General features: G+C 44.0%; 1 protein-coding gene across 1 annotated transcript; it reads right to left on the bottom strand.

Annotated features, from left to right (window-relative positions):
* Positions 1-12478: 12478 nt before the first annotated feature.
* On the bottom strand, positions 12479-43835 carry LOC115459304 (rab5 GDP/GTP exchange factor-like). The gene is made up of 9 exons (XM_030189149.1): positions 43753-43835; positions 37604-37788; positions 30911-31047; positions 27617-27768; positions 26650-26719; positions 23423-23558; positions 23116-23207; positions 18148-18404; positions 12479-13560 (listed from the first exon to the last, which is right to left on the bottom strand). The coding sequence occupies exons 2-9, from the start codon at positions 37780-37782 to the stop codon at positions 13201-13203; spliced, it is 1383 nt and encodes a 460-aa protein (XP_030045009.1). The 5' UTR covers positions 37783-37788; positions 43753-43835; the 3' UTR covers positions 12479-13200.
* Positions 43836-66511: the final 22676 nt, after the last annotated feature.

The following is a 66511-nucleotide window of genomic DNA, read 5'->3' as shown; positions in this document are numbered from 1 at the left end:
ATCTCGCTGAGACCGTCAGGCAGCATACAGGAGGACGGAGAGCAGCGCCACTAGACCGCCAGGGAACATCGCGTGACGGAGTAGGGGAGAAGTGTGACAGGGCGGGGGTGAGGGCGATCCGAACTCGGACAAGACGCACCGGAGCACCTAGGTTTTAGAGGAGGGAAATAGGAAAAAAAAATTTTTCCTATTTCCCTCCTCTAAAACCTAGGTGCGTCTTATAGTCCGAAAAATACGGTAGCTTTATTTCATAGTCCCTGTCTGCACTGAGTGGTGTACCCAGATAACTGACATTAAATTATGCCAGGTTTAAAAGACTGTTTCAAGAAATGTGTGGTGCCATGACAATTTTTCCTATGTTTAGGATATCGATATTAACACAGATGATGAGTTAGATGCATATATTGAAGATCTGATCACCAAAGGGGATTCTACAGATTGAAGTCAGTAAGGATTAAGGCCGGAAACCCAATGAGGCACAGAAAAATCTCTCCAGTACCCATGTCATGGACTCGTGTCTGGCTCAAGGAATCAGGGGTTCAGCAGAGACACGGAGCAAGTATGAAAGGACGATCTCGCTGTACAAAAGATAGTATTGATGTGTTGATGTAAAACCCGTTCTTGTGCTTTTTACATATGAAAGACCTTTGTGCTGTTTAAAGGCAAGTTTTAACATCTGTAGTTCTTTGGAATATTCTTTGTTTATAAATATTTATTTTTTAAAAGAAATGGAAACCGATGTGCCTGATGATCTGCATACGTTTTGCTAGGGGCTTTTGTAAAGGGGTATTTGCCTTTTCTATAGTGGTACAATTAGGTTGGAACTATATCACAGCTGTGATCAACATCTCATCCCTAGGGCTGAACTGAAGAGCCAGCTCTCTAAAAAATTTGTCGAACTGCCAACACACAAATACTTTCTCTTGCTGCTAGACTTCTAGGGAAAGTAATGTTATGGGTGCTTATCAAATCTCTGAACTTTTGTTGAGAACAAATACAATGTTTACACCAGTCTGGTTTAATGCCAGATTACATCACGCCAATAAGGAAGATCCAGTATTTTTTACATGGTTTTCTTTTTCAAGCTTCTGGTGGTATTCTAATCTCATAGTATTTTAACTGTGAATTTTCAGTCTTTTCTTTTCACTTGCATGGCAGTATTATTAAATGCTGGCCACCCCTCAGTATTCAGAGAAATGGAAACTGGGAAACAAAGACATATCTTCTCACTGTTAAAATCTTGACTGTGGTGGGACTTTTCCATTCTTCTGTTTCATTACGCTCAACAACCACTCCATCTGAACACCAATGACGTACAGTAGTACCCTCAGAGTAAAAGTTACTTCAGACTTCCACAACCATGTTTGCATTTGTCGATCGCCATTTTTCCATATGGAGCTCCATGTGACCACCGTGTATCTTCTCCACAGTTGAAGGCCTTTTTTTTTGCAAAAGAATTGGAAACCATTCTCATCAGATATGCCCTTAAAAAGACCCAGAGGAATCGTACGAGAGCCCTAATGTCAGTAATACAGCTTCTCCACGACGACTACTACTACTACTTAACATTTATAAAGCTTTATGCAGGGTTATGCAGCGCTGTACAATTTAACACAGAGGACAGTCCCTGCTCGAAGGAGCTTATAATCTAAAGGACAAAGAAGTGCAATCAAATTGGGGGCAGTCTAGATTTTCTGGATAGAGGTACAATGGTTAGGTGCCAAAAAGCGACATTGAAGAGGTGGGCTTTGAGCCGGCTTTGAGCTGGGCAGGGAGGGTGCTTGGCGTATGGGCTCAGGGAGTTTATTCCAAGCATAGGGTGACGGTGAGGCAGAAAGGGTGGAGCCTGGAGTGGTGGTGGTGGATGGACAGGGTACTGAGAGGAGGGATTTTCCTGTGAGCGGAGGTTAGGGTAGGCGCGTCAGGGGATGATGAGTGTTAGAGAGGTAATGAGGGGCTGCAGATTGAGGTGCCTTTGTAAGTTAATAAGAGAAGCTTGAATTGTATGTGGTACCTGATCGGAAGCCAGTGAAGTGACTTGAGGAGAGGGGTGATAGCACTAGCACAGAGAGACTCTGCAGCTGGCACCTCCCGAGCTCCGCTACTTGTGTGCTTGGTACTGTGAACAGTGCTGTCTCGGCCTTGTCCTTTGTCTGCAAGGAAGCAGGTAGATGCTGCTATGCGTATGTGCAGACCTGGGAGGGGTAGGAGAAGGGTACTATTTGGGTTTTGTAGCAGGCACTGCTCGCCCTTGAATGCGTTTTGATTAGGATGAAAGGAAATAAGGCAGAAGTGCTCTTTCTGGTATATGGGTCAGGAGGCGGCCCACTCTGGCTCGTGATTGTGAAGTCCTCTTGACCTGGTGGCGATAGCAGAAGAGGATACCGGGAGAGAGGCTTTAAGAAAGACTATTGGGGGCAGTGACTAGTGAAGATGAGAACTGGGATTTGAGCAAAGACAGGGCAGAGGATTGACTTGAGAAAGAAAAACTGAATAACTACTGGAGAGGGTTTGAAAGGGACTGCTGGAGATGAGGGCTGATACTGAATGAGAGACTAACAGCTGCAGATGAAAGAAGATGAGGCAGAGCTTTTACATTTATGTTCCAGTTTATGACAGGGTTGCAGCTTTTGAAATATTTTGATGAAATTAAAATCCAGTGAAATGATAGTTTGAAAAATATGCATATGGAAAGAGCCTAGGGCTGAGCAGTAAGGGAGCCAGCAAACAAGTAAAAGGCAGCTGTGTGATGGGGAGGGCTGGCCTTACCCCCCGATGAGTGGAGAAGGTGATGGAAGGAGTGCCAGGAGCTGTGGCATAGAGATCAGAAGGCACCGACTGGTAAAACAGGTGCTAGAGAGAAGGTGAAATTGGAACGTGCTGGGGAGGGGGGTGGGTATAGGGAATATGGAGAGTGCAACTGAGGGGGGGGGGTGTTCTAGTAGTATACCTTCCCCATAGACTCCTCAGGACACAGCCAGCCAGCCAGTCAGGTTTTCAGGGTATCTACAATGAATATGCATGAGAGAAATCTGCATACACCATCTACATTTCGCCGCATTGAGCCTGTCATGAGTGAGAAAGCGCGGGGTACAAATGTAACAATAAATATTCATTATACCAGTGGTTCCCAAACCTGGTCCTGGAGGCACCCCAGCCAGTCAGGTTTTCAGGATACCCACAATGAATATTTGAGAGATTTGCATGCAGTGGAGCCAGTGCATGCAAATCTTTCAGAATATTCATTGTGGGTATCCTGAAAACCTGACTGGCTGGGGTGCCTCCAAGACTAGGTTTGGGAACCACTGCATTATGGGTATCCTGAAAATCTGACTGGCTAGGTACGTCCAAAGGACTGGGCTGAGATGCACTCCATATGATGTGTGTGTGTATATAAAAGTGGATCTTCCCATCAAGTCCTCCACACAGTCATGCATGGGTCTGCCAATGAAGGAAGGCGCAAAATACCATTATGTCACTGAGTACACTTTTCAAGAAGTTTATTTGGTAGACTTCTTCACATTCTGTTTTCTATTCCCCCCCCCCCTTTTTTTTTTCTTTGTGGTACATAGTTCTTTCAGGCCTGTTATTCAGCTGTTCTTTGTTGTTGTTTTTACTACAGAATTGATCTCTACTCAGCCTTAATTTTGACTGTGGCTAAAAAAACAAAGCAGGTTCAAGAGATGTTTAGTATGACCAAAAGCTATACGGGGCCATCATACAGTATTCTGCCAGGAGTTCATCTATGAATTCTGGGACCAAGCCTGCCTGCATTTGATTTTTTTCCTCCAATTCCAGCTGTCCTAGCCCTCTCCTAGTGGTGATAGCTGAGGGCGCTATTCAGGCCACTCTTGCAATAGGGGGTGGTTCATTCAAAAGCAGAACCTGAGGTGATCACCCGCGCCTTTGAGAGCAGCTGGGTGTTTGGGGCTTGCTGGTAATTAGATTTGGGGAGAGGAGATTAATTTTGTCTAACAGTTTTATTGTATTTTTGATTATATACTTTACATATATATTGCCTTATTTTCCCACAAGGGCATGCAAAGCAGTTTACCTCCTATAAGAAAAATATCACTACAAAATAATTGAATCTGTCCCACCTATCTTGGAAGGGATGGGAAACAAAACACAGCTACAACATAAATTAAATTTAGTGCAATCAAATTGGCAGATAAATACTAGGTACAAGATAAAATATCAAAAATACATAAAACTAGCAGTACTAAGGCACACTCACTTTCTCCCCTTCCTTTGCACTCCTCTGTGTTCCCCCTCCACCCATTTGTATTTAACATTTTCTCCTACTTTCATTATAATAAATATAATTTTGTACTTGTCTTCAGTATGTTCTTTTTGCCTTGTTTATTGACCCTGGTGCTTCCTAAACTTGCCTTTATTTTCCTCGGCCTCTTTACTGTGAGGTATAGTGACAAATACACTAACCTTAGTGAATTCCTTTTCCTGGTTCCTAGTTGCTCTGTGGTAGGCCTACATGACTGGTAAGCCTCGAGGCTGCTATTTTATTTTGATTGTGTTCTAGCCCATAGATCACTAACAGATCTTCACTATATCGACCCCCCCCCCCCCCCCCCCCCCCCAACTCAGAGCAGTCCTTACTGTTGATCATAATTCCAAAAAGGACTGCTTATCTGGAATCTACTTTTGGAGCTTCCACACAAGTGCATTCTCCATGTGAAGACATCTAATCCCATCTTCCATTGGTTTTCAAATAGAATGATAAACTGCGGTGCTTTATTTAGTATCCCAAAGTAGTAGTACTGTGCCCTAAAAAAAAAGTTGAAAGTGGGGGTTGATGGCACAATGTATGTTTGCCCCCTCTCTCTGGATGCAATAAGAGAATGCAGGACCTTATACTCCTGATGAGTAAAAAAAAAAAAAAAGATATAAAATATTCCAGCCAGTTAATTATATGATGCAAGCAGGCCCACTGCACCACCCTGGCCCAGAGAAGACTGATGAGTTGTCCACACAAACCAGCAGGTGGAGACAGAGTTCTAATTCTTGAGTTAATAAAGCCCTGCCCATCCCCTTCTAGACTCCATGTTCTCAGGCTCTAGCAGGTGCTAGATGTGAGAAATAAGAACAAAAAAGAGAAATCTAACAGACTGCAATTTCTCTTAATGTTGTTCTTATTTCCGTCTGTATTAAAAAAAAATTTTTTTTAAACCTTCTTCTGCATCTGTGCTCCATGTGGATTTCCTAGTAACTAGCAGGGGTGTTAAACTCAGGTGGCTGAGTCCCTCTCCCTCCACTTCTCCCCCTGCTCAAGTTCAGCTCTAATTGATATATCATCTTACAGTCAAGGCAGGTTACAATAGGAACAAAATACTTAGATAAAGCCATTTAACTACAATTCAGAAAACAGAGTAGAAAGATGCCAAACCACCACTCTAGCAGAACTATCATAATCCTCTACTGCCAACTACTAAAACGTTATTTAAAAGCTTTTTGAAAAAATAGGTCTTGAGAGATACTTTAAAACCTGTGAAGTAAGGCTTCAAAATGGAAGTGCAGAAATAGGACATGTGATACTGAATATAGAACATTGAAAAAATGTCCAGGAAAACATGCCAAAATGATGGGCAACTCACAAGTTCTGGTGAGTTAAACGATGCAGTAAATGTGGAATCAGAGAGCACGATAAGAACGGTTGCACCAAATAGTAAATCTTATGCACTTGAATTTTATACATTTATTTGGTACTCTATGGGTGTTCTGTGTTCAAAAAAGGCATTATATAATCAAACCTTTTTTTTAATAACTATAATCACTTTAACAGCAATATTTTGTATGAGTTGTAAGCATCTGCTTTCATAGTAACATAGTAGATGACGGCAGAAAAAGACCTGCACGGTCCATCCAGTCTGCCCAAGAAGATAAATTCATATGTGCTACTTTTTTATTTGTCCTGTCCTCTTCAGGGCACAGACCATATAAGTCTGGCCAGCCCTATCCCCGCCTCCCAACCACCAGCCCTGCCTCCCACCACTGGCTCTGGCACAGACCCTATAAGTCTGCCCAGCACTATCCCTGCCTCCCACCACCGGCTCTGGCACAGACTGTATAAGTCTGCCCAGCATTATCCCCGCCGCCCAACCACCAGCCCCGGCACAGACTGTATAAGTCTGCCCAGCACTAGTCCCGCCTCCCAACCACCAGCCCCAGCACAGACCGTATATGTCTGCCCAGCACTAGCCCCGCCTCCCAACCACCAGCTCTGCCACCCATTCTAGGCTAAGCTCCTGAGGATCCCTTCCTTCTGCACAGGATTCCTTTATGTTTATCCCACGCATCTTTGAATTCCGTTACCGTTTTCATCTCCACCACCTCCCGCGGGAGGGCATTCCAAGCATCCACCACCCTCTCCGTGAAAAAATACTTTCTGACATTCTTCTTGAGTCTGCCCCCCTTCAATCTCATTTCATGCCCTCTCGTTCTACCGCCTTCCCATCTCCGGAAAAGCTTTGTTTGCGGATTAATACCTTTCAAATATTTGAACGTCTGTATCATATCACCCCTGTTCCTCCTTTCCTCCAGAGTATACATGTTCAGGTCCGCAAGTCTCTCCTCATACGTCTTGTAACGCAAATCCCATACCATCCTCGTAGCTTTTCTTTGCACCGCTTCAATTCTTTTCACATCCTTAGCAAGATACGGCCTCCAAAACTCAACACAATACTCCAGGTGGGGCCTCACCAACGACTTGTACAGGGGCATCAACACCTCTTCTGCTGGTCACACCTCTCTCTATACAGCCTAGTAACCTACTAGCTACGGCCACTGCCTTCGTCACACTGTTTCATCGCCTTCAGATCCTCAGATACTATCACCCCAAGATCTCTCTCCCCATCCGTACCTAGCAGACTCTCACCGCCTAACACATACGCCTCTCTTGGATTTCTACTTACCAGCCGTATCTTGCTAACACAAAACCCCTTAAATAGGAAGTTGCAATAGTCCACATTTGAAATGACTAATGCATGCACCAGAATTCTTAAGGCCTTGATCCCCAACAAGTTATGAAACATTTCCCAACAATATAGGAACTATGAGGACAAAAGGAGATCTGGAGTCAATAACGACACTTAAGATCCACATAATTTTAACAGTGGGTATCTTATCTCCAAACAACAATGAAGATCAGGAAGATACTGAGTGAAACACAACCAACAATAATCACCTCCAATGCTAACAAAACAGCTGCCTATCTTGAATACTACAGGAGGAAAAAAGATCTCGGAAACCCCTCAGCCAACTGTGTCTGTGCTTTTCATTCATAGATCCAAAAAAACCCTGCAGTTTATACTTGAAGAATTAGTGCTACCCTGAAAATACATTAGTCTTTTCAATAATTATAATAACATTTGAGCTGCTATGTTGAGTATCTTCAAGAACAGATAGTTGAATATAGAGTGTCTGAGGGATATCTCTGTCTCACCAATAGAAATGATTTCAATAGATTCCATTTTTTGAGTTCTAGAAAATAGGAGTGCTTTTGTTTTAGTCAGATTAAGCTGCATCCTCTGAAGAACTACGATTACCAGGATTTGTGTCTCACCAACCTAAATGTAAGGTGTTAATTCCAGGACTTGTATTAGTGTTGCTAAAGAGGCCATGAAGATACTGAAGGGCGCAAGAGTGAACTCTCAAAAGGCCAAAATGGACATCCATGTGCTTCAAATGTCCAAGTACGGATTTTGCAAAAGCAGAAAATGGATATCTAATACTGTTATATGTCCAAATAGCAAGGGGGCATGTTCTAGGTGGGATTAGGGAGCACCTGAAATTATAAGTTTCAAACAAATCACACACAAACAGTTTACAGAAACACAGAGAATATAGATTACAGGAATTGTCACCAAATTAAAAAAAAAATTGGTTAACTATAACAAGGAATATCCAACTCTTAATTAGACCACAATAAGGTGGGGACCAAAACCCTAAAATATAGAGGACGAAAATGAGAAAATAAAGAAAAAAAAATAATGAAAAGGTTATTAACACGATTATCTCCCTAGTCATATTTCTTATCTGCAAACTAAGTAGAAGGCACAAGTTGTTTTTTTTTTTAACACAACAAGAGACTCAAGCTGATTAGAGCAAAAAATACATATTTAACCCCTAGATAATGTATCACATTTATAAGGATAACAAGGCCTTCCTCCTTTTTCATGTGTGGATTTAGTTACGTCTGGAAAAATCCAAATTTTTTTTGTCCAAAAAGCATTTCCTGAGCTTTTTTTAAAATACAAATGAAGAAGAGAGTTTGGATCCTGCTCAAATATAAATATCACCGGTAGAGTTGAACATCCTAAAACTTCAATAGTAGTGTCCTCCAAAAATACTGTTAAATTATTCACGTCCACTCTATGTTCATTTTCAATCTCCTTCTATATAAGCTAAATCTTGTAAGGTACTTCTTCTAGACCTAGAGGAAACTGGTAAGAAGTAAATCTCGGTAACAGGAGGTCTCTGGTCTGAAGAATAATGCAGAATAGCTACCAGGTATTTCTTAAAAGATATCTTCCATCTTAAGTAGAGGAGTGTGGTAGCCGTGTTAGTCCACTCTTAAGGTTATCAATAGACATCAAACAAAATAAAACATGGAAAAGAAAATAAGATGATACCTTTTTTATTGGACATAACTTAATACATTTCTTGATGTTTCAATGAGGAAATACATATCAAGAAATGTATTAAGTTATGTCCAATAAAAAAGGTATCATCTTATTTTCTTTTCCATGTTTTATTTTGTTTGATTTCTATTGATAACCTTAAAAGATATCCAAAGGAGTCACACAACTTAATTTTGGAAAATTTAACAAGCGGAGATTCAATTTTCTGTTAACATTTTCTAACTGTTCTATTTTCCTATGTATCAGCAATATGTAACTAAAGCAGCAGTTGCTACCTGATTAATTTGTAAGTCTTCATCTGCTGTATCTGTCCAGAAAACTCCTCTTTAATATTTCCCATGTTTTGTAGAGATTAAATTCATTTTATTCACTAGTGATAACAAAAATTGCAGCTGAATTGTCATCGCTTCCAACTGCGACAACACTCTCCAGACTCCTTGCAGCGTCACCTCACTTGGGGCTGAAGATTTTCTAGGCCTCTGAGGCTGCCAGCAAGTCTCATAGAGGGCAGGGTCTCTTCCACAACTGGTTCACCTGGCACCCTTATCCCTCTCGCTTGCTGGATGAGGAGGTGTCTTGCATGGGGTGGGGGAGAGAATAGTCCATGCCCAATCTCTCTGGGACTCTATGGCGGGGGGCAACGGGCACCCCAGCTCCACTTACACTGTGGGAGGTCCTGACCGCATATCGGTCGATTTGTCGGATAGGGGTCGAAGTACACTCCACGGAGGTTGGGGGCTTACTCGTTCCCTTCCTCTTAGTATGCGGCGTGATGTTTCAATGAGGAAAAATGCAGACAGTTCTGTGATACCAGTCAGGCTTGTGCGGCCATCTTGGTTCCAACCCCCTCGAACCTGAAATCTGGATGTTCAAGAGTGATAACTGAAGGTCTAAACGTGATGTCCTTGTTTAGGCCTGTTTCAGGTGCCCTGCTTGAGCAGCCGTCCACTGGAGGGATTAAGACATTACACTAGAGGCTGACCAAATTTCAGTTGTGGTTACAGTGCCAAAACCAGCCCCAAATCATTTTTCTGCCCAGTTTTGGCTGAAAGACTATGACAATGGTTTCAGTTTCAGCTGAAACTGTTGTTATTTGTCCTATCTTACAATCTCTGGTAGTCTAGGGGTGCAGTCAGGGCAGAAGTGATCTACAGTCACTCCTGCCCTTGCTGGCTCTGCCACTAGAAATGGATTTTAGAAGAATACCACAAGAGGGTCGTGGCAGCCATTTTGAGAGTAGAGCTGACATGGGCAAAAGTGACTGAGGATCACTCCTGCCCTGATTACACCATTAGACCACCAGGAATTGTAAGGTAGTCGTTGGAAGGCAGGGGCAGCAGGCTACTCTTTTTTTTTTTGTAACGTTATTGCAAGTAATGCAGTTATGATCTTGCATAGCAGTTTATTTGGTAAACAGAGAGCTCTAAATCCATTTCTGAAGTAAGCTGTGAAAACTGTAAGCCTGTTTATAGCTAAGTCTGCATGCTGTTTTAGATTCTCATATGATTAAAGGTATGTTACTTTTTTCCCCACTACAGGTCCTTGTTACTCTGGGAATATGGAGGGTTAAGTGACTTGCCCACAAGTCACAAGGAGCTGCTGTGGGAAAATAAACAAACATACCATTAATCTCTATTAAAATTTTAATCAAAATGCAGCCTTAAGTAACATATGCGTATTTGATCTGTCCTTGTCATTTTTAGGGCACAGACCATAGTGGGCCCAGCCCTGGCTTTTTTTTTGTTTTGTTACATTTGTACCCCGTGCTTTCCCACTCATGGCAGGCTCAATGCGGCTTACATATTGTATACAGGTACTTATTTGTACCTGGGACAATGGAGGGTTAAGTGACTTGCCCAGAGTCACAAGGAGCTGCCTGTGCCTGAAGTGGGAATCGAACTCAGTTCCTCAGTTCCCCAGGACCAAAGTCCACCACTCTAACCACTAGGCCACTCCTCCATGACTGGTCTTGCAGGCAAAGCCTGTTCCAGCCGAACCAGATCAATCTAGCCATAATCAGGACACAAACCATAACAGATCTGTCCCGCATTCTTCCTAACTATGGCTAAGCTTCCTGGAACTGTATAAGCTCTGGTATCCAAACCCTAAGTCCTAGGGTTAGATGAGAGGTATGAACACACCTTTGACAAAAAAAGAAAAATAAATTCTACTGGCTTTCAGATAGTTAAAATCCCTTTTTCTTTCCCATATGAACACACTTGCAATGCTCATCACCTGCGTATAGAAGAAAATCTGTTTTGTTCATGTAAAGCCTCGTGCAGTGGCATGGGACTGCACCAAATGTCTAATCCAAGCAATAAAACACCCTCTTGAGCTCAAGTACCTAATTTTTGAGTGTACTGTTTTAGTAGTAGGCCCATCAACCCAGTCAATATCCAGGGCTCAGTGACTGTCCAACTAGGTTTTATCGTAACAGTGCTGCTCTGCATGCAGCATGAGTTACTGCTTGCAAAGTGCCAGACTTCCACATTAATCACTCACCCTACCAATATTTCTCCCTAAGCTGGCTGCCACCAACAACTGAGCACAGAATCATAGGTGTAGCCAGAGATAGTATTTTGGGTGGGCCTGAACCCAAATGGGTAGTTACACAATCGTCCCCACACCTGTGCTTTCGGGCCCCCCGCCAATAAAATAAATACTAGAGCTAGCAGGGATCCCTAAGCCCCATCAGATCAAAGGGATCCTCCAGCAGTCAGGTCAATTTTCCTACTTGCTGCAGTCAGCCTCTTCCCTGCCACACAGGCTCACTTTTTGTGCTAGCAAACACAGTTGGGGAGGGGGAGCAGCAGCGTGTGGACAGTGCTGCCAACTGCAGCAAGCAACCTGTTCTGACCACTGAAGGACCTCTTCTGGCTGGCAGAGCTTAGGGATCCCCACCAGCTATAACAAAGATGCCAGAATTTTGGGTGGACCTGGGACAGTTTGGTTACCTTTCTAACAGATAAAATGAGGATAATATTTTATACTAGTAAAAAAAGGCCCGTTTCAGGCAAAGGAAACGGGCGCTAGCAAGGTTTTCCAACCCCCCCCCTCCCCCAGTTCCAGACCCCTCCATCACCCCCCCCCAGGTGCAGACCCCCCCCATCAGTCCCCCCTCCAGTTTCAGACCCCCCACACCCATTTCCAGACCCCCACACTCCCCCCGCCAGTTCCAGACCCCCCCAGCATCAGACCCCCAGTTCCAGACCACACTCCCCCCCCCAGTTGCAGACCCCCTCCCTCCTTCAATCCGAATTACAGACCCCCCCTCCGTGATCCAGACCCCTCCCTCCCGCTGTCCAAGTTCGAGATCCCACCTCCATGGCTTCCTCTCTCCGATTTTTAGACCCCCCTCCCTCGCAGTTCCTGACCCATGGACCCCCCTGTCGCGAGCGTCGGGAGCCCCCGTTCCCTCCGCCAAACCACCCCAGCCGCTCTGGCGTACCTGTGCTGGCGGGAGACCCCAACCCCCTGCCAGCCGAAGTCTCCCCTTCTCGGCGGCGCGCGATGGAGGAAAACGCAGTGAAGTTGGACTCAGTTTGTGATCGTGCGTCTGACGTCAGACGCACGCACACACAGAGTCCAACTTGATTGGTTTTCTGCGTAATGCGTCGTGATGTCAGAGGGCTTCGGAGACCCAAGTTACGGACACCAGGCAGCCAGGTTTCGAACGTTGGGGGTGAGAAATATTATATAAGATATATCTCATGAGGGTTTTGGTTAAGGTATAAGCTAAGTTAGATTTTTCATTAGGGTTTTTAATTACATACAATCAACTAAACAAACCACATCTGAAAGAGGCAGAAAAACATGTATTGTTTGTTATCTACCGTGTGAAAAGAATTTGTGCTTGGGCTAAGCTCATCCACCAATGTAAACTTTTAATATTTAGAAATCAGAAGGAAAACAATGTCCCTGGCTCAGACAGAAAGAGGCTTATAAATAATTATGGCACTTCCCTGATCACAATCAGACCTTCCCACAGAAATTAGTTCCAAAATACTGGCTTGCACTATACGTAGTGGCTTTATACCAGAATAGCTGAGGTGCTATGTAAATTGTCCAATTTTGTAAACATTTCCAAAGTAGAATCGCATAAATGTCATAGGCTAGGCAATACCAGACCCAGGGTGTTAGTCTCCTAGAAGTGATGCATCTCAGTTGTGTACGGCTCAGATAAATTCTGATGGTATTGAAAGGGTCAAGTCAAGCCTCCATATGACTAACAGGAAGAAAATAAAAGAACTGTGTAAGCTATATGTATGAATTTACGTTACTGGTACTGCAAATCCAGAGCAGAACATGGTCCGTCACTTGTATACTTAGTATGTGGTCTTTCTCTGTACTAGTCAGATGTTAGTCACAGTGTACTTTGGGCTAATTCTGATAAAGAAATTTCAGGGCAAACTTGTGTTTCCACTCAAATTTGTTGTATTTGCTTTCTGTATGAATTTTTTTTCTACACCCTTACCTGGGAAAACCTGAATGGTTACATTTCATACTTCTGCCTGATGGTACTGGAGTTTCTTTTATCACTGGGCTAATTTTCTGAAGGACGGACTATGCCTGCCAGTGGAAGCTGCACTTTTGGCAGTGGGATATGCAATGGGAATCTGTTCATTATCTCCTGCACCTCCTTCCCAATTGACTGAGGCCAGTCTTTCAGCTCCTGTTGCATATTTTGGACTCCTCGGATAACTGTGTCCTGTCGAGCCCTGAGTTCCACTAGGAGCTTCTGATTCTGTTGTATTTGCTGCAGTCCTGGCCAATCAGATTTCAACAGACAAAGTGGAATCCTTCGAACTTGTAATCTTTGGCCTTGCATATGCTGGTCAAATTCTTCTCGGGATAGACTGAGTGCTGAGGCATCCAACTTTTCAATGAAAGCAACAGCGCAACACTGGAAAGAATGCAGAACACATGCTATCATTACCGCATACAAATGAACAGACAAACAAAAAAAAAAAATCTGTAAGTACTGATTTTACCTATGCATTCCCAGGAATTTAAGAGGCTGACATTTTTTTTTTTTTTTTTTAGAGACGGGAGAGAAATGATTTGTAGTAGCAAAGAGAAAGAAGGAAAGAACAAGTAACAGGAAACAATGAAAAGAGACAAATCCAAAGAGGAAAAACAAATTCCTTATTCACCTGACCAGTCCTGAACCAGAGTGGAGAACCATGACTTGTGAGCCCTGAGCTCTGCCCTATATGTAACTGTCTTTGGGAAAACATCACACTAGTGACGTTAGTCACGTTTTCCAAGAGAAAGTCACATCACCAAACAGCATTTGCTCCTCTGTATTTCTCTGTCTTCAGCAGCTGGCTTTGAACTGGTGTGGTAAGGTTCCTGGCCCCAATTAGACAACCGAGTACCCAGTTCAGCTGCTTCAGTCAGAAGTGGAATCTAAAATCCAGATAAGAGCATCATCTTTTGAGAATACCTTTGCTTCTTCTTGTTTGGAGGAGCTGAGGATTGATTCCCCCTGCCACCCTCTTTGAATATCAGGTTAAAAAAGGGGGAGCACTGAAAAGGGAGAGTTCAGAAGAGTGGGAGCCATATACCAGAGATCTTTGGCTCCCTTTTGGAGGGAGGCTTTGCATGGTAAGGGGAGCATTTCCCTTTGGCTGGTTGTTCACATTGGAAGCAGGATGGGTGAGTTCTAACATGATTCTCAGAACTGCCAAGTGCTACTTCAGCTACACCAGCTGCCAGAGAAATTTGTGGCAGCAGGCTGAGTGGCATGTGTGCGGTAGGTAAACACATATGGAGCTATCTGTGCCAGCTGTAGCAACTGTGCTTATTCCCTCTCACAGCTGTCTAAAAAGTGTGTGAACAGCCATTTTTGCTCCTGCTTTTGGGCACTCATTTTTCTGCCACCCTTTCAGCTGAGGCTTTAGCACGAGACTACATGCAGGTTATAAGCTCCACGGCAGGAACCACTAAGTTGGTTCAGTGAGATCATGTACAGATGTGACAGTTCAGAGACTGCTACTAGACCATTGGTGAGCACACTCTCAGTTACAAGTGCCATCTTCCATTTGGTTGAACCAGCAAAATCTTTGCAAAAGTGTGGACTTGGAGTCTTGAGAACCCCAGTTGGATAATGACAGATGCCAGTCTGAATGGTAGGGAGGGGGACACACTGTCAGGGCCAGGTAGTGCAAGGGAAACGGTTGATGACTGAAGAGGTCCATCAACCAAATGGACAAGAGATGTCATTTGGGAAGGCTCTTCAGGCCTTTCAACTCCTGATCCATGACAAAGTGTTCAGAATCTTTTCCCACAATGGCAGCCTATGTCAACTGTCAGGGAGGATAGAGAAGTGTGACGGTAGCCCAAGAAGTCTCGCTCCTGCTGTGGTGGGCAGAATCCCATATTGCATCTCCTATCACAAGAGATCAGAATGTGGAAGTAGATTTCCTGTGCAGGTGTTTTCCTGGACCCAAGGGAGTGGAGCCTTTCCAAGGAGGCCTTTGTTCTGATCAAGAGTAGCTGGGGCACTCTGGTCATGGATTTAATTGTGACAAATCAGAATGCAAAAGTATATTGTTTTTTTCAGTTGCTGGAAAGCGAGGGCTTGGATGCCTTGTTTCAAGAGTGTCTTCAGTGACGGGTTCTTTGTGTTCCCTCCCTCGCCACTTCTGGGTCAAGTATTGCAAAAGAGAACTTCTCATCCAAGGTTGACCTGGTATCGCTAAACTGGCCCAGAAAAACAGGTAGTCGGTCTGCAAAATCCAGGCCCACAGAAGGGTGAACAGACTGAAGTAGTCCAACCATTGGAGGGGTAAACATTATGCCCGACTTGGCCAGTTCCAACGGAAGACCCATCTTGATTTTGTCTTATGGCCTGGCCCTTGAAAGAATACAGTTAAGGTGTCAGAGCTATACAGAACAGGTACACAAGAGATCATCTTCTCTGAGGTATACTGAGACTTTGGCAGTGGGGAGGAGTTCCTCTCACTGGTTTTCTCCATCGAAGTATGGTCTAAATGGTTTTGTGAAAGCCTTTTAGTTCTGGCTCTTGATAATGTCCAGTGGCAAAACATGATGTCACGTCAGGCCTAATAAAGTTGTTTGTGAGGATGATGAGTGACATTTGAGCACTGTATTGCTGGTTTGTAGCAGTGATCTTCCTCTCTAAAACCCCATGGTTAAGTGGGGGTTGACTTCTTCAAGCAAGTTGGCTTTTTGAGAATTATTGATTGTGAAGTGGTCAACGTGTATTGATTGGTGAACTTTGAGAGCACCAAGTACATTGCAAGCAGGCGATGATTTCTCATCTATTTTCAAATTTCTTTTTATAAACATTTTACAGTTATGACTTGCTAGATGGTGACTTTTCTACTTCCAGGGAATTGTGTTTTGAGAGTCAACTATATGAATTAAGTTCGAGAGTACCAGCGCTTGGGGGAGTGCAGTGTGAGTCACTTTTGTGGCCAGATTGTTTTAATGATCTTAGGTTATCTTGTTTAGGTTGTTTTGTAATATGTAATAAATATTTATTATTTATTTTATAGGGCTTATATCCCACAATTTCCCACCTCTGGCAGGCTCAATGTGGCAATGAATATGTATGAGAGAGATTTGTATATAATGGAAGTGACAGTCCTAATGAATATGCACGAGAGAAAATGGCATATAATGGAGCATGCTTATCTCATGCATATTGATTAGGGATATCCTGAAAACCCAACTGGTTGGCGATTCCTCAAGACAGATTTGAGAACCACTGTACTAGAGTATGGGGAATTTTGAAGCTTGATGTACAAGCAAGCATATTGGTCTCACACATTCACGGATAAAAGTGCCCACAAATGTGAAACGGCACAGGCAGTTTTACCTGCAGTGAAGGAGGGTAGTTTTGAGTGAGGTGTTACAAGATGGGTAAATGGCTTTGAAAATTGTCCTGAGCGACAAAAGCGAAATAACTTTCTTTAGCTTTATGTTAACATCTCTATATATAAAAGGCACCACCAACGTTCTATGAAGCCTCCAGCCGGAAGTGTGAAGGGGGAGAGATATCCGGTTTCCCCATGAGTGTCTGCCCCACCCTCGCTCTCTCTGTAACACAAACAGTGAAGGAAAACAGCACAGCACGAAATCGCTCTCTCTGTAACAGTGAAGGACTCAGAAGGGGGAGGGGAGTGAGACGCCCTCACTCTCTCTGTAACACAAACACAGCACAGCAGGAAACTTAACACTGAAGGACTCGACTCGGAGGGGGGGAGGGGGGAGGGGACAGACAGCACAGGGGAAGGGAGAGAGGGCAGGGACACACACACTCCCACATGAATACTCTGAAGAAAACCTTGCTAGCCCCCGTTTCATTTGCATCAGAAACGGGGCTTTTTTACTAGTTTATAAGACCACTGAAATTAATGTAAAATAATGCATTTTGGGGTGGTTTAATGTGAAGTGCTAGCAATTATTGTTGGTTATATGTGTAGGGAGTATGATTATTACATAGATTTTTCCCCTTTCTCTTTTCTAATGTCAAGTGCGGCCATGTAGAGAACCTGGGCTATGTTTCCAAGTTGTGTCATTATTTCATAAGCCTGGGGATACTGTGGAGGCAGTTGGTCACAGCCCCTTTCATTGGGAAGTAATGACATCTGGTGGCTAGACATAAGGACCATAGTTTCAAGGTCTCGGAGGTAGCCCTGGTACATGACCCCACATCAGAGAAGATTGCTTTGATGACTGGTCAAGTTGCGAAGGGGCAAAGATGTCGTAGAGGAAACAGAATAACTGTGGGTTGAAATACACAGGTGCCTATGCTGGTAGCTGTTTGTTCAGTGAGGCTGCAGGCCTATCTTGTTGACAGCCATTTTTGAATTTGACAGAAATACCAAGGAGGAAGTACTGAATGGTGCTCTACATACAGCTCACAAGTCTGTTCTCTGTCTCCATCTGCTGGTTGACAGGCATAAGCCAATGGTTCTGGACTGGTCGAGTAAGAACAGACAAGACCAGATTTTTCTAAGGCAAAGCATTACCATGGCATAAAGCACAGGGAAATTATTTTGGCAATGTTCCTGTTGCAAGTGTCAAGACTTTTCTTTGGAGATTTTGTTTTAGTACATCAATGATACAGACTGTTCTAAGTGCTGTAGCCTATAATGAAAACATTTTATCCACATTTTTCAGACTTTACATTTCTAACTATAACCGTCACATCATTTTGTTTCTGCAATATTTTTATTTTTTGTTACATTTGTACCCCGCACTTTCCCACTCATGGCAGGCTCAACGCGGCAGGCAATGGAGGGTTAAGTGACTTGCCCAGAGTCACAAGGAGCTGCCTGTGCCGGGAATTGAACTCAGTTCCTCAGTTCCCCAGGAACAAAGTCCACCACCCTAACCACTAGGCCACTCCTCTAAAAATTCTCTAAAAATCAGGGAAACAAAGCAGAGTTTTAATTCTTATGCCCACCCCCAAAAAAAGGGGAGAAAATCGGCATAGACAGACAGATGTGTTCCTCACCAGATTGGTGAAGCAGTAGCCAGCCTCCCCCGTCATTAGCCTTTTAGGATAACAAAAGCGGGTGATGTACTGCAGATTGGACTGGAGCCGCGGAGGATTAGCCTTCAGCACAGCATATATTAAGGACGAGAGGAAGTCATCGGCAGTGGCTGGTTCTTGAGTTGAGCCCTGGATAGCCTTGAATAAGAAATTGCTGCCTTTGGTGACACAGGAAAGCTTATCTTGCGGGGCTCGCTTAGAATCCATCTCAATCATTGCTAGATAACAAAACATTGAGGTTTGTGACTGGTGTGAAGAACTGTACAGTAAGAATATATCTAATAGATGTTACTAAGAGAGACAATTGCTTTAGTGAAACAAAATGCAGGAGCAACAGTTTCAAAGGATATGAATTGCTATGGCCTAAACACAAACTCTTTAATCATCTCCAATGCTTCCAAGGTGCCTGTATTAATACATTTGTAATCATCATAACAATAAAAAGTAAAGAAGTGCCTCAATCAAGCAGGATGTTTTCCAAAGACCCAGATAGTTGCTTTATCTTCTAGTAAACACATTTTACCAGGGGAGTGCATATCCAGTACATGACAATGTCGCTGTGACAGCCCAGTACCAGAAACGTTCTTCTGTAGCTGAAAAACCCACCCATGTTTTATTTTGTTTGATTTCTATTGCAACTACATTCAAAGCAGTTTACATATATTCAGGTACTTATTTTGTACCAGGGGCAATGGAGGGTTAAGTGACTTGCCCAGAGTCACAAGGAGCTGCAGTGGGAATCGAACCCAGTTTCCCCAGGATCAAAGTCCACTGCACTAACCACTAGGCTACTCCTCCACTCATTCCACCAATAAGAGCCAACCTCATCAGTGATGTCACAATGGCTTGATTGCCCTATACTTGGCTCACTTCTGATATTGTGATGTCATAAGGGAAAGGAGGAAAGGGAAATGGGACTTGATCTACTGCCTTTCTGAGGTTTTTGCAACTACATTCAAAGCGGTTTACATCTATTCAGGTACTTATTTTGTACCAGGGGCAATGTAGGGTTAAGTGACTTGCCCAGAGTCACAAGGAGCTGCAGTGGGAATTGAACTCAGTTCTTGAGGATCAAAGTCCACTGCACTAACCACTAGGCTACTCCTCCACTCATTCCACCAATAAGAGCCAACCTCATCAGTGATGTCACAATGGCTTGATTGCCCAATACTTGGCTCACTTCTGATATTGTGATGTCATAAGGGAAAGGGAAATGGGACTTGATATACCACCTTTCTGAGGTTTTTGCAACTACATTCAAAGCGGTTTTACATATATTCAGGTACTTATTTTGTAGCAGGGGCAATGGAGGGTTAAGTGACTTGCCCAGAGTCACAAGGAGCTGCAGTAGGAATTGAACCCAGTTCCCCAGGATCAAAGTCCGCTGCACTAACCACTAGGCTACTCCACCTGCGCCTGCATTGGGCCAGCAGTAGCTTCAGATTGGCGCGCAATAAGCCTGCGATGGGCTTACTGCCGCTTAGTAAAAGGGTCCCTTTATCTTTCTGTGAGAGCTCAACCCTGCTGGAGAGTCTGGATACTGTTGGATTAATAAAAGGATTGTTTATATTTTTCATAAAGCTCTTTGGAGTCTCTTAGTGACTCAATCTCAAAGTAAGTATTAAGCTCTATACATTTTTTGCTTTCGCACAACATACTTACCAACATGCCATACTGGTATACCAACTCAGAGCGAAAGCTAAATGTTCAGTCCCTGCTTTCACTAAACATTATTGTCCAGGCTCATGTGGACAGTGTGCGTGGCCAATCAGTATGCCAAAATCCCTACAAGCCCTGCAAGCTTACACTGCCCAGGTAGTAAACCTTACCAGATTCTTTAAAAGGTAATTCTCAGCTCAACAATTGCCATTTAGTATACATAAGTTTTAAGTTTAATCAAGGTCTGATACACCACCCTTTCTTTGGGAAGGTCAGAGCGGTGTATAGTTTTAAAATCAACAATTTAATAGAGATAGAAAGGAATTCAATTAATGACAGGAAAGAGCTCAATCAACAAAAAGAGTAGGGAAGCATTTACACACTAATTATAATAGAGTTCATAGAAACCCACAACTTCTTGTGTTTTGTGGATCGTGCTGTAAAAGGAGAAATTAAGGCTTACCTGCTAATTTTCTTTCCTTTAGGCCCTCAAGACCAGTCCAGTCTCCCATCTGCTGGTAGGTGAGCATTACCCACGGAACACTGCTGGACTGGTCTGAAGGGCTGACAAGGAAACAGGAATCAGGACATGGTTAGGGTAAAACGTTAAAAGGTAAGTGAAAAAAAAATAAGTTTTGAGTGACACTTAAAAACCGATAAAAGAGGTCTCTGCGCTAATATCTGGGGGCAAGCTGTCCCAGAGGTATGGTGCCAAGAAGTAAAATGCTGTCTTTCTGGTAGTTTCGTAATGAACCTACCTGGGAGGGGGTAGAACTAGTCGATGGGAGCCAAGGGAACGGAGGGCATAGGGATGATTAGGGAAGAAAGGTATAAGGGTTTGCCTGTATGGAAACCTTGTGTGTGAGGATGACTACCTTATAATTGTGACCTGAATTTTACAGGGAGCCAGTGAAGCTACACAAGCAGTGGAGTAATGTTTTCTGATCTCTTGGTATTGAAAAGTAATCTAGCAGCTGTTTTTTTGCAGGGTTTGTAAACAACATAACTGACTATGGGGAAGACCATTATAAATTAAATTACAGTAATCTAACCTTGATATGACAAAGTGTGTAATAATGTATGAAGAGAAGAGAAATCCAAATAGTGGCACAGCCAAAAAAAACAGATTTAACCATTTGGGAAACTTGCTTATTGAAAGAAAAGCTACTCTCGATAATCATACCTAAGTAACGAAAAGAGTCCACCGGTGGGACAGGAAGATCAAATAAAAAGGATACTAACAAAGGTGTTTGCATTCTCTCTGATGTATATGGAGAAAGAACCAAAATAAGAGGGACACCAAAAAACAAACTTTTTTTTCTCACAAGAATAATCTATATAATAATTTGTACCTCAACGTTCTATGGCTGGCTGGGTTCGTAACATCCTGACGTCAGCAAGCCTCCAGCGTTCCCTCTTACTGTCCCGCCCTCGCGTAAAGACGAAATGACATCAGTGGAGGGCAGAACAGTGAGAGGGAAGGGAACGCTGGAGGCGAGCTGACGTCAGGATGTTACGAATGGATGGGAGGGCAGGGTACAGGACAATCGCTGGACATGGAGGGAGGACAGAATCGCAGGACGGGGGGGGAGGGCAGAGGAGAATCGCGGCACACGGATTGGAGGGCAGGGTGGAGAATTGTTGGACATGGAGGTGATGGGAGGCAAAGGGAGAATCGCGGGACACGGAAGGGAGGGCAGGGGAGAATCGCTGGACATGGAAGGGAGGCCAGAATCCTGGGATATGGAGGGCAGGGCAAAGGAGAATCGCTGGACATGGAAGGGAGGCCAGAATGCTGGGATACGGAGGGGAGGGCAGGGCAAAGGAGAATCGCTGGACATGGAAGGGAGGCCAGAATCCTGGGATACGGAGGGGAGGGCTGGGCAGAGGAGAATTGCTGGACATGAAGGGGAGAATCACGGCACACGGAGGGGAGGTCAGAATCACGGGACATGGAGAGGAGGGCAGGGGAGAGAGGAGAAATCGCTTAGACAAGAGCCTTCCTAGGGCCCGTTTCATTTTTGAAGAAACGGGCTTGGTTGCACTAGTCACTAAATAAAAAGGAAAAGGTATTTAGGTGGCTTGCAAACTAAACAAACAAACTAACTTAAAAAAAAAAAGCCCTATATGTATCAATTACATAAAGTAATAAAGCATACTCAAAATATCAACCAATATACAAAAATATATGCGAGAAGCGGAATCTAGTAGAAAAATACAGCCACTCATTCCCACCCCCTTACCCCAGTAACTGTGATATGAACCGAACAGAAAGGGGAGGCTAGTTGCTGGCACATGAGCACCTGCCTACATTTGAGAAAGTTTTTCACTAGATTCCTTCAGCTAAAGCAGAACATGTCCTGGTGATGAGGCATCCTGCTGATGTCACAATTTAGGGGTCCTTTTACCAAACAGCGGTAAAAGGTGGTCCACAGTGGCGTCAGCGCACGGGATTACCACACGCTAAGGCCACCTTTTACTGTCGTGGGTAAAAGGTAATTTTCTTTAAAGGGTCAGTAAATGGCCATGCACTAACGAAACACATTGGCGAACATCCATTTGCTTTGGGAGCCCTTACCGCCTCCAGGCACAACCCTGGCGCTACAAAATTAAAAAAAAAAAAAAATTCCTAGCACCAGAAAGAGCACATGCAGGAAAGCGGAACTACCACTGGGATCCTGAGCGATCCTGGTGGTAGGGCCGATTTTCCTTGTGCAAACCTGGCGGTAGCTCTTCTACCAGACAGTAAAAGGGTCTCTTTGTGTGCCATGTCCCTGCTGTCTGTAGAGAACCTCCTTTGCAGGTAAGCAACTTTGCCATCAGTATAAGAATAAGTGGTAATGTTGGACCTAAAAGAAACTACCTAACGTTAGTGGAAAAGCTGGTGGAAGTAACCTATTTCTTTGTACCTTACACAGTGGTTTGTTTACTAAGGCACGCTATAGGTGCGTTAGCAATTTTAACACGCATTAAACGCTAATGTTCTCATAGGAACATATTGGCGTGTTAACGTTTAACGCGCCTTAACTTTAAAGGCGCCTTAAAAACGCTAACACGCCTTGGTAAACATACCCCTTAGTATTAAAACAGAAGATGTTCTCTATCAATTGTTTAAGACAGCCTGGGTTGAGAATCTGAACAGAACCTCGACACCGAAAAAGCACAAAATTCTGGAACATAAACGTCAACTTTCAGCAATTCACTGGACTTGGAAAGGCAGGTGGTTATGTGGGATGATAAATTTACAAAAGGATGAATAAACTCACCAACCTGTAACTGCAAAAAAGATATCATCTCTGACCTCCGCTTTCCCTTCATTAATTGGAGCATGCAGCATCTCAGGAGTTACCCAATGTAAGGAGCTGAACACAAACAAGTTATTAATTACCACAGACCCCCACAACTCAGCATCCATGTCCTCCACTGGTCTGAGATAAAATGCAAACATCCCCAGGCACATGGGTTAGGGCTTTTGCCAAAACTGATGCCCTGGGAATAATGTTAGTGTAGTTTAACAAAAAATGCTACTCGTACAGCAGAAAGCGGCTGACTGCAGTATCCCCACCTCCTTTCTTACCGTATGTGTCTCTGTATCGATAGATCCTTTTGCTCATCTTGCGAGTTATCTGGGCAGAAGACAGACTTATACAGTTGTGTCATAACCATCTTTTCGATATTATCCATCATGCGGTCACTCTCCTCGGTAGGGTAATCTACGAAGCACAAAGCTGGTTTCATAGGCATATTCTCCTCCTATGCATGCCTTAATACCACACTGGAAACTCTTGCCAAAGTAATGATTACAAGGGAATACATTGAGGGAACAGGTTGTGATCGTACTAGTCACGTATGCTGTGGGGTCTAATCAACGAGCAGCTCAACACCTTTCTCTCCACTGGACTCTAAAGAAATACTAGTTGAATCCAGTTGGAATCAGAGTTCACAATGGTCTCTCAGTTACAGAAAAGGCCAAGGCCTGGTAACCCCTTGAAGCTAGGTTTGCTAAGTGATCCTTATGTCCCATAAACAATGTAACTTCCTATTGTGGCTGCCTCTTCCAAAGGCAATACAACTTTCAACTGAAAGAGTAGCCCTTCCCACTAAGTAAGGGAGATGGGGAGGAAGGGAGGGAGGGACTCGGGGCACCCGAGTATAACACCCCAGAGGCTGGAAAAGAAAGAAAAGAAATCCCTAGCTGCCAAGCCTCTAACAGAGATTCCCCAGGCACAGAAAAAGAAGCATTATTTATTTTTATTACAGTTGTACCCCGCGCTTTCCCACTCATGGCAGGCTCAATGCGGCTTACATGGGGACAATGGAGGGTTAAGTGACTTGTCCAGAGTCACAAGGAGCTGCCTGTGCCTGAAGTGGGAATCGAAGTCAGTTCCTCAGTTCCCCAGGACCAAAGTCCACCACCCTAACCACTAGGCCACTCCTCCTATTTGAGATTCTACATGGAATGTAGAATGTTGCTATTCCACTAGCAACATTCCATGCAGAAGTCGGCCCTTGCAGATCACCAATGTGGCCGCGCAGGCTTCTGCTTCTGTACGTGTAGGACGTCAGACTCACAGAAACAGAAGCCTGCGTAGCCTTCTACATGGAATGTTGCTAGTGGAATAGCAACATTCCATGTAGAATCTCCAATAGAATCTATTTTATTTTTGTTACATTTGTACCCTGTGCTTTCCCACTCATGGCAGGCTCAATGCGGCTTACATGGGGCAACGGAGGGTTAAGTGACTTGCCCAGAGTCATAAGGAGCTGCCTGTGCCTGAAGTGGGAATCGAACTCAGTTCCTCAGGATCAAAGTCCACCACCAGTATTGTTCTTATTATTAACCTCTAAAAGGGAAAGAGAGAGAGACTAATGGACTCACCTGCCTGCTGGAGACTGAGAAAATACTGAGGCTAGGGTCACATGACCAGGGCTCTTACTGGCTCTCTAGAGTCACAGTTTTTTTCTCAGTCTCCACCTGCTGGAAGGCGAGAACAACCCATCAGTCCAATCCTGGTCCAGTCCGGAGGGACGCTAAGGAATTGACTAATGGGGGTGGTTTCTTACACGTTCGCTCCCTCTACTTGCACTTCCCCCTCCTATCCCCTTCACTGTGCAGTTCTGCAGGATCCATTCCTTCTGCACAGGATTCCTTTATGCATATCCCACGCATGTTTGAATTCCGTTACCGTTTTCATCTCCACCACCTCCCGCGGGAGGGCATTCCAAGCATCCACCACCCTCTCTGTGAAAAAATACTTCCTGACATCTTTCCTGAGGCTGCCCCCCTTCAACCTCATTTCATGTCCTCTCGTTCTACCTACATAGAGGGATTTATGAATATTTGTCTACTTTAACCATTCCATATACCACCTTTCATTCCCCTTGGTGGTCACAAGTATTGTCCTTCCCCCCTCCTAGATGAGCTCACCTTGAATCCACCAGACATTCTGCTTTTCCCTTGGTCTTAAGCCCTGCAATGATCTTCCACCTCCTATTCGTTCTCTTTTTAAAAAAATGTAAAATTCTCCTCAAGATTCACTTCTTTTGCGTGACTTTCTCTATATCTGCATCTTACTAATAGCTTCCAGTTACACTGCCTGCCGACCCCCTACAGGCTGTGTGTTTTTAATGGATCTTTCTTTGAGCTGTGGTATGATAGTGTTTGTTAAATTTATTTGGTGTTCCTTTCTGGTTCTGAATTTTTATTTTTAGTACTGCAAACCACCTAAACCTGTATGCCAGATTAGGTGGTACAGCAAATTCCAAATAAACATGCATAAAGCCTGAAGCATAAGCCTGAACTGGATAAAACCTAAGTCTCTATACTCGATTACCAAGGTCTACTCTACCACGAATGAACTTTAACGTAATACCACTTTATCTCTTAGTCCGAATATGAACTCTTTATACTTGACTGTTTAATCTACTATGTCAATCATTATCTTTATTGTAATACCACTTGTCTCTCTCACTCCGGAAATGGCGATCGCCATGACGGAACAATGTAAGCCACATTGAGCCTGCAAATAGGTGGGGAAATGTAGGATACAAATGCAACAAATATATAAGTAAGATGCTGATGGAGAAAGACCCTGTTAAACCTGGATAGGGGAAGGAACTCATCCACTGGTAGCCAGAGAATAATGCTAACCCAGCACCAGCTATCACATCAGGTAAAGGTAGCAGAGCAACATTGAGCCAAGCCCAAGGCTAGACACAGAGGTATGCGAGAGGCAGAAAGTGAAAAAAACCCCAAACAGTATTTCAAATTCATATCAAACATATAAACGGCGAGTGACCGTACTCACTCGCAAATGCGCAGTAGAGACTTCCCTCTCTGCCCCGCCCCCGCTTCAATACGGGGGCGGGACAGAGAGGGAAGTCTCTACTGGTATGCTGCAGACGTCGGAACCGCTCCCCCTCCCCCGGAGTTGCCACCGCCCCTCCACCCGGCCCGAGCAGCACTGTAAACTTACATCAGCACGCAGCAGCAGGCCCATCAGCAAAGCTGCCGTCGGGCTTCCTTCTCTGCCTTTGTCCCGCCCTCGCCGACGTTACGTCACACGAGGGCGGGACACAGGCAGAGAAGGAAGCCCGCCCCGACGGCAGCTTTGCTGATGTAAGTTTACAGTGCTGCTCAGGCTGGGTGGAGGGGTGGCGGCGACTCCGGGGGGGGGGGGGGGGGCGGGGGGCTCGGAACCCCCCCCCCCCCATTCCAAAAGTAGCCCGTTTTCACGGGCTCAACGGCTAGTTTAAGAGAAACTGCAAATTATACTGTCACTCTAGACAGCAGACAAAACTCACTCTGAAAATGTGATGTCATGCTTTGGTAGAAATCCTGAACCAGATCAGACTGCTCCTGTACAGGTATACCCTGCAGACAAGAGTCAAAAGGATTAAACAGAACTCATCCTAGTATATCTCTTCTGTCTTATTTATTTGGATTTACCGCCTTTTTGAAGGAATTCACTCAAGGCAGTGTACAGTAAGAATAGAACATGAGCAATAGGCAATTACAGCAGTAAAAATATTCAAAAACAATACAGAAGTATGGCATAGTATACTACTTACAAAGTCAACACAATACATAATAGAACATTAAGGTGACTGATTTAGAGAAAGTTGCACATGAGGCCAGAGAGATGGTTAAATATTATCTTAGCTAGGGTAGGAGTGGATAAACATGTCCTGCTGCAGTATGTGCAGCCTGAGTCAATCCTTGTGTGTGTGAGTGAGACTAACAAGTTAGTTACTTCTTCCATTAAAGGCCTGGTTGAAGAGCCAAGCTTTCACCTGTTTCCTGAAGTAGAGATAGTCTTGTGTTAAGCGGAGCCTTTCAGGCAGTGTATTCCAGAGTGTGGGGGCTACTCCGGAGAAGGCACCCAAGGCACAAAAATAATCCCTTCTCCTACCATCTATATAACATGCAGAGATGTATATGCCTTACTTCTAGCACGCCATGGTGCAGCCTTTATACAGGGGCTAGGATATAGATGCTCAAATGTACACACAGAATATAAAAAGACATGAGACAAGCTCTTTCCCAGCATGCTCTGCTGTGGTATGTAAAATACAGACTCCAAACTTACTACAAATTAGCACTAAATTTACTGGTCTAGTGAAACAGAAAACCCCTTCCCCTCCCACGATGATCCTGATCACATACAGAGCAGAAGCAACTTTTTATGTCCTCTGGGAACGAGAGCAAGCTGAAGCAAACTATAACCAAGATGTGATACAGAATCAGGAAGTGCTGAGCTTGGAAAAGTACCTTTTTGCTCTGAATGGTCTCAATGAAGCTGATACAGTGTTTCTGAACGAACTGAGTTGCTGGTTTCCGAAGAGACTTCAGAAAGTCTGTGAAATCACTTGTCCTGGGTATAGGGTTAGTCTGGGGGTCCAGTGGGAAAACCGGCAAAATGTCTGAAAACAAAGTGAAATACAAACAATCAAATACCTTCTGACCTTACAAATGAAATGACCCACAGAGAGAGGCCTACACATATCACATACCATAAATGATGGGCATGATTATATATATATATATATATATATATATATATATATATATATAGCCACCATAATGAGGTCAGTATTGAAAAGCAATGCAGAAAGCTACCAGGAGTCTAACCATGCAGGTTTCATGATTGTACAATGCAGAAAGGGATTAATTCACCTGGAATACATGGACATACATTGCATTAAAATGAACACACATGAGCCCATTAAGTATTTCATGCCCAAGCAGAGAAGGAAACGGTAGCTTTCATGTGCAGTTATAACAAGAATTTATTCTCCAGATCCAGGGCAGCATAGCCTGACCTGACATCCCTGCCACAATCTTTCCTGTCAGTGCTTGAGTAGTGATTAGCTGTGGTTCAAGCCCAGGCAGGAAAGGCGACATTTAAAAAATAAAATAAAATAAAAGAGTCACATCGGTCTGCATCAGCCCCAACAAACCACCCTGACCCCTGATTTAAACTGCATCCCTGGTGTCTAATGCACAGCCACCCTGTCCACAAGTCTGACTCCAAAAACAACAACAAAAAAAGAGACAACCAAAAAACCCCTCTCTGGTCCCTAGTACAGCCCCTCTTCTCTGACGTTGACGCCAACTGTAAAAAAACAAAACAAAAGAAAACAAAAAAAACCCTTCCACAGGGGATATACTAGCATCAGGGAAAGGGTGTATTAAAAAAAAAGGCCAGGGTCGGTTTGGGGGGGTGGGGGGGACAAGGGTGGAGGTGTACTAGGTATCATGGAAAGTTTTTTTTTTTTTTTTTTTTTTGAGTCAAGAGTTGGGACTGGGGCGGGGGTCAGAGACTGCTAGACTACCAAAAATTGTTAAGGGAAGGCTGGCTACACTGGAGCCTTTTAAAAACGGGACTGTTGTAAATTCTCCCCCCCCCCCCCATTTTTTTGTCACCCTTCCTGTCAGTGCCTGAGCCAAGCTGCAGATTACTGCTGCAATTTTTTTTTTCCTGGAAATGTCCAGTTTCTTGTGAATTGTGATGTACTTTGAACTGTGAGGTATCAGCGGAATACAAGCTATATTGTTAATGTTAATTTTAATGTGGCAGTAATCTGCACGGTCATCGATGACTTCATCCCATGGTAAATTTTTTGTGGGATCCTCGCGTAGTCCCATGTTACAGCCACTTACCTTTCTGAGGGGCCTCTAAAACGGTAAACTGGCTGAGATTACTATCCAGATAGCTGGCAGTGAAGTGCTGCTGAATACCTGGCTAAATTACCTGCGTTCCTTTTCTGCAGACTGAGTTTACAGAACAGATTTATCTTGGTAGGAACTGAATATGTTATGCTAACTGGCTATAATTATTTTTAATAATGGAGAATGTTTGTTCTCCTATGCAGATAATATTTTAATGTTGGTGCCAGTTGAAGTCATCTTGGATGATACATTTGATGAGGTTACTGGTTGTATGCATAAAATCTGGCTTTGGGCCTTAGGGAACATGCTTAAGTTAAATCCTTCTAAAAGTAAGGTGCTTTGGTTTTCCAATTCTTTGTTGACTATTCCTGATGGTCAAAATTTGTGTGTAAAGAGTTATACTGGATTTCTCGCTCACTTATGAATCCAAGGTAAAAGATTTACAGAAGTGAAACTTATTGAATGAGGCAGTTGCATCTTAGTTCATATTTTTCTGAGTCACATTTTGCTGTATTGGTCCAGGTGTTGATGCGTTCGCACCTGGGCTATTGCAACTCTCTTTATATTGGAATGAGTGCTAAACTTTTTATATAAGTTACAGATGATATAAAATACAGCTGCATGCTCGGTTTTGGGGCTGAAAAAAAGTATAGAGAGTGTTAGAAAACTACACTGTCTTCCTCTTAAGGCACAAATTATTTTTAATCTATTTTTGTGATTTTTCAAGTTTTAATTGGTTCTACTTCGGAGTTGTTTCGTCTACCTCTTCCAGGCCTTTTTCTTTTTTCTTCTCTATTGCAAGATAATTATGTCTTAAAACTCTCTGCATTTAATGCTGTTCAACTGAAGCATCGTTTTGAGGCTGTTTTCTTTTCAAGCTGTTACGATCTGGAATGCGCTTTGAGCTAAATTATATGCAATTGAGAAATAAATTGAAATCATTTTTGTTTGACAAACTGGAGATTGTTTTTATGTAGCTCCTCATGTTTTGTGAGTCATTTTACAAATCTCAGATTACATTAGATCATTTTTTAAAACCTGTTCCTAGTCCGTTTCTTATCCAGATAAAGTTGTACAATTAGCAATTTCATTTGCACAAATTTAAGGCCTCTTTTACTAAACCATGCTAGTGACTCCCGTGTGGCAACTGAATGGGCTTCCTCTCATTTGCCGTGCTGAGAATCGCTAGCGCGGCTTAGTAAAAGAGGTCCTTAGTTGGGTAGAATAGTAACATTTTCAACAGATAAAACTAATTTCCATTATTAATAAACTAGTAAAAAAGGCCCGATTCTGACACAAATGAAACGGGCGCTAGCAAGGTTTTCCTCTGAGTGTGTATGTTTGAGAGAGAGTGTGTGTGAGAGATGGAGTGTGTGTGTCAGAGAGGGAATGAGAGACAGAGACAGCGTGTGTGTGTGTGTGTGTGTTTGTGTGAGAGAGAGAGTGTGTGAGAGAGAGAGTGTGTGTTTGAGACTGTGCGTGTGTGAGAGAGAGTGTGTGTTTGAGACTGTGCGTGTGTGACAGAGAGATAGAGTGTGATAGACAGGGAGTGTGTCAGAGTGTATGTGGGAGACAGTGAGTGAGTGTGAGCCCCCACCCCCTTCTTGCAGGGCCCCCCTCCCCACCCCCATCTCTCTAGTCTCAAGACCCCCTCCCCACCTCCCTCTCCCCTGCCCCCCTGCAGCCACCCATGTCCAGCGACCCTCCCCTCCCCCGGCGCATCAACCCCCCCCCCTCACTCTTTGTTTGCCGGACATACGGTTCTGTTCTTCTTCCTCTGCTATGGGAGAAACTGTCTTCCATTGAGTTTTGTTACCGTTCTACATCCCCCATGGGACCCCTTAAATGTTGCTGGTGGTTCCCCCCCCCCTCGTTGCACTGGGCCCCTCTTACCCGTTTTCAGCAGACTTTTAGTGCTGCTGAAAAATTTCTTCATAGTATTTGCTCTCCGCCATTTCTCACTGCTTTTCTTCTCTTCGAACTTTGCAAAGATGTAGCCAGCGCATCCATCGGCACTATTCTGACTGGTCCTTGAAAAACGAAGAACAGAAGGGAATATATGATCTCTGATGAACATGCGACTTAAGATGTTACAGTGTGCTCATGCTGGAGTTATCCTTTTAAACAAAATGTTCACATGGTGTCAATGTATGACATTTGCATATAAGGCCAATTATGCTGCCAAGACCTAAACATCCATTACAAAACAAGAACACATACTCACAAGGATACTTTGCTGGTCCGGAGCAGCCTTCCTGAGTTAGGGGCTCTTTTACTAAAGCTTAGCGCAAAGTACCACGTAGCCCATAGGTATAAAATAGGATACTCAGCATTTAGTGAGCGCTGATGTCCATTAGCACAGCCTGAGCATTAGTAAAACGGACTCTTTGTGTTATGGCCGGTTGAAAGAAGAGCGACCGAAATGATAAAGGGGATGGAATTCGTCTCATACAAGGAAAGGCTAAAGAGGTTAGGGTTCTTCAGCTTGGAAAAGAGAAGGCTAAGGATGGATATGATAGAAGTCTATAAAATCCTGAATGGTGTAGAATGGGTGGAAGTGAATAGATTTTTTTTTTACTTTTTTCAAAAAGTACAAAGACTAGGGCGTTACATCGTAATACTTTTACAACTAATAGGGGGAAATATTTTTCCACTCAACAAATAGTTAAGCTTTGGACCTCATTCCCAGAGGATTTGGTTACATCAGTTAGCACATCTGGGTTTAAAAAAAAGATTTGGACAAGTTCCTGGAGGAAAAGTCCATAGTGTGCTATTGAGATAGACATGAGGGAGACCTCTACTTGTCTTGGGATTGGTAGCATGGATCTTGCTACTCTTTGGGACTCTGCCTGGATTGGCCACTGTTTGAAGCAGGATACTGGCCTAGATGCACCACTGGTTTGATCCAGTATGGCTATTCTAATGTTCTTATGTTCTGTAGGGGATAGGTAGCCAATGTTCAGACTGCAATAGATGAGTAACATGGTGAAGTATTTTTCTTTCCTAAGAACAGTTTTATAGCTGTATTTTGTATCAACTGAAGTCTTTCTAATTGGGTTGATTAAAGCTCTTGATATAGGGAGTTGCAGTCCAATTTAGTAAAGACAAGAGCTAGAGTGATACACAGTGAGGAGGGTGGGGGAGGGGATGGAAGATCAAGCACAGGACAAGCTGAACAGATATGCCTCAGTGTGAAAAACCATTTCTGAACAACTGATGAAATTTGGGGAGCAAGATGAGGTCTTTATCAATAGTGATACCCAAAATATTCACTGGATCTTTTAATGGAAGTTGAAAGCTTTCAAAGGAAGGACCATAAACAGAGGGACATAGAATTACAGGTAAACAGAATAACCTTATGTTTCAACGGTTTTTATTTGAAGACACATCAAGAAATAGAAATCCACCTCATCTTATTGGCTACAGTACAGTTTTGCAACACAACAGATATACAACATTGTGTACAGTCATCAAACTTTAACATTTTCACCCTTCCTCCTCCCACTATACGTAGTCTGTAAACCTGTTACGGCAATTTCCACTTTGCTGGTGTATTTAAAACATTGCAGTAACTCTAGCATTGAATTCAACAGCTCAAACCAAAGCAATAACCCTCACTTAGCAGACTACACAAACTTTCGGTGTGAGGATCTCACGCCTTACGAAACAACACCCAAAACTTATAACATGTTGTCCCCTTATCCCCAAACTTGTCTTCTACCTCCAAAACAGAATAACCTTAGATTTGGTGACATTTAAATTCAAGTTCAGTGAGCAATAGCTAAATTTCAAATTTCATCTACTTTTGTTGAAATATGACTAATGACAGTCAGGATAAAAGAGCCAAGTGTGCATTGAGAAGTTGAATATCATCCATGAAAAATAAAAAAAGGTGATGAAAGTATACTTCAAAAACTTTTTGTGGACAAAAGATTTGGGTATTCCCAGGTGTTGTAAAGACTACTCAAGAACGACGTAAAGCCTTTTTGGCTTTTAGAGAGGAGGTTAGGGCAATGGGAGCCTCATTTCTACTGGCATATCCCTGTAAATGTTGTGTGAAATATCAGGGTAACAAATATGTTTTTCTTGACCCAAGCCATTTGAAATCATTTATAGAAGCTAAGAAAATTATTAAATAGACTGCATATTAAAGACGGAGTTTAAATTGTCAGGTTAAGGTCAGGCCATTTGCAATGATTTTTGTTTATGCTTTCTAAGTATACTCCTACTATGAGTTCTTCGCCCCCTTGTTTTGTATTGTGGTCTAAGAAGGCTTAAGAAAGCTTTAGTGCTTTTCTTTTTCTTTGTTAAAACTAATATGTAAATGTATTATTTGCCGGTTTTCAGTTTTATAAGTGTAACTTGTAAATGATAAAAAAATTTAAATAAATAATAAAAAAAAAAAAGAAAAAGAAAAAAGGTGAACCCAAGAGTTTGGAGAAGGAGAGCAAAGGGAGCCTGATAAATGAGAAAGAGATTAGCACCTAGAGGAATCCCACAGGACAGAAGCATATAAGAGCTGCTGGGACCACATAACATGGAATGATCTGGAATCAAGGTAGGACAGAACAGTATCCAAGATTTGAAAATCACTTAGACGCTGCAGTAGAACAGTGTGAGCGACGTTTATGTTAATACTGGTGTTAGACAGTCTGTGCTACAGGTGCACATGTTGAGACTGCTGTCAAATCTGCAGTACTTCAAGAGTGCAACTGAGGTGGTAAATGACACAAATTATAAAAAAGAGACATTGTGCTTAGCATTAGCAGTAGCCTAATAATTAGTGCATCAGCTTGAAAAACAGAGGAACGGGATTCGATTCCCATTGCAGCTCCTTGAGACCCTGATCAAGTCAATTACCCTCTACTGTCCCAAGTATAATACGTAAACCGCTTTGATTGTAACCACAGCAAAGTGGTATATCAAAACCCATCCCCTTACCCTAATCGTCTGAAAGCTGCTTCAATGTACTACTACTTACTACTACTTAACATTTCTAAAGCGCTACTAGGGTTACGCAGTGCTGTACAATTTAACACAGAAGGACAGTCCCTGCTCAAAGAGCTTACAATCTAAAGGACAAGTGAACAGTCAGTCCGATAGGGGCAGTCAAGATTACCTGAAAGGTAAGAGTTAGGTGCCAAAAGCAGCATTGAAGAGGTGGGCTTTAAGCAAAGACTTGAAGATGGGCAGGGAGGGGGGCTTGGCGTAAGGGCTCAGGAAGTTTGTTCCAAGAATAGGTTGAGGCGAGGCAGAATATATAATGTAAATATACAGATAAAGGAAATTAGGTTGCCGATTCACTGAGAAGGGCAGTGTAACATACAAAGTATAAAATGCTACAGAAAGAGTTAAAGTGCAGATGTAGGGAAGGAGATTTTTTTTTAACTGGGAGGGTTGTCATAATAAATACAAAGTAAATTTCTCTGATATTTTGCAAATACTTTTTGATAGCCACCCTCTGGTGTCTAAAGTGATTTATATTTCCTTTCAAATTTTCTTTATCAGAGAAAAGAGATGTGAACTTAACTGACATTTTGGAAAATTCAGAAATTACAGATAGAGTTATATTATTAGTGACTTTCGCCTTTGATTTAGATAGAAACAATGTTTTGAAATTGTATTTCCGACACATGGCTGATAGTTTTTGGGGTTCAAAGATGAATATATTTCCTGACATATCAAGGGAATCGTAGACTAGGAGGCGTGAATGCTAGGCTTTTAAGCCAGGAATCATTGCCCTAGGTGGGACCTTCCTAGTGCGATTCCCTTGTAAGTGTTTTATTTCCTTATTATTTATTTGTTGAACCTAAGAAATTACAAGAGTTTGTGGAGTTGAAAGAACAGATGAAGAACCTTCTGCAGCAACTTCCTTTAGTTACCACTGTACCGGCTGCAACTACCGATTAACCTTCCTCCCTCAGAAAAAGTGAATTGTAAGATTAACCATTTTGAGTTTTTCTTATTTTCTTTGAGATTGTTTTCCTGATCTTGGATCTCCCAATTGTGGACAATTATATAATATATATTGATGAGAGAAAATGTTTCTTTTTCCTTTATATTAATTTCTGTTTTTTCTTACATTTATGTGATAAATGTGAATGTAATTAAGTAAAATGATAAATAAATAAAAAAAATAAAATAAAATAAATACAAAGTAAAAAAAAAAAAACGTTAGAACCAACAAGAAATGAAATCTAGAAATAAAACTTAAAAGAGAAAGCAATAAACAATAACTAAAGAAACCAAGCAGTGCTGTTGCTTTACTGAGCAATGATTTCCTATGCAAAATCTCTCTCATATAGTCATAGCAGCTATCCTGGAATCCAGTCTTGCCTCAAATTGCATATAAATTACATTTTTAGTTGTTTTCTTTTCTGAAGGCTAAAGTTGCCGACTGGCTTCAGATTCATTAATGTAATGGGCTGAGAACCTGAAGCTCCTTGTGACCCTGAGCAAACCACCTCATCCTTCACAGGCTAATTCGGAGCTTTTTCTACCCTGCTGCATGCAGGGATTTGTAGTCCTGTTTTTCTTAGGGAATGCAACAGGCTCTATTGAAAAATCAAGACTACAAGTCCCCACACATAAGGTAAAATTAGGACTGAATTATTATTTTATTATTACTATTTACTGCATTTGTATCCCACATTTTCCCACCTCTTTGCAGGCTCAATGTGGCTTACAATACATCATGAGTGGTGGAAATAGGTTAGAAAATAGACATTTAGTGTTATAGAAGGATCTTGGACAACATGATAATGAAAAAACATAATAGTAGTATAACAAGAAGGATTTTGGGTAACATGATAATGATATAACGTGATAGTAGTATATCAAACAGATATTGTAAGACAGTTCTGGATGTATGTGGAGGAGCTGTCTATATTCACATTTGTTGATCTTTGTGGTTTGCCTTGTTAAAGAGATGGGTCTTCAGTAGTTTGCGGAAGTTCGTTAGTTCATATATCGTTTTTAGATTGCGAGGCAGTTGTCTTGAAAAACCTAAAGCCAGTTGGCAACCCTGTTTAGGGTTTATAGTCTAACACCACCAATGGTCAATGAACATGGGTCATTTCATCAGATCAGTAAGCCAATACCTACTGGTGTCACAACATAGGACATGCTTAAATACTGAAATGGGCCCAAGCAGGCCTCGATCGTTTCTTCGCAACAGTCTCCCAATCTATTGGAGGTATGGATCCCATAGCGGGGATCTCTGGGGAAGCGGAGACCCTGCTGGGAGAGGAAATATCTCTCTCTCCACCATTAACTACGAAACCTCCGTGTCCGGCGTCAGTAGCGAAGCCTGATGAGGAGCGCTGCCCTACAGGAAGTGTTGTGGGCAAGGTTCCCAGTGAGGGTCGGGAGACGTTAGAGCAGACGCCGGGAGCAAAGGCAGGAGCCTCAGGACGAACGCAGGAGGTAAATCTAGCTATGATATGGACAATGTTGAATAAAATGGATGTGACGTTACAACAGACCTCAGGAGAAGTCAGCACTTTTGATAAAAAATTTCAAGATTTGAATTCAAAGATAGACCTGATTAAAGGGGAAATAGCTGAGAAAGTAACTGCTCTTCAGCAGAAAGTTGATTCTATTCAAGAATTTAAAAGTGGAGTGATAAAAGATAATCTTGAGATCCGAAGAAAAGTGGAACAAATTGAAAAATTTAATAGAAGACTTAATTTGCGACTATTGAACTTTCCTCAACTCCCTGGCATTAATCCACATGATTTATTCAAAAAATACCTCAATGAAGTTCTGAAAATTCCTCTGGATGCAATACCCCCTGTAAACAAATTATATTATATCTCAGCTTCTAAGGGAGAACTGGAAAAAAACCAAGATGTATCACACACTAATTTAGATCTTGATGATATATCAGCTATATTGGAACAAACTGTAGATGAGACTACGCAAAGGTCAACTTTGATTGTTTCCTTAATTTTTGAACAGGATTTGAATAATATCATGAAAATGTATTTTAGGAATTTACAAACCTGTTTTGGTGGAGTAAAGGTGCAGATTTTTCCTGACATTACAAAATCGACCCAACAGAGAAGGAAAGCCTTCTTGGCATTAAAAAAAAGAATGCTTGAGATAGGAGGGATGTTTTTTCTTGCCTATCCCTGTAAATGTCTTGTTAGGTTGGGCCAGGTTAAATACACCTTTTATTCACCAGATAGTCTAAAACCATTTCTTGATTCTAAACAACTGTAGTAGTTAGAAATATTATGGGGGAATGTATGCCGCCTTAATTACTTTTGATTAAAGATTTGTAATAATTCTTCCCTAACTCTGATCGCCATTTTCAATATAATGGGGTCTAAGAAAGCTTAATGAATCATGTTTAAAAGAAAAAGTTTTATGTTTAGGAAGTACGTTATTACTTTCTTTGATGATTTGATTCTGAAATGTTGTTATTGTTTCTCAAATAATGTGTTATGGCTGTATTTCAAAACAAGTGTATTCTTGTTTAAATGAAAAATTAATAAACAAATTGAATTAAAATACTGGAATGGGAGGGGAGGGGAAGGTGTGCCAATAATGTGCTGGACATGCCAGCTGCAGGATGTGTTTTACCCTGTCTTCGGATGCAACTCGTGTGGTCTGTTCTGCTGTTGCTGTTTACGGTTCTGCTCACGCCAGCATTTGGAGCAGTATCCTTGCCATGCCGGATTGCCGTAGTAACCGCAGCCTTCTCTGCACAGCAGCTCTGATTGGTCAAAATGGATGCCCCAGCTTGCCGATATCTGACTCATGGTGCCCTGAAATAAGCACAGAAAACAGAAAGGATTAATGATCCACCAGTCCTTTAAAAAAAACAACTTTCATACGTACAATTTGAGAGCATCAGGTCATAAGCTGATCTGAAATACAGTCTATAATAACTGTCACTTTTATTGTGACATAAAACACATGCACATAAGGGAAAGTCCCTGCCCCATGAAGATTAGAATCTTGACAAGATAAGTAAAAGATTCCAGGATCTGTGTTCATAGAACAAGGACACAATCACAGGATCAGATTTAAAAGTGGCCTCAAAAATGCGGCTGATTATACAGGACTCAAAAATGGCCTTGCAATGGTGCCATGGTGATACACCTCCATTCACCACCACAAACTGGTTTCTTGCAGATGCAGGATTCCATCTTCTGGACCATGCAACCAGAATGTGAACAGAATCTCTTCCAGCCATGCCAAGAGCGTACTCCTTTCTTTGGTTCGTGCTTAAGTTGACTAGCAGAAACTTAATCAGATCATCACGTTCTTACTTAAATCTCCGCCACCCTAGTTGCAAAGGTCTCAAGTATAAATCAATTCATGGATCCAGCTTCTCATTTATAGGCACAAGACTCTGGAATGTACTCCCAAAAACCATGAGGACTACACGACCACCTCAACTTCCGGAAATTACTAAAGACTTACCTGTTCGGAAGGGCATATCCTACTGACCCAACTTAATTACCTAAATCCAACAACAAGAAGAAATCCAAACTTGGATTGAACTTTATATTTGTTATATAACTTCCCTCTTTATGATCCCTTGATGTGCCTGTTTATATCTATTTCATTGTAAATAACTTCCATCTGTATTTGTTTCTTCACTGTAGATGGCTATTGCCTCACGGCACTATGTAAGCCACATTGAGCCTGCAAATAGGTGGGAAAATGTGGGGTACAAATGTAACAAATAAATAACCAATACCTGCTTCCAACCCAAGCAAACCTGTCAGTGGTGCACCATGAAGAGGACATAGCCTTCAGGTGCTAGTTAATACTACCAATAACTAAGTAATGCATGGCTCAGGGATCTGTACGTAACTGGGAAATCTATTCTCTACAGGCTTTCAGGGGAGAGGGGTTTGGCGGAAGAAACAGGAAGGGAGAGAAACTGGACAATGGAGTAAAATAGTTCTTTTTTGCTACGAGCAAAAACCAGAGGGCTGTCTTCTATTGAGTGAGATTCCATGCCTATCCAGGGAGGGAAGCCTGGGATCAGTATATTGAGGTCAGACAAGAAGGAAAATGCTGGAGGTGTGTGTGCAGGGGGCAGAATAGAGAGAAAAGAAATGTGTGTGCATGCGAGAATAAGAGAAGGCAGCGATGGTGGAAGAAAGAAAAATGATGCCCCCCCCCCCAGCTCATTAATTCACACCAAATCTCAAGGTGATCACGACTCTTAATGCCCAGATGATCAAAAGCTCCGCGCTGTTCCAAATAGAGCTCTGAACATAGCACTGGAACTTCACCCCCTCTCCTCCCCAGTACCTTTGTTGGAGGAGGTAGTACACTCCCTCCTCTTCCAGCACCGCCTTGAAAATGGCGTCACCCAGCCCTGCCCATCCTAGGATGCACTGGGTAGGACTTCACCATCATACCTCCCTTATATGGTGTGAAGCCCTGCCCATCGCATCCCAAGATGCACTGGGCAGGGTGCCACTATTTTCAAGCAGTGCTGGGAGGGAGTGTACTACTCTCTTCTCCAACAAAGGTATGGGGGGGGGGGTGGCAGGAAAGAGGGCCACTAGATCACCGGGTTGAGGGGGCTTGGTTTGCAGCCTACTGGGCCACCAGGGCATTTTTTTTGGGGGGGGGGGGGGGGGCGGGGGGAAGTTAGGGGGCTGGAGATCCACCGGATCTCTAGTCCCCATGAACTTGGGGGGGGTGGGGACTGGAGGTCCGCTGAACCTTCAGCCCCCATGTCTATGGCTTGGGGTGTGGGGGGGTTGGGGTTCCTGAGGGGGGGGGGCCCTGCTAGCATGCAAATGCATGCTGGACAGGGCTCACCATTCCTCCCCAATGGTCAGCAAACCCTAATACCAGCTCCGAGGTGGCGTAGGATTTGCCGCAGACGCACTGCCTACTGATCATTGGGGAGGAATATGTTTAGCATGCATTGGCATGCTACTTGCAGTAAGAGCCCTATTTTGTATGGTACTTGCAGTCAGAGCCCACAAGCGCGTTGTTTCACACGCTCAGGGGCTCTGATCCTTTGACAGTAGCAAATGCAGACACTAGTATGGCGCTAATAGCCTCTAGTGCCCGCGTTTGCTTCTAATCATCGGTCCATAAAGTTGTCGGGTACGGGTGTGCTGCTGCACAGAGAGCCCGAGATTTGCCACCACGTTCTCCTCCTCCTCTGGTACCAGGTTTCATTTGCTATCTGTAGCCAGTCCAGGAGACAAAACAGGAACAGAAGGACTACAGCTGCTGCAGCAAGATTTATTTATTGCATTTGTATCCCACATTATCCCACCTATTTGCAGGCTCAATGTGGCTTACATAGTTTTGTTAACATTGTCATTGCAAGGTGACATATACAGTGGCGTAGGAAGGGGGGGCGGGGGGGGGGGGGCGGTCCGCCCCGGGTGCACACCGCTGGGGGGTGTTGGCTCCGTGCTGGTGCACTACTACTACTACTATTTAACATTTCTAAAGTGCTACTAGGGTTACGCAGCGCTTACTTCCTGTTCCGGGACAGAGAGAGTAGTGAATCAGCGCGGAGCCGACACACCCCAGCAACGTGCAGTCGGGGTGGATCGGCCCTCCCGCCTGTCCCTCGCCGCAGGTATGCGCTCCGGGGGGGGGGGGGGGGGGGTGCGCAGCGGCGACCCGCCCCGGGTGTCAGCTCCCCTCGCTACGGCTCTAGACATATACATTTAATATTGTGCAGAGGTTAGATAAGGGTAGGAAGAAGGAGAGGAGTGATTAAGGTAGCTATAACAGATGAGTTATCTTAATTGATTGGATTGTCGGGTGAATTATTGTGGCTATTAGTACTCCACCCCCACCTCCTTAAGTGCCATCATTGCCACCACAAAAGTGAAGCAGAATCAAATCTTTGCTCAAAGCCCACCTCTTCAATGTCGCCTTCAGCACCTAACCCTTATGCCTCTATTCAGGAAATCTAGACTGCCCAATTTGACTGACTGTACACTTGTCCTTTAGATTGTAAGCTCCTCGAGCAGGGACTGTCCTTCTCTGTTAAACTGTACAGCGCTGCGTAACCCTAGTAGCGCTTTAGAAATGTTAAGTAGTAGTAGTAGAATCAGGGGCAAACTGGACCCAGGCTATTGCTGGAATGCCTTGGTTCAGGCAGGTAAGGGTACAAAATACAAGCACTGGTCCCTCCGGTGCAAAGACACATGGCACACTTGGAGCCAGATCCTTAGTGCTGCTCATTTTTCCAGGGAACCGGAACCTCTGGTAAGTATTGACCACAGATGCTGTTGCCACATTTGAGAAGCTATGATAGAGAACTGCTTAACCTTTTTCATTTCACTGTACACCGTCAGTTTGTGCAATCATTGCAGTACAGCAAACTAAATTTTGCATCATCTTTCATTTCGACATGCCTATGCAATCCTCTCACGCTACATAATCTTTTTACACTCCCAATCACATGAATCTTTAACTTGTCCTCACCTTCCCCTACTTTGCATTGTTCTCTGTTTCACCCCACCCTGAGCATCATATGCTTGGTGTGGTCTTCCCAAGTTCTTCCCTTATTTCAGCCTACAATGATGCCTTTTCAAAACACTATGTTAACCAGAAAGGGAAAAATCTTCCAAATTGTTTGTAACCCAAGTAATTTTGCCAAAAATCAGCCAAATGCATAAGGCTACAATTCCCCCATTTGAGTGCAGGGAATAGTGTGCGATCTTATAGGGTAGGGATTCTTTCAACAATTTATTTTTTGGGGGGAGAAAGGGACGGTCATTTCAAATTCTAGAACTGAGCACATATAATACTACTACTTGACATTTCTAAAGCGCTACTAGGGTTATAATCCTGATATGCCTCAACCAATCAGTGGCGTAGCCACAGGTGGGCCTGGGTGGGCCAGGGCCCACCCACTTATGGCTCAGGCCCATCCAACAGTAGCACATGGTAATGAAAATGCTGCTCTCCACAATACTGGCACCTTCGCATGCTCAGTTTTCATCGCATTGCTGCTGCAAACTACCAAGGTGGAGACTGGAGAGAAGCATTTTCCCACCAACTGAGATATTTTTTTGGTGTGGGGGTGGGGGAGAGAACATTTGGTGCCCACCCACTTCTTGCCTAGGCCCACCCAAAATCTGATGTCTGGCTACGCCCCTGCAACCAATACATGACTTCTTAGCATCTGGGGCCCCAAGAGAGGCACGCAGGCCGTTTTCACCTGTCAGCTATGGAAAAAGTCATTAGCAGAGTGATTACAACGTGCAGGTATGAAGTTCCATAATTTAAAGGTTTTCTTGCAATTTTTAAGAACTGGCATAATCTCCATTGAAAAAAAAAAAGTTGTCTAGTGCAATGAATTCAATACATCCTCACTAGTATTAAAAATAAACCTGGAAACAATACCATGAAGGACAGCTACGTCTTGCAAGGTTCCGCGTTAGGAGTTACGGATCAAGAAAGGGATCTGGGTGTCGTCGTCGATGATACGCTGAAACCTTCTGCTCAGTGTGCTGCTGCGGCTAGGAAAGCGAATAGAATGTTGGGTGTTATTAGGAAGGGTATGGAGTCCAGGTGTGCGGATGTTATAATGCCGTTGTATCGCTCCATGGTGCGACCGCACCTGGAGTATTGTGTTCAGTACTGGTCTCCGTATCTCAAAAAAGATATAGTAGAATTGGAAAAGGTACAGCGAAGGGCGACGAAAATGATAGTGGGGATGGGACGACTTTCCTATGAAGAGAGGCTGAGAAGGCTAGGGCTTTTCAGCTTGGAGAAGAGACGGCTGAGGGGAGATATGATAGAAGTGTATAAAATAATGAGTGGAATGGATCGGGTGGATGTGAAGCGACTGTTCACGCTATCCAAAAATACTAGGACTAGAGGGCATGAGTTGAAGCTACAGTGTGGTAAATTTAAAACGAATCGGAGAAAATTTTTCTTCACCCAACGTGTAATTAGACTCTGGAATTCGTTGCCGGAGAACGTGGTATGGGCGGTTAGCTTGACGGAGTTTAAAAAGGGGTTAGATAGATTCCTAAAGGACAAGTCCATAGACCGCTATTAAATGGACTGGAAAAATTCCTCATTTTTAGGTATAACTTGTCTGGAATGTTTTTACGTTTGGGGAGCGTGCCAGGTGCCCTTGACCTGGATTGGCCACTGTCGGTGACAGGATGCTGGGCTAGATGGACCTTTGGTCTTTCCCAGGATGGCACTACTTATGTACTTATGTACTTATGACCATTAAATTAAAAAAAACCCTCAGAAAAATCTGGAAACAGCAATGTTTTCGATTACATTTTAAGGAAACTATACTGACAACAATCTAGAGAAATGCATACTGCCTTCAGAGGAAAGCCTCACACATGGGTACGAACGGAGAGGCAAAAAAAACAAACAAACCCGAGAACAGGTGTTCTGGATTTTTGCACCATGGGATCCACAGCACCAATTGCAAGGGGTAGCGCTCAGGGCTGCAAGTGCAACACTGGTTTAGGGGGAGCAAGTTGAAAGCTAAGAGGATCGCCCAAAAGTTTCCCTCCTGAAAAGGAGTAACTTGGCAGCTCTCATGTTCTCACCTACAACCTATGAATAAAAAGTGATCAGGTCCCCGCTTCCCCCAACCCTTAGCACTATCTGTCTTATGCACCTGCCGATGTCCAATGCAGAGATAAGAAGTCCCGCGCGCGGGGGGAACCCCCTCCCCGTGGTCTGCTGCCTCTTCACTCCTCCCCCTCCCCAAAAAACCAAATGTCAACCTCTTTTCCCCCATCCATTCCTACCTCCAAAATTCACGCCTGAAGTCCCGGTCGTCAAGCCCACCTGTCTCTGTCTCCAACGCCCCGCCCCGCCCCGCCCACTCTGACACCACTTCTCTCCCACTGACTCGGCCGAGCTCCGCCCTGCCGGAAACAGGAAGTTGCGTCAAAGAGGGTAGAACGCAAGATGGTTGGAGAAGCCAGTGGGCGGAGCTTGCCGCGGTAACGCGGTTTTAGTACAATACATGAAAACGAATAGTTATTACAAATAAGGTACTGCTGCCTTTAACTCGTGGTCTAAAGCTGTTGCAGTTGGATAGGCAGTACCGTAGAGGGTGGAGAACAAAAGAGGTTTTTTTGTTTTTACTTAATACTAGACAGCTTTTTTCATTTATTTGATGGTTATCAATAGAAATCAAACAATAAAACATGGAAAAGAAAATAAGATGATACCTTTTTTATTGGACATAATATATTTCTTGATTAGCTTTCGAAGGTTGCCCTTCTTCCTCAGATCGGAAATAAGCAAATGTGCTGGCTGACAGTGTATATAAGTGAAAACATTCAAGCATTACTATGACAGTAAAATAGATACTATTGGAGATTCTACATGGAATGTTGCTACTATTGGAGATTCTACATGGAATGTTGCTATTCCACTAGCAACATTCCATGTAGAAGGCTGCGCAGGCTTCTGTTTCTGTGAGTCTGACGTCCTGCACGTACGTGCAGGACGTCAGACTCACAGAAGCAGAAGCCTGCGCGGCCACATAGGTGATCCGCAAGGGCCGACTTCTACATGGAATGTTGTTAGTGGAATAGCAACATTCCATGTAGAATCTATAGAAATCAAACAAAATAAAACATGGAAAAGACAATAAGATGATACCTTTTTTATTGGACATAACTTAATACATTTCTTGATTAGCTTTCGAAGGTTGCCCTTCTTCCTCAGATCGGAAATAAGCAAATGTGCTAGCTGACAGTGTATATAAGTGAAAACATTCAAGCATTACTATGACAGTAAAATAGATACCATTGGAGATTCTACATGGAATGTTGCTACTATTGGAGATTCTACATGGAATGTTGCTATTCCAGTAGCAACATTCCATGTAGAAGGCTGCGCAGGCTTCTGTTTCTGTGAGTCTGACCAGGACGTCAGACTCACAGAAGCGGAAGCCTGCGCGGCCACATTGGTGATCTGCAAGGGCCGACTTCTACATGGAATGTTGTTAGTGGAGTAGCAACATTCCATGTAGAATCTATAGAAATCAAACAAAATAAAACATGGAAAAGAAAATAAGATGATACCTTTTTTATTGGACATAATATATTTCTTGATTAGCTTTCGAAGGTTGCCCTTCTTCCCAGGGGCGTATCTGGACTCGGGCGGTAGGGGGGGCCAGAGCCAGAGGGAGGGGGCACATTTTAGCCCCCCCCCCCCGGCGCCACCGATCCCCCCCCTCGCCACCAATGATACCCTCCCCCGCTGCTGTCACTTACCTTTGCTGGCGGGGGACCCCAACCCCCCGCCAGCCGAGGTCCTCTCTTCCATGCAGGCTGCGCCGCTGCAAGTTGCAATGCTTCCTGTTCTTCTGAGTCTGACGTCCTGCACGTACAACGCGCAGGACGTCAGACTGAATTCCAAATTCTGAGTCTGACGTTCTGCACGTTGTACGTGCAGGACGTCAGACTCAGAAGAACAGGAAGCATTGAAACTTGCATCCTGCACGGAAGAGAGGACTTCGGCTGGCGGGGGCTTGGGGTCCCCCGCCAGCAAAGATCGGCGACGGGTTGGTGGCGGGAGGGAGGGGGAGGTGGAGAGGGTCTATGGTAGGGGGGTCCAGGGCGAAATCTGCGGGGGCCCAGGCCCCTATGGCCCCACGCAGATACGCCCCTGCTTCTTCCTCAGATCGGAAATAAACAAATCTTGGTAGATGACAGTATATACAAGTGAGACATCAAAGCATTACAGTGACAATCTGACAGGGTGGGGGTGGAGGTGGATGGGTGAGACGGAGGGATATGCATGGAGACAGGAGGGTGACAAACAAAGCAGTGCAATTTACAATTTTATGGCCTGTAATGGGCTAGAAAACCCAGATCTTTGTTAAGTCCTGTCTGGTGGGTGTCAAAATGCTTAATCATTCTGACTTCAAAGGTCTTACGTTCCTGTATTGTTTTCAATAGAAATCAAACAAAATAAAACATGGAAAGAAAATGATACCTTTTTTTATTGGACATAACTTAATACATTTCTTGATTAGCTTTCGAAGGTTGCCCTTCTTGGTCAGATCACCCTCCTCTCACCTTCCCACACCATCCTGTTAGAATATCAATGAAATGCTTTGATGTCCTCATGCATACCCCCACCCTCCCACTCTGTCAGACCGTCAAAGTAATGCTTTGATGTTTCTCTTATATATACTATCTGCTAACACATTTGCTTATTTCCGATCTGACGAAGAAGGGCAACCTTCGAAAGCTAATCAAGAAATGTATTAAGTTACGTCCAATAAAAAAGGTATCATCTTATTTTCTTTTCCATGTTTTATTTTGTTTGATTTCTATTGATAACATATCCAGATATAAATATCATGAAATAAAAATTGAATATCACTAAAACAGCTTCAAAATTATTGTAGCTGGTAGCCTCATTTTTCTACACTGTTCTTATACAACACAGATGGTCAAATTTCAGTGAGGATATCCTTTTTCCTGATGGGTTCATCTTCTTAACCGTTGTTGTAATCTGCCTTGTGAAACCTGGTGTTGTAAAGATGATGGAATATATTGAAATTAAGAATTAAACTCTCCTTTCATTGGGGCACATGGAATCACATCTTCATCTGTTTTGCAGAGGTTTACCTTTTAGATACGCAAATAGATTAGTCTGTTTTTGGAACATGTTTCAGGCCAGGGGCAAGTGGTTTTAGAATTCAAAATAAAAATAAACATCTTGTTTCATGCAGATCTCTTTTGTTTAAACATAACTAAATGGGCTATAAGCCCCTAATGCAGTCCATTGGTTTTCTTATATTTTGTTCTTGTGATGACTTACACTGTTCCAAAACTGAAAACTCTTATCCCTATCTGCTTGATAATCAAAGGAGCTCGTTGTGAACACTATCCACCCTAAAATGTTGTTTTGTGGCTGTACATGAGGAATTGTGATATTGAATAAATAAGTGTATGTTTGGGTCCCTAGTCATGCATCCAAAGTTTATATAATCCTTTCAAGAAATCCAGTTAATTGTTTAACTTTATTAATGAAACATAACCACAGAGGCATGGTATGGTCGCATTTTCAATACTAGGGCCCAGCTAATGAACAGGTTATTTTGAGTTTGTCTTCCCTGGACCAAACTTGCTTTCCTTGTGCCATCACTGTCTAGCAGGTAGGCAATGTCTTTGAAGCAGGAGGATCACACATTATCCTAAGCAAAATCTGGTTCAATTTGGCATAAATTTGAATATACAGTGAGACAGAATAATAGAATTCAGTTATATCAAGGGAACAAACAGATGGATATGTCTGAAACATTTAACAAAGTTGAGATTAGCATATATACCCAACTGGCCATTTAAAAGTTTGTCGTTTAATGATGCCACATGTTCAGAAATCATAGCAGTATAGGCAGTTATTCAGAAGAGGCATCCATCACATTGCAAAAGTAAACAGCAACTTCTACAGAGTGGCCTAGTGGTTAGGGTGGTGGACTTCGGTCCTGGGGAACTGAGGAACTTGAGTTCGATTCCCTGCACAGGCAGCTCCTTGTGACTCTGGGCAAGTCACTTAACCCTCCATTGCCCCATGTAAGCCACATTGAGCCTGCCATGAGTGGGAAAGTGCAGGGTACAAATGAAACAAAAATAAAATAGATACTATTGGAGATTCTACGTGGAATGTTGCTACTCTCTGAGATTCTACATGGAATGTTGCTACTATTGGAGATTCTATATGGAATGTTGCTACTATTGGAGATTCTACATGGAATGTTGGTATTCCACTAGCAACATTCCATGTAGAAGGCTCACAGAAGCAGAAGCCTGCGCGGCCACATTGGTGATCTGCAAGGGCCGACTTTGCTAGTGGAATAGCAACATTCCATGTAGAATCTCAAATAGTAGCAACAGTGGAGGAGTGGCCTAGTGGTTAGGGTGGTGGACTTTGGTCCTGAGGAACTGAGTTTGATTCCCACTTCAGGCACAGGCAGCTCCTTGTGACTCTGGGCAAGTCACTTAACCCTCCATTGCCCCATGTAAGCCGCATTGAGCCTGCCATGAGTGGGAAAGCGCGGGGTACAAATGTAACAAAAATAAAATAGATACTATGGGAGATTCTACATGGAATGTTGCTACTATTGGAGATTCTACATGGAATGTTGGTATTCCACTAGCAACATTCCATGTAGAAGGCTGCGCAGGCTTCTGTTTCTGTGAGTCTGACGTCCTGCACATACGTGCAGGACGTCAGACTCACAGAAGCAGAAGCCTGCGCGGCCACATTGGTGATCTGCAAGGGCTGACTTCTACATGGAATGTTGCTAGTGGAATAGCAACATTCCATGTAGAATCTCAAATAGTAGCAACAGTGGAGGAGAAGCCTAGTGGTTAGGGTGGTGGACTTTGGTCCTGAGGAACTGAGTTCAATTCCCACTTCAGGCACAGGCAGCTCCTTGTGACTCTGGGCAAGTCACTTAACCCTCCATTGCCCCATGTAAGCCGCATTGAGCCTGCCATGAGTGGGAAAGCGTGGGGTACAAATGTAACAAAAAAAAAATACATCCAAAATTAAATTTTTAATATTTCCATCTTCCAAAATTCCAGACAGCAGAAGAACAGATCAGCAGGACTCAAAGCATTCTAAAACAAATAAAATCAGAAACAACACAGTTTATATCTAATTGTTCAATCCCACTTAGGGTTCACCTTTGGGTTTAAAAAGCAAACCATGTGAATGTAAGGTCTGGATAAACAAATTAAAACAATCAAAATTTAAAGCAAATGCCCATATGTTATATGTGGTAGCAATGATGGAATATTCACATAGCAGGCAGCCTGAGCCAATAGATTTATTTTCCACTGAACATAACTAACTTTGTATGAACTTGGCGGCTAATAGTGTGCTAAACTGAACAATGTTGGCACATTTAAACTGACTCTGGACTACTGCATGAGGGTAGCTCTGCCCTCATTATTCAATATCTGCCTTTTAAATAATAGCAATAAAAATATCAAGTGCATTTTTATAATATTTATTTATTTACAACATTTGTATCCCACATTTTCCCACCTATTTGCAGGCTCAATGTGGCTTACATAGTTCCGAAATGGTGATTACCAGTTCCGGAAAAAAGAAATACATAGTTAAGGTAGAGTAGACAGAATGGAGTAGGTATTCAGGAAGGAAAGTTCATCTTATATAATAAAACTCACCCTCAACGTTCTGAGGACACTGACGTCACTTCCGTCATCAAAACGGGTTTGAAGGGTTCGTGGTGGTGAAGCCACCGAAATCGCCGACTCGGGGCCCCGCCCTCGCGTCAAACGTGATGACGTTGAGGGCGGAGCAATGGCGTCACACACCGAGGGCGGAGCAATGGCGTATGGTGCGTTCAGGAGGTGCGGCGCAATGGTATCAGAACGACGAAGGGGTTGGTAGGGAGGGAGGGAGGGAGAAGGGGGGGGGTATTGGGGAGGAAAACCTTGCTAGCGCCCGTTTCATTTGCTCCAGAAATGGGCCTTTTTTACTAGTCTTACAATATACGTCTGCAATCCACAAAAGGAGCAAGTTCCCACATGCCATCTGTTTCTTTTGATCTAAGCACAAGAAAAAACAAAGATTTTTAAAATGCTCCCAGGTTTCAACATGATTCATGTTTAATGTGGGGGTATAAATGTCATAAATAAATAGAAATTGCGAATGTTGAGCACCTGATTTCTCATAACATGATGTCTGTTTTAGCGGCCCTTTACCAGGAGAAAAATATTTCTGCACAAATATGACAGTACTAGGGTGTCCTTATAACCAGCCCCTCCAAATGACATACTGATTACGATTTATAACAAATTACTACTCTACCTATGAAAAATTATTTGTTATTATACTTCCTCTGTGTACATCCGTATGCTGCACAAGCCGGCGTGTTTGAATATATAAGTGAGATTAAATAAAAATGCCACCAGTAATAAAGAAAGACAACGTGGATGCAGCAGCTCATAGGTTTGCTCTTTGTTTTGAGAGTATGGTGATGATGGCTGCGCGGGGAAGGGGATACTGAAGTAGAACTAATTTGTTTAAATGTTTTGACGTCACTTGGTCTCCTGTTTTATCTAACCTCCTTGGCGGAATGCCAGAGAACAGACAAGGTTGTGCCTGGGGAGGGGGGGGGGGGGATTTCAGAATGTGGAGAAGATACTGGACTGGAGCTGGGGGGTTTGGGCTTGAGAGAGAGGGAGAGAAATGGGATGAAGGGAGGGATGGAGGAGGAGGGGTGGAGAGTTTGAGAATGAGGGAGATGCTGGACTGGGGCTTTAGGCTTAAGAGAGAGGGAAATAAATGGGAGGGAGAAAAGGAGATAAATGGCAGGGAGGGAGGAGGAGGAGGCAGCAGCAGCAGTGGTGGAAGGGTAGAGAGTTTGAGAATGAGGGAGAGATGCTGGACTGGACTTAGAGGTTTGGGTTTGAGAGAGAGGGAGAGATATCAAACTGGGATGGAGGGGGAGGGGGTTGCATGTGAGCTGTTGAGTGTCTGCTTCTTCTGGTTTCTCACTGCACTAGAAGGATGATGCTCAAACCCAGACACAAAAGCACATAATGCATAAGTCCATAACACAATAACAATGAAAAAAAGAGCAAAGCGATGCTCACAAGAAATAATTGCACATATCGTTTGCATATGAATTTATGCTGACTAACTGAAAGCAAGGGGAGGAACATGCCTTGCACGTGTGCATAAGGGGTTTGCAGCATGTCGAGACAAAATCGCAAGTGCAAGCATGCAGAGTTTCAAAATAGGTGAACACCACCAAAATGAACACCACCAAACTACTCCTAATAATTTACTCACTATCCCTAATTCACCACACAATAACCACCCCCTTCATGGATACCAACAACATACCCACAATCCACAAGCTCAATAAATTACCCAGATACAACACACCTCACCAGAATAACAACAACCAAGACAATGGAAGAACTACCATACGTGGACAAAAACACTACAAAGGGAAGAAAGGTCACAATAAACCCACACTACAGGAGAATAGACAACTAATGAAAATCAACACAAGCTCGAACCCAGATGACCCCTACCAAACAATTATAGTGGGAAACATAAATGCCAGATCAGCAGTTAACAAAACAACAATAATAACAGACTGGATCATGACAGACAACCTCTGTTACAAGAAATGCGAGAGGTAGTGGGATCATTGCCCACATTCTCCACAATTAAATATATGTTACAAGAAATGATTTATCTTGGGGGAAAGAGCTCTAGAGCACTCGCTACTGTTTGTAATTTAAGAGCAGGCGCTGTATTTATAAGTTTTAGGATATCAATTTCTCCACCAATCACCAAAGGTGATAATTGCAATAAATTAAATAAATTAAATATATATCTCTGAAATGCAGTATTCTATACTGCAAGATTTGAAAGCATGTACTCAGAGCACAAAGAGACTATACTTTTAGCTTCAGGAAAGGTTTATTTTAAAATACAATTTCACACGAGAGGTAGGTTTTTAAAAGGATCTTAGAACAGAGAATTTGTGCATAAAATAGAACAAAGTAGCAGGTAGGTTAACTTACAAGTCCTTGTTACAAGCATGCTGTGGTCCAGCTGATTGATGAGCACATGGTTAGGACAGGAGCAGGACTTCTGCAGTGAGTGGATCTGAGTTGCTTGCAGCTGAAGAGAGAGAATCTTGGGGAAACAGCTTTTGCTTTTATATCTTGCAAGCTGCAGGAGGATATGATCACAGAGTCCCAGCACCTGCTTCCTGGTTTGCACTGGATAACTTGCAAGGCATTATGGTTATTGTAGTCTGTTCACATGATCTGCAGATGTCCTGGCATCCATTTGTCTGATAGTTGATGGGAGGGGCAGGTATACCTTTGACAAGCAAATGTCTTGTTTATGGTTTCCCCTCTGAAGTCTTTATCAATAGCTGGAGTTATGCCTTTTCCAGACTATCTGTCTGCTGGTGGAGATGTCTATGTGATTCTTCAAGTATCCACCTTAGTCATGCTTTTGTTCAGTCTTTTTAGGTGGGAGGGTAGAGAGAGTTTTATTTCTCTTTGAAGCACAGTACCCTTTTGTCTCTTAAATGTCTTTTAAATGTTCCCCAAAGGGAGAGGGAAGAGGGCTTTTGGAATGAAAGCCAGTTCTGCTGCAGTGTCAAATATATATTTTTAAAAGCTGCACAAATATATTGGTGTATATATATGTATCTGATCCAACACAACATCATGCTACACATTTAATTCTGATGATTGGCTTATACCATAACACCTCGATCTATTACTCATCAGCGAAACCTGGATCCATGACCATAAGGACCCCATAATTCTAGAACTTTGCCCCCCCCCCAGGCTACAAAATCACCTATTGGACAAGAAAAGAAAAAAGAGGAGGAGGCATGGCACTAATCTATAGATCCCACTTAACCGTAACAACAACAGCCGAGTCCATAACACCAAATCTTGAAATCGCCTCAGTTAGAATCCTCCATACCACCATGCTTGACCACCTTAACGTTGTCTTGTTTTATAGACCACCAGGTAACTGGCAAGAATGCCAGCCACACTTCATGGATTTCATATCGAATACCTGTGCATCCAACTCCAATCTACTTATAATAGGAGACATAAACCTACACCTTGAAGACCCTAACGCAACCAATGCACGTGAATGCAAGGAATTCCTCCAACTATGGGACCTCAACTGGCCTACTATGCAAGCTACCCATGTTAAAGGACACACACTTGACCTCATCACATACAAACTGTCCTCAGAATCAAACCTAATACTAACAGATACAAAATGGACAGACATACCATGGCCAGACCACCACAAACTAAACCTAGCTCTACAATGGCGGACAAAAGGCTCATACCACAAGCAAGAACACAGAACCTACACCACGAGAGGCCAGATAGACCCTGTAATATTTTGGCAACAGATCTACAAGAACGAATGGATAACACAGACAGACTCCAAACACTACCTCCTAAACTGGAACAATAGATGCAGGAGCATATTAGACAAAATTGCACCACTACAAACCAGAACCTCACGAAGACACAGCTCGATACCATGGTTCAACGAAGAACTGAAAAAATTAAAAACACAAGTTAGGAGACTCGAACGAACATGGAAAAAAAATGAAAGATGAAAACACACTTAACGCATGGAAACAAATGCAAAGAAAATACAAATATACAATAAGACAAACCAAAAGGTCATACTACAAAACCAAAATAGGACCAGACTACAAAGACACGCATAAACTTTTCCAACTTGTGAACAAACTACTAGACACCACACCGGTTACCACAACCAACACAGACACCCCATCAGCAGACAACTTTGCTAAATACTTCAATGAGAAAATTATAAAACTACGACTCACGTTACCACTTAATACCACCGACCACGAAAAATTCATTGACGGTCTGGACCCAATTCTCGATGAATACCCAGCAGACCGAATTTGGACAAACTTTAATCCACTGACTGACGAAACCGTCACCCTACCAATCAACAGATTCACCAAATTCCATTGCAAACTGGACATATGTCCCAATAACCTAATAAAATCCACCCCTCAGCGCTTCATAACAGACCTAACGTCACATATCAACTACATGTTACAACAAGGATTCTTCCCTAAGGACCAAGGAAATATACTACTTACCCCAATACCTAAATACTCAAAGAAAAAAGCAAATGACATAACCAACTACCACCCGGTAGCATTCATCCCCCTGGCAGTCAAACTAATGGAAAGTATGGTAACCAAGCAACTTACCGATTATTTAAACAAATTCTCAATACTACATGAATCACAATCAGGATTTCGATCCAACCACAGCACCGAAACAGTACTAATTATTCTCCTAACCAAATTCAAACAAACATTTGCAACTGGCAACAGTGTACTTCTCCTACAATTTGAAATGTCCAGCGCGTTCGACACAGTGGCGTAGCCAGACTGCCAATTTTGGATGGGCCTGAACCCAAAGTGGGTGGGCACAAAATTTTCTCTGTACCCCCCTCCCCCAGCAAAATTTAGTCACGCTAATCAGATGCATTTGTCACACAGGGTAAAGTGCTGCTTTTCAGTGCATCAGATTTCAGAAAATTTATTTAATAGCCTAACACCCTTTTCAATGAGCTTTCAGAGGCCAAAACCTCCTGCCTCAGGTCAGTATAATGCTGTTACGGTATCCTCGCCTGACCTAAGGAAGGAAGTATTGGTCTCTGAAACTTCATTAACACAGGTACCATATTACTTTATCCTAAATTAAAATAAAATTATTTTCTTTACCTTTCTTGTATGGCCATTTACTTTTTCTCATTGTGTCGCTCCCAGTCTCTAGATTCTGCTTTCCTTCGTTTTCGCTTAACTCTTCTGCCACGGTTTCCTGGCCATTTCTCATTTTTCTCTCCTTTTTCTTTGCTTTCTTCAATATTTTTCTGCCTCTCTCTCTCTGTCCTGATTTAATTCATTCTTACTATCCATTCTTTAATTTCCTTCATCTACTTATGGCTTTTCATCTTTTTCTCACCCTTGTTCTCCCCATGCCCCTTCCTCTTATTCTCCAGTCTTTCACTACTCTCCTTTTCCATCCAGCAGCTCTCTTCTTTCTCTCCCCATCCTTCCAGTCTCCCCCCTCTCTCCCCATCCTTCCAGTAGTCTCCCCTCTTTCTTTCTGCATCCTTCCGTCCAGTGTCACCTCTTTCTCCCTACCCTTCCATCCAGCGTCTTCCCTCTTTCTCTCCCCATCCTTCCATCCATCTATCCTCTCTCCTGATCCTTCCATCTAATGTCTCTCTCCCTCTTTCTAACCAGTGTCTCTGTATCACTCTACCCTTTTCTGTTCAGTGTCCCTTCTCTCTCCACATCCTTCCAGTCTCTCACCTTTCTCTGCATCCTTCCAGTCTCTCCCCTTTCTCTCCCCATCCTTCCATCCAGAGTCTCTCTCCCCATCCATCCGTTTTCCCTCTTTCTCTCCCCACATCCTTCCATCTGTTTTCTATCTTTTCTCCCCATCCTTCCATGTTTTCCCTCTTTCTCCCCATCCTTCCATGTTTTCCCTCATTCTCTGCCATCCTTCCATCTGTTTTCCCTCTTTTCTCCCCATCCTTCCAAGTTTTCCCTCTTTCTCCCCATCCTTCCATGTTTTCCCTCATTCTCCCCATCCTTCCATGTTTCCCTCTTTCTCCCCATCCTTCCATGTTTTCCCTCATTCTCTGCCATCCTTCCATCCGTTTTCCCTCTTTCTCTCCCCACATCCTTCCATCTGTTTTCTATCTTTTCTCCCCATCCTTCCATATTTTCCCTCTTTCTCCCCATCCTTCCATGTTTTCCCTCATTCTCTGCCATCCTTCCATCTGTTTTCCCTCTTTTCTCCCCATCCTTCCATGTTTTCCCTCTTTCTCCCCATCCTTCCATCTGTTTTCCCTCTTTATCTCCCCATCCTTCCATGTTTTCCCTCTTTTCTTCAACGAGGCCCGCCCTGCATGCCAGCGCCAGCCCCCATTGCCGGCCACTGCTGCTTTTCCTGTTGAGCAGCAGGGCCGGTGCTACAAAAAAGAAGAAGCGCTAACGGCGCTAAGGACGAGAAATGTTTAAAAAAAAAAAAAAAAAAGCGCGGCACCAGCAGGCACTGTCTCGGCAGCCTTAAGGCATTGGCTGCTGAGGCATTGGCTGCTGGCTCGGGAGGAGCCTGCGAGCCAGCAGCCAATGCCTCAGCAGCCAATGCCTTAAGGCTGCCGAGACAGTGCCTGCCGGTGCCGCGCTTTTTTTTTTTTTTAAACATTTCTCGTCCTTAGCGCTTCTTCTTTTTTGTAGCGCCGGCCCTGCTGCTCAACAGGAAAATCAGCAGTGGCCAGCAATGGGCGCTGGCGCTGGGCGGGCCTGGGCTGAAATTAGGCCCACCCGTAGCTACGCCCCTGGTTCGACATGGTCAGCCACAAAATACTACTGAACATCCTAGAATACTACGGGATGGGAGGAAGCATACTTAGATGGATCAATGGCTTCCTAACCGCAAGAACATACCAAGTGATATCAAATTCAAATACATCATCACCATGGAAACTTGAATGCGGAGTACCACAAGGATGACCGCTCTCACCAACCCTTTTTAACCTAATGATGACTCCTTTGGCCAAATCGCTATCCAACCAAGGCCTCAATCCTTACATTTACGCAGATGATGTCACGATCTACATCCCATTCAAACATGATCTAACAGAAATCACAAATGAAATCAAACACAGCCTCCAAATAATGAATTAATGGGCGGATGCATTCCAACTAAAGCTCCATGCAGAAAAAACACGTCTCATCCTCTCCTCACAATATAACACGAACAAACTCACCACCATAAACACCCCAGACTACACCCTTCCGGTTTCGGACAGCCTGAAAATTCTCAGAGTTACAATAGACTGAAATTTCACACTAGAAAGCCATGCGAAAAACACGAAAAAGAAAATGTTCCACTCAATGTGGAAACTCAAAAGAGTAAAACCTTTCTTCCTAAGGGAAATATTCCACAGCCTGGTACAATCAATAGTGTTAAGCCACCTAGATTACTGCAATGCCATCTATGCCGTATGCAAAGAACAAATCATTAAGAAACTCCAAACTACCCAAAACACAGCAGCCAGACTCAATTTTGGAAAGACGAAATTCGAAAGCGCCAAACCCCTAAGAGAAAAACTACACTGGTTCCCATTAAAAGAACGAATTGCATTCAAAATTTGCACCCTGGTCCATAAAATCGTTCACGGTGAAGCCCCGATCCATATGTCAGACCTCATAGACCTGCCAACCCGGAACACAAAAAGGTCAGCGCGCACATTCCTGAATCTCCACTACCCCAGCTGCAAAGGACTAAAATACAAATCAACATATGCATCCAGCTTCTCCTACATACGCACGCAACTATGGAACGCACTACCAAATGTTATAAAAACAATGCACGACCTAACAATCTTCCGAAAACTACTGAAAACCAACCTGTTCAAAAAAAGCATACCACAATGATCCATCCTAAATACTAGAAAACGAAACTCCACCAAAACTAGACAAAACAGAACTCTCTACACTTGACTGCTTCATTTACGCAGCCACGAATGAACGTTATGCATTACTCACTACCTCTCTACTTCTCACGCAGGATATGAACTTTCTATATTTGATTGTCTAACTTCTCTATAATCTACCCTATCATTTATGAAATTTAATGCAAAACTACTTTGTAATTTACCTTATCATTTATGAACTCTAATGCAATATCACTTTGTATTTGTCAATCCGGAAACGGCGATCGCCACTCCGGCACAATGTAAGCCACATTGAGCCTGCAAATAGGTGGGAAAATGTGGGATAGAAATGCAACAAATAAATAAATAAACTATGGTACTTTTTCACACATAGGCATAAAAAAAACACATTTTTAAAAATCTATACATGCACAGACACATGTGTTTGAATTTTAGATTTATCATCTCCTTATTCCAAATCTGGACTGAAGGCAAGTAAGAATCAGGAATATAAGTTATTTCCCTGCTCATCCAGAGAGAATTTATTATTATTTATTTTATTTTTATTTATTTTTGTGATTTATTAACCACCTTTATGAAGAGATTCACCCAAGGTGGTGTACAGTAGGTACAGTGTAACATCAAACTTACAATTCTGTTAACATCATAACAATAGTAAAATGTACAAGTGTAAACATAAATACAATGAAAAAGGACACTTGAAAACAGCAAATTGAAACCTAATAATAGGATTACCATGAAACAGGATCAAAAACATACACATTTAACAGCACTGAAATTCAAATAACAGAGATATAACATGATGCAAGCATAATAGTGATGGAATATCTAATAAGCATACAATTAGATCATTCAAATAACATTGATATGATAATAATGCTTTTCTACAATACAGCTTACCTTGTAACTGAAAGGCCAAATGCAGATATACAGATGAGGACAAGATGTGTAGTACAGAGGGCTTGAAGCCCTAACGCACTAACCAGCTTATTTTCGAAGGAGATCGCCGGCCAACTTCTGACACAAATCGGGAGATGGCCGGCGATCTCCTGAAGTCGGCCAAGTCGGTATAATCGAAAGCCGATTTTGGCCGGCGCCAACTGCTTTCCGTCGCGGAGCCGGCCAAACTTCAAGGGGGCGTGTCAGTAGGGTAGTGAAGGCGGGACGGGGGCGTGCTCACGAGATGGTTGGCTTTGCCCGATAATGGAAAAAAGAAAGCCGGCCTTGATCAGCATTTTGCCGGCTTCACTTGGTCCCTTTTTTTTCACGACCAAGCTTCAAAAAGGAGCCCCAACTGACCAAATGACCACCGGAGGGAATCGGGGATGACCTCCCCTTACTCCCCCAGTGGTCACCAACCCCCTCCCACCCAAAAAAAAATATATATTTTTTGACAGCCTGTATGCCAGCCTCAATTATCATACCCAGCTCCATCACAGCAGTATGCAGGTCCCTGGAGCAGTTTTAGTGGGTGCAGTGCATTTCAGGCAGGTGGACCCAGGCCCATCCCCCTCCCCAGTGGCATTCCTAGCCTGGATGGCACCCAGGGCGGATCGCCAATTCGCCCCCCTGCCTGCGAAATGACACCCTCCCAAGTGCATGCAACTGGGGGGGGGGTGTTGTGGTGCGCGCCTGTGGGCTCCGACTTTGCTAACTTTGCTCATTCGCTGTAGCTCCCTCTGCCCCAGAACAGGAAGTAACCTGTTCCGTGGCAGAGGGAGCTGCAGCGAACGAGCGAAGTTAACGAAGTTGGAGCCCACAGGCGTGCGCCGTGGCACCCCCCAGCGGCGTGCACCTGGGGCAGACCGCCCCCACCGGCACCCCCCTTGGTACGCCCCCACCGCCCCCCCTACCTGTTACACGTGTGGTGGTAAATATTGAGCTCTCCAACCCCCCCCAAAACCCACTGTACCCACATCTAGGTGCCCCCTTCACCCCTTAGGGCTATGGTAGTGGTGTACAGTTGTGGGGAGTGGGTTTTGGGGGGGATTTGGGGGGCTCAGCACCCAAGGTAATGGAGCTATGCACCTGGGAGCTATTTTTGAAGTCCACTGCATTGCCCCCTAGTGTGCCCAGTTGGTGTCCTGGCATGTCAAGGGGACCAGTGCACTACAAATGCTGGCCCCTCCCACAACCAAGTGGCTTGGATTTGGCCAGGTCTGAGATGGTCAGCTTCGGTTTCCATTATGGGTGAAAACCGAAGCCGGCCATCTCAAACCCGGCGATCTCAACATTTATGTCGAGATTTGGCTGGCCCCAACCGTATTATCGAAAAAAAAGATGGTCGGCCATCTTTTTCGAAAATACGGTTGGCTCCGCCCATTTACGGAGCCGGCCCCGTTCGATTATGCCCCTCTAACTGTGTGTTAAAGCATTTTGCAGTATTATGTCTGTTGCCTTATGTGATAGGTAGTTTTTTTTCAAGGGGGCTTATCATGGGTGTAGAATGGGCATGGAAGCTTTTTATACTGCCATGTTAGAAATAGGTTAAGCGCTTGGGAGAGTCCCACGTTAAAACACACTAAGCCAGTGGTGTTCCTAGGCTGGCTGACACCCGGGGCGGATCGCCGATGCGCCCCCCTGGGTGTAGCGCAGACTCCCCGGTGAAATTACACCCCTCCCCCCGGGTGCAGCACGACCCCCCGGGTGCATCTTTACCTGCTGTTGGGGGGGGGGGGGATGCCACATGCCTGTCGGCTCCGAGTTCGCTCGTTCCCTGCTGCTCCCTCTGCCCTGGATCAGGAAGTAACCTGTTCTGCGCAGAGGGAGCAGCAGGGAGGGAACGAGAGGACTCGGCCAACAGGCGCACGGCACCCCCCCAGTGGCGTGCACCCGGGGTGGACTGCCCCCCCCCCCTTGGTGCGCCACTGCACTAAGCCAGTGGTTCCCAAACCTGGTCCTGGAGGCACCTCAGCCAGTCAGGTTGTCAGGATACCCACAATGAATATTCATGAGAGATTTGCATGCACTGCTTCCATTGCATGCAAATCTCTCTTGTGCATATTCATTGTGGGTATCCTGAAAACCGGACTGGCTGGGGTGCCTCCAGGACCAGGTTTGGGAACTACTGCACTAAGCCCATTTTCCTAATGTGTTTTAGTAAAAAGGCCCCTAATTGAAGATTTTCCTGTCCTAGTGTAATTATCCCACCAGATGGCGCCAGCTGACTGAAAGTTTCCTACCTAAACTCATATAAGGGATGGCAGCCTCTCATTTATGTGACCTGCTGCATTCTTATGTTCCCCCAAAGACATTTGCCCTCTTCACAGCACAGTCTTCTTCAATTGCCACTGCCGTCCATGTTGAAGTTAGAACAGGGGTTCTCAATCCAGTCCTTGGGAGATCCCCAGTCACTCAGGTTTTTAGGAGATCCCCATGATATAAGCTAGCACGCACTACCTCTATTGTATGCAGATCTATCTCATGCATTTTCATTATGGATATCCTGAAAATCTGGCTGGGTATATCCTGAGGACTGGGTTGAGAACCACTGAGTTAGAGGGTTCTCGGAAGCTGGCATTTTCTTACATAGGTCTGAGATTGTGGGTAATGTTTTTGTCGGTCTACTATTACTACTACTATTTAGCATTTCTATAGCGCTACAAGGCATACGCAGCGCTGCACAAACATAGAAGAAAGACAGTCCCTGCTCAAAGAGCTTACAATCTAATAGACAAAAATAAATAAAGTAAGCAAATCAAATCAATTAATGTGAACGGGAAGGAAGAGAGGAGGGTAGGTGGAGGCGAGTGGTTACAAGTGGTTACGAGTCAAAAGCAATGTTAAAGAGGTGGGCTTTCAGTCTAGATTTAAAGGTGGCCAAGGATGGGGCAAGACATAGGGGCTCAGGAAGTTTATTCCAGGCGTAGGGTGCAGCGAGACAGAAGGCGCGAAGTCTGGAGTTGGCAGTAGTGGAGAAGGGAACAGATAAGAAGGATTTATCCATGGAGCGGAGTGCACGGGAAGGGGTGTAGGGAAAGGACGAATGTGGAGAGATACTGGGGAGCAGCAGAGTGAGTACATTTATAGGTTAGTAGAAGAAGTTTGAACAGGATGCGAAAACGGATAGGGAGCCAGTGAAGTGTCTTGAGGAGAGGGGTAGTATGAGTAAAGCGACCCTGGCGGAAGATGAGACGGGCAGCAGAGTTTTGAACCGACTGGAGAGGGGAGAGGTGACTAAGTGGGAGGCTAGCAAGAAGCACATTGCAGTAGTCTAAACGAGAGGTGACAAGGGTGTGGATGAGGGTTTTGGTAGAGTGCTCGGAAAGAAAGGGGCGGATTTTACGGATGTTGTAAAGAAAGAAGCGACAGGTCTTGGCGGTCTGCTGGATATGAGCAGAGAAGGAGAGAGAAGAGTCAAAGATGACCCCAAGGTTTCGAGCTGAGGAGACAGGGAGAATGAGAGAGCCATCAACAGAAATAGAAAACGGTCGCCAGCAGCAGCAGTATAATGGACTGCCTTTGGCCAGCCCCTGGTTCTTCCCTCTGCCATGTCCTACTTCCTCTGATGTAATTTCCTGTGCACAGGATGTGGCAGAGGGAAGAACCAAGTAACAGAGCCATGCCAGCAGTGGCGTAGCCACAGGTGAGCCTGGGTGGGCCGGGGCCCACCCACTTAGGGCTCAGGCCCACCTAACAGTAGCACACATTTAATGGTAGCTAGTGGGGATCCTAAGCTCCACCAGCTGAAGACTTCCCCCTGATGGTAACGAAAATGCTTAGTTTTCAGCACAGGCCTGCTGCAGACTGCTAAGGAGGAAAGAAGCATTTTCCTGCCAGCTGGGATATTTTTTGGTGGTGGTGGTGGGGTGGGGGAGAACACTTGGTGCCCACCTACTTCTTACCTAGGCCCACCCAAAATCTGTTGTCTGGCTACGCCCCTGCATGCCAGGCCCGCAGAGAGAGCCTGGACTGGAAGGGGGGGGGGGGGTTAAATGACAGTCTAAGGGAGGGAGAGATGCTGAACCTTTGGGGGAGGATGGAGGGGATGCCGGAAGTAATGCGATGGGGGGGGGGGGGGGGGGGGCACTGCCAAAGCAAGATGGCTTAGGACACCTCTATCCCTTGAGGCAGCACATAGTATTTAATAATATGCAATTAATTTTTTTGTGTGCTCAGAAATTCAAGGAGACCAGAATGGATTAACAAAATGGGTGGGCCAAAATACGTCATCACCACCCCTCCACCAACTAAAAGAAAACCCTAATTTAGTTTCCATCCCCCTCCCGGCACCCCCCCCCCCCCCCCCCAATTAAAATGAAACCCTAAGGAATCCTTTTACTAAGGTGCGCTGGAAAATGGCCTGCAGTAGTGTAGGCGCGGGTTTTGGGCACGCACAGAATCATTTTTCAGCGCACCTTTTTTTTTTTTTTGCAGAAAATGGACATGCGACAAAATGAAAATTGCCACGCATCCATTTTGGGTCTGAGACCTTACCGCCAGCCATTGACCTAGCAGTAGTCTCAGGCGGTAACCGGGCGGTAATGACCTACGAGTACCAAATGCTACTTGACGTGTGTCCAATACACGTGGCCAAAAAAAAATATATATTTTTTGACCACGCGGCAAAAATGAAATTACCACAAGAGCCACGTGGTAGCCGTGCAGTAACCCCATTTTGGCGCACGTAGACGCTTACGTGACTTAGTAAAAGGGCCCTAATTTAATTTCCAAGCGGGTTCGGGTAAATCTTTGCTCCCCTGGACCCCTTCAACTAAAACAAAACTCTAATTTAATTTCCAGCCCTCCTGGTGCCCCCCCCCAACTAAAACAAAACCCTAACTTAATTTCCACCCCCGCCAAAGCAAATGAAGTACCTGTGCTAGCATGGATCCCCAAGCCCTGCCAGCTGAAAACCTCCTTCCAGCTGAATAAACTTTTCTCGGGCGGCTGCTGGCATTATCCCTGAGCTGCAGCTGCCAGCGGGTGACGACCTCCGTGTATGCTCAGTTTCACATATGTTTGAAAGCTGAGCATGCGTGGGGGGTGAGGGGTGGGCTGCGGCTGGCAGTAGTGCTCGGGGACAGTGCTGGTGGCCACATTAAATGTAAGTTTGTTCAGCGGGAAGGAGGTCTTCGGCTGGCGGGACTTGCAGATCCCGCCAGCCATATTAAGGGAGAAGACATTTTGGGTGGGCCTCAGCCTGAATTGGGTGGGCCCCGGCCCACCCGGGCCCACCTGTGGCTACACCCTTGAGACATGGGCTTCGGTTAAAACAACACTGTAATGTTATTCCTTTCTGGGGAAAGGCAGAAAATGCTTCCATTTTGAGTCAAGGGACAAGCTTAACCCCTTCAGTCCTGGCTGACAGGAAGGAGAGGCTCTCAGGTGCCAGAAATTTCAAGAGGTCATTTGTATGGTCACTTAAGAGAAGGGCAACCATAACAATCAAGGAGAATGATGTTCTTACTAGAGAAAACAACACTCCAAGGGTAATTTATAAGTAATCATAGTGCATATAAACACCCCTATTTCATCGCAATAAGCTGCCAAGGAAAACTTTTATTTATTTTTATATTTGTTTTGTATTTGTATCCCACACTTTCCCACCTTTTTGCAGGCTCAACGTGGCTTACATATTACCATTAACGGCGTTAGCCGATTCTGGTCTGAACAAATACATAGTTTGGATGAATTCAAAGCGATATTGTGGTAGAATGAGGTACATATATGGTAGGTACAGTTAGGGGAACTTACCTCCCTACCTTTCTACCCTCATCTCCCCTTACGTCCCTACCCGTAACCTCCGCTCTCAAGACAAATCCCTCCTTTCAGTACCCTTCTCCACCACCGCCAACTCCAGGCTCCGCCCTTTGTCTCGCCTCACCCCATGCTTGGAATAAACTCCCTGAGCCCATACGCCAGGCCCCCTCCCTGCCCATCTTCAAATCCTTGCTCATAGCTCACCTCTTCAATGTCGCCTTCGGCACCTAACCACTACACCTCTATTCAGGAAATCTAGACTGCCCCAACTTGACATTTCGTCCTTTAGATTGTAAGGTCCTTCGAGCAGGGACTGTCCTTCTTTGTTGAACTGTACAGCGCTGCGTAACCCTAGTAGCGCTCTAGAAATGTTAAGTAGTAGTAGTAGAGAGGGAAGGAAGAGTCAGGTAATGTCCATTACGGTCTTTGGTTACATTGTGTCGCAGGTGTCCAGGTATTTTATGTTGGGTCGGTGGGGTATTATGCTCTTTTGAACAGTTCTGCCTTTAGCGCTTTCCGGAAATTTAGGTGGTCGAGTGTAGTTTTTTCTGCTTTTGGCAGTGCGTTCGACAGTTGTGCGCTTAAGTATGAAAAACTGGTTGCATAGGTGGATTTGTATTTGAGTCCTTTGCTGCTTGGGTAGTGGAGGTTTAGGTATGATTGTGCAGATTTTGAGGTGTTTCTGGTTGGCAGGTCAATGAGGTCTGTCATGTATCCTGGTGCCTCGCTGTAAATAATTTTGTGAACAGTCGTGCAGATTTTGAAAGTGATACGTTCTTTGATTGGTAGCCAATGCAGTTTTTCTCGGAGTGGTTTTGTGCTGTCAAAATGCGTTTTTCCAAATTAAAGCCTGGTTGCTGTGTTTTGGGCGGTCTGAAGTTTCTTTATGATTTGGTCTTTGCATCCCGCATAGATTCCATTGCAGTAATCTGTGTGGCTTAGTACCATTGACTGTGTCTGGTTACGAAATATTTCCCTTGGGAAAAACATTGAGAGAAACATTTTCTTTATAGTGGGTTTCGCTTGGGTGTCTAGTGATAGGTTACGGTCGATTGTTACTCCGAGAATTTTCAGGCTGTATGAGATTGGGAGGGTGTATCCTGGGGTGTTGATGTTTGTGGGTTTGTATGTATTGTATTGCGATGAGATGATGAGGTAGTGTGTTTTTTCTGTATTGAGTTTTAGTTTGAATGCATTTGCCCATGAGTTCATGATGTTTAGGCTCAGCTTGATTTCATTAGTAATTTCTGCCAGGTCATGTTTGTAGGGGATGTATAATGTTACGTCGTCGTCAGCGTAGATAAATGGGTTAAGACCTTGGGTTGCCCTCTTTATCTATAAAGAAACCCCACAGTAATATCTGAACATCCATAGAAATCTCTCCTCCCAGTTTTTCCGGTTTTAATGGTAAAGGTTATATGTATGTTCATGGTAGGGAGGGGATTTGAAAAGAAACATTTCACAGTTTATTGCTGATAACAGTGGATTTGATTAAATCACTGGAAGTTAATGATGTGACGAAGAAAGTGACTCTCTTAAGGCAAAAATATTTCACATTTTAGAGTAAGGTGAATATGTCTGGTCCTTTTGCTTCTCTCGGACTGGAGGAGTGGCCTAGTGGTTAGTGCAGTCAGCTTTGATCCTGGTGAGCTGGGTTTGATTCCCACTGCAGCTCTCGTGAGGCCGCGTCAACTCTCGGCGGCCATGTTGAATCGGCGCTGGGACCGTCAGCAAGGGGAACAGTATGCAGGCGCTCCGGGCAGGTAAGTGGGGGTTTTTTTCCTGCCCCAAAGAGGTCAGTAGACTACCAGGGCAGTAGAGTAAGGCGAGGGGAGGATAGGACACCCTTAGGGGGGTGTGACGGGGACGGGTGTGTGTGAAAGGGGTGGGGCGATATGTGATAGGGCAGGGGTGTGGCATGTGTCCTCTTTTTGGGGGGACCAAATATGGTAACCCTAGCCGCCCCCCCCCCCCCCGATTGCTACTGCAGTCGCCGCCCCGGTGCCACCGATCGCTGCTGCTGCCACCACCACCCCAGCGACCCCCCCCCCCCCGATTGCCACTGCCCCACCCTCCCCGATTGCTGCTGCTGCCTGCCCGCCTGCTGTAACTGTTAAGTACTTTGGCTGGCGAGGGTCCCATGGCCCCGCCAGCAGAAGAGCTCGTCCTCCAGCGCTGCTCTTCTTCCTTCTGCCGCGTGGCCTTCCTCTGCGGCTGCTTTATCTCTCAGGTCGCGCATGTTCCTCCAGGTCCTCCCCAAGGGAGGCCCAGCACCAGAGTTTTCTCCCTCCTGCTTCTGTCAGGACACAATCATCCAGGTCCCGTCAGGAGCAGGAGGGAGAGAGAGGCCCGGGGCCCAGGGAATTTTGCACCCCCCCCCCTGCCCCCCTCTCTCGGCGGCCCTGGAAAGGCTAGGGGATCCAGTGTAAGGCTATGCATAGGTGGTACCTTTCCCTAGACCAGCTTAGCCAGGTTTATCCAGGACCCTCCTTTTTGGGTCGCAGAAACTGTGGGGAACAAGAACTTGTGTTAATAGCCCAAGCGTCTCGGAAATCTGTGCAGGGGAGACTTGTGTTGGCTGGAGTCTGAGATATTGTGGGGTCTGGGGTGTGTTTTTTTTTTTTTTTTCAATAGACCTATTATGGCTATGGCCTTAATAGAACTGTTGACATTGTATGGTATATTATGGTTTGTATCAGTTCTGGCTGTTTTCTTATTATCCAGTTACTTCCTTAATAAACCTCTGAAAATTTTAATTAAAAAAAATGT

The sequence above is a fragment of the Microcaecilia unicolor genome, unplaced genomic scaffold (genome assembly GCF_901765095.1).
Source record: "Microcaecilia unicolor unplaced genomic scaffold, aMicUni1.1, whole genome shotgun sequence".
In the NCBI taxonomy this organism is placed as follows: domain Eukaryota; kingdom Metazoa; phylum Chordata; class Amphibia; order Gymnophiona; family Siphonopidae; genus Microcaecilia; species Microcaecilia unicolor.
Note: the sequence above shows the minus strand (reverse complement) of the source record. Positions and strands in the feature narration are given on the sequence as shown.

Excerpts from the sequence above, each read along its gene's own strand:
- LOC115459304 (XM_030189149.1), bottom strand. The coding sequence starts at position 37,782 with ATGAGTCAGATATCGGCAAGCTGGGGCATCCATTTTGACCAATCAGAG. Across the intron at positions 31,048-37,603 it reads GAGTTGCATCCGAAGACAGG|GACCAGTCAGAATAGTGCCG; the intron begins GTAAAACACATC and ends TCGTTTTTCAAG. Across the intron at positions 23,559-26,649 it reads CATGACATCACATTTTCAGA|ATTACCCTACCGAGGAGAGT; the intron begins GTGAGTTTTGTC and ends TGTGCTTCGTAG.